Source organism: Ammospiza caudacuta, chromosome 23 (assembly GCF_027887145.1).
Source record: "Ammospiza caudacuta isolate bAmmCau1 chromosome 23, bAmmCau1.pri, whole genome shotgun sequence".
Classification (NCBI taxonomy): Eukaryota; Metazoa; Chordata; class Aves; order Passeriformes; family Passerellidae; genus Ammospiza; species Ammospiza caudacuta.
The window spans coordinates 7,289,798-7,351,215 of record NC_080615.1 but is presented as its reverse complement, the minus strand read 5'-3'; the positions used below and the strand labels follow the sequence as shown (position 1 = coordinate 7,351,215).

General features: G+C 62.3%; 6 protein-coding genes across 7 annotated transcripts; 1 reads left to right on the top strand and 5 right to left on the bottom strand.

Moving 5' to 3' along the window:
* Positions 1-1,669: 1,669 nt before the first annotated feature.
* MCAM (melanoma cell adhesion molecule) lies at positions 1,670-12,857 on the bottom strand. Of its 2 annotated transcripts, XM_058819011.1 has the most exons (15): positions 12,665-12,857; positions 9,006-9,133; positions 8,688-8,901; positions 8,513-8,583; positions 8,349-8,436; positions 7,135-7,314; positions 6,927-7,054; positions 6,238-6,397; positions 6,026-6,147; positions 5,631-5,769; positions 4,975-5,096; positions 4,757-4,895; positions 3,970-4,114; positions 3,371-3,488; positions 1,670-2,768 (listed from the first exon to the last, which is right to left on the bottom strand). In XM_058819011.1, the coding sequence occupies exons 1-15, from the start codon at positions 12,729-12,731 to the stop codon at positions 2,739-2,741; spliced, it is 1,851 nt and encodes a 616-aa protein (XP_058674994.1). In that variant the 5' UTR covers positions 12,732-12,857; the 3' UTR covers positions 1,670-2,738. The 2 variants fall into 2 exon arrangements, with proteins under 2 accessions (XP_058674994.1, XP_058674995.1); XM_058819012.1 differs by lacking the exon at positions 3,371-3,488.
* Positions 12,858-22,088: 9,231 nt separating this feature from the next.
* On the top strand, positions 22,089-25,526 carry RNF26 (ring finger protein 26). Its single transcript, XM_058819133.1, has one exon. It carries the CDS (start codon positions 22,089-22,091, stop codon positions 23,442-23,444), a length of 1,356 nt encoding a protein of 451 aa, XP_058675116.1. The 3' UTR covers positions 23,445-25,526.
* A 3,848-nt stretch (positions 25,527-29,374) lies between these two features.
* Positions 29,375-32,121, bottom strand: C1QTNF5 (C1q and TNF related 5). Its single transcript, XM_058819165.1, has 3 exons — positions 32,007-32,121; positions 30,959-31,184; positions 29,375-30,036 (listed from the first exon to the last, which is right to left on the bottom strand). The coding sequence occupies exons 2-3, from the start codon at positions 31,176-31,178 to the stop codon at positions 29,519-29,521; spliced, it is 738 nt and encodes a 245-aa protein (XP_058675148.1). The 5' UTR covers positions 31,179-31,184; positions 32,007-32,121; the 3' UTR covers positions 29,375-29,518.
* A 1,686-nt stretch (positions 32,122-33,807) lies between these two features.
* Positions 33,808-37,632, bottom strand: MFRP (membrane frizzled-related protein). The gene is made up of 13 exons (XM_058819178.1): positions 37,579-37,632; positions 37,317-37,428; positions 36,926-37,054; positions 36,468-36,629; positions 36,147-36,390; positions 35,941-36,071; positions 35,707-35,832; positions 35,489-35,565; positions 35,197-35,345; positions 34,915-35,045; positions 34,376-34,510; positions 34,138-34,265; positions 33,808-34,032 (listed from the first exon to the last, which is right to left on the bottom strand). Exons 1-13 carry the CDS (start codon positions 37,630-37,632, stop codon positions 33,808-33,810), a joined length of 1,803 nt encoding a protein of 600 aa, XP_058675161.1.
* Positions 37,633-39,563: 1,931 nt separating this feature from the next.
* On the bottom strand, positions 39,564-53,346 carry USP2 (ubiquitin specific peptidase 2). Its single transcript, XM_058819095.1, has 13 exons — positions 53,152-53,346; positions 48,933-49,678; positions 42,229-42,279; positions 41,909-42,032; positions 41,570-41,681; positions 41,376-41,486; positions 41,161-41,225; positions 40,968-41,071; positions 40,800-40,880; positions 40,608-40,686; positions 40,396-40,503; positions 39,947-40,067; positions 39,564-39,853 (listed from the first exon to the last, which is right to left on the bottom strand). The coding sequence occupies exons 2-13, from the start codon at positions 49,635-49,637 to the stop codon at positions 39,766-39,768; spliced, it is 1,749 nt and encodes a 582-aa protein (XP_058675078.1). The 5' UTR covers positions 49,638-49,678; positions 53,152-53,346; the 3' UTR covers positions 39,564-39,765.
* Positions 53,347-54,668: 1,322 nt separating this feature from the next.
* Positions 54,669-60,030, bottom strand: THY1 (Thy-1 cell surface antigen). The gene is made up of 4 exons (XM_058819013.1): positions 59,898-60,030; positions 57,604-57,685; positions 57,164-57,499; positions 54,669-56,637 (listed from the first exon to the last, which is right to left on the bottom strand). The coding sequence occupies exons 2-4, from the start codon at positions 57,638-57,640 to the stop codon at positions 56,525-56,527; spliced, it is 486 nt and encodes a 161-aa protein (XP_058674996.1). The 5' UTR covers positions 57,641-57,685; positions 59,898-60,030; the 3' UTR covers positions 54,669-56,524.
* Positions 60,031-61,418: the final 1,388 nt, after the last annotated feature.

The window sequence follows — 61,418 nt, the reverse complement described above, 5'->3', positions numbered from 1 at the left end:
CTGTAACCATCAGGATGAAGAAGAACATGAAGTTACCACCCAGGAAGAGAATCCAAGGGAATGTTCTGCAGATTTTCAAGTTATTGCATGGAAATTATAGAAATAAAAAAATTGACATCTCACACAGTTCTAGAAATATATATATATGAATTACAATCCTAGAATAGGGTTATTAGAGAGTATTATTAATGAAAATAGGAAAATAATTATATATATTTGAATCCATTAATTGGATACTCATTGATATCTATTCATATCTATCAATATATGAATATTTTACACATAAAATTGATGCAATAAATCCGGGTTCTGCCACACTCCAACATTCCAGAGGGGCCCAGACATGGAACAAACAGGGACCCACTGGGCCAGGGGACAAAGGGGACAAAGGGGGACACTGAGGTCACAGGGGAACCCTCAGAGGGGTCGGGGAGGGTGACCTGGAAAAACTTGGGAAAAAAACCTCTCACAGAAGGCACCGAGGGCTGAAATGGGGGCAGTTGGGGTGAAATGAAGATATGAGGTTACTTGAAGTAATTTGAGTCTATATTTGGGGTTACTTGTGGTCATTGGGGTCAATTGAGGTCAAATTTGGGGTTACTTTAGGTCATTGGGGTCAATCGAGGTCAAATTTGGGGTTACTTCAGGTCATAGGGGTCATTTGAGGTCATAGGGGTTACTTTAGGTCATTTGACAATTTTTTGGTTTTCCAGGGGTTACTTTAGGTCATTTCAGACCCTACTCGGGGTTACTTTAGGTCATTTGAGGCCCTGATCGGGGTTACTTGAGGTCATTGGGGTCGTTTGAGGTCATGATCGGGGTTACTTGAGGTCATTGGGGTCGTTCGAGGTCATGATCGGGGTTACTTGAGGTCATTGGGGTCGTTCGAGGTCATTTGAGGTCTTCATTGGGGTTACTTTAGGTCATAGGGGTTACTTTAGGTCATTTGAGTCCCCAATAATTATCAAGGGCTCAGATGAGGACACAGAAATTAATTCTTATTAATTCAAAGGAGAAGGGACAGTTTGGTGTCACCTTCATGTGCCCTCTGTCCTCTCAGGGTAGTTATTAGCTTTATTAATATTTTTTATTAATTACCAGTGTTAGTTTATTAGTGTTTATGACCATCTCCTGTATGCGTTAACATCTACAGTATTGGTATCAGCTATTAATTAAACGATCAATAAATTCTAACAGTAAATTTTATTGACAATATTATTTTTTAAGATCTAGTGGTATAATCACCTATTGCAGCCTAAAACTAAGATTATGTAATTTTAAAATTTTTGTTACTATATATTTATTATTACTTTATTTTTATTATTATAATTTTTGTTATTATATTTAAATTTATTGTTATTGTATTATAAATATAAATATATTTTATAATTATTATTATTTTTTAATTTATTGTTATTTTATTATATTATAAATATATTTTTATTATTATTAGAATGGAGAGATTTAGTAGCATTAATAGTAATTAGTGTATTATTAGCAGCCAGAGGGGCATAAATGGATCCTGTTGGAACCTCCATGGGATTGTGGAATGCCCTTCCCACCCTTCTGCCTGTGGGAACAAACTCCACCACTCAGCTTTGAATCCGTACTTTATTTTCACATATATATATAAAAAAAAAAAAAAAAAAACCTTACAAGTATCAGACAACCAAAATTAAAAAAAAAAAAAAAAAAGAGAGAAATAAAACTCCTGGAAATGTACACACAATCCAACAAAAATATATATAAACCAAAGCTTTTGCTCGGACACCACGTGGAGCAGGCGGGGACAGGGCCCCTGTGTGGGGCAGGGGACGAAGCCGTGTGGGCAGCAGAGCTCAGGGGAGGGCACTGAGGGGCAGGAGGGGCTGAGCCCGCTGGGGTGAGGCAGGGGAGGTGCCACAGAAGCTCATGGAAGGTTCTTGCCCTTCTCCTCGTGGAGCCAGAGGTGGCAGTGAAGCACAGAGAGGAGTTTGACCTGGGGCTGGCAATGGCTGAGCACAAAAAACCCTGAGACGTCACTGGCTGGCCCTGTCCAATATTGAATTGAAACCTGCGGGAGCTCTGGCTCCTACAATGAACCAAATCCAGAGGGGAGAGAGAGCCCTGCCCTCGGGTCAGCGCAGCTCCAAACAGACACCCCCAAACCTTTCTGGAGATGGGCACCCCTTCCTTGCTCTGCCAGGGCCTCTCCTCCTGTGGGATCACAGCACCGCTGGGATAAACTGACCCAGGAACGCTTCAAAGACAAAGCCAAGCACTCAAACCCTCTCAGAAGCTGCAAACACCTCTCCAACACTCCCCCCTTCCACTCCCCTCTCCAACCTGCACCCACTACAGCCAAGGTGCCTCAGACATCCCAAAAACTGAATTTCACCAGCCTCTCTGAGCAAGGTCAGGGTAAAAAGAATGTGTCAAAACCTTCCCAGAACATGTACAGAACAGATTACCTGAAAGAGCCTCAAATCCTTCCACCAAGTAGGGATTAATGGGATAGAATTCTTCCTAATATTGCTGTGGCTTCTCTGGAGTAGTAAAGCGAGTCCAGCTTTGCTGCTAAGGCAACACCTGCGAGCCCAGGGCTGAGGTAGAGGCCAGGTGGCTCAGGGAGGTGTCCCCAGCATGGTGACACTCGCTGCTCTCTGGCCGTGCTCCCCAGGGGCTGGAGCAGGGGTGGGAGAAGGCAATCCAAGAGCAGGAAAGGTTGGAAGGAAGAAAGCACTTGGGAGGTTTCCTCTCTAGTTTCTCAGATCGATGTATTTCTCGCTCTTCGTTCCGCCAGAAGAGAAAGGGAGAGGGGAAAACACAAAGTTAGGGAGGAACACAAAGCCAACCCTCTGCTGCAGGGGGGCAGTGACACACACAGAGGGTGGGGACAGCTGGGGCACCCCAGGGTGGCAGCCAGCCCGAGGGGAGGGGAGTGTGAGCTGTGCAGAGCCAGGCAGGGGCTCCCTCCTGGCCCGAGGCAATAAAGCCACAGTGGGCTCAGCGGCTGCATTTGTGGTGCCCAGCAGTGACACTGAAAAGCTGCTCCATCCCAGGTGAGGGGCACTCACATGTCCCAAGAGACTCATCCCAAGATCTCTGGCTCAGAGGAATCAGTCCTGCAGCCTCTGCTCTGACTTCTGGCCAGACATCTTTCTCTTTTAGCTCCTTCTCCCCTGCGCAGCCTGGCTGTTGCTGCACGGAGGGGGCAGAGCCAAGCAGGGCACGGCTTTGTCACCGCCCAGAATTGTCCCCTCCCCTCCCTCCCACAGCCCCCCCGAGTGCTGCTGATGGATGATGGAGCCCGTGCAGGGTGGGCAGTGCCAGGGAGGGCAGCAAAGCTTTACCTGGTGCAGCCCTGGGGCGGTGCCGAGCTCAGTCCTACCTGGTCAGCTGCAGCTCTCCTCTCGCCGTTGGCGCCCTGCAGGAGCCCCGCCTCTTCGGGAAGTTTATCTGACTTAACTTCAACTACAATCTTGTCTTTACGGGCCTCTGGCTTTGTGCTAGGGGAGGGAGGTGACAATTTTTGAGACGCATTGGTGATACCCAGGAGGGCGCGTGGCTGGCCGAGGCCCGGGGCTCCATCTCAGGGGACCACAGCGCTGGGGTCAAAGAGACTCCAGCTCACAGAAAGCTTTGGGCTGCCCCAAAGAGACTCCAGCTCACAGAAAGCTTTGGGCTGTCCCAAAGAGACTCCAGCTCACAGAAAGCTTTGGGCTGCCCCAAAGAGACTCCAGCTCACAGAAAGCTTTGGGCTGTCCCAAAGAGACTCCAGCTCACAGAAAGCTTTGGGCTGCCCAAAGGGGGCCCTTGGCTGCTCTACCACTCTGCTGTCTCCTCCCTGTGGGAAGCTGGAAAAGCTGCAGAGCCGCCCGGGCAGGGAGAGCTGGAGCGGTGAGATGGGATGGGATGGGATGGGAAGCATGAGTGATATCAGGCATCCCCCAGCCCCACAGGCCCCTGGGGACAGGTGGCAGTGCTTACATGTCCTGCTTCCCGGCACGGCCACACGGGATCTTGCCTTTCTTGTGCAGGAAGTAGATGACAGCGCCCAGCACAGCCACCACGAGGATGGCCACGATGATGGCCACGATGATCACCCCTTGGCTCTCTGCTGTTGACTTTTGGTCTAAACACAACAGGGAGAGGAAGAAATTAATGCCTGTTCCACCATGACACCCTCCAGGTTCCCTTCTGTGTTAGGAAAAGGCTCCTCCTCCCAAAGAAGCTCCAGTGCTTCCCCAGCTGCCTGCGGGATGCAGATTTCAGTACAGAAATGCTCTGCTGGGGCAGTTTCTGTAGGAATGCAGAAATTCTGCTCTGAGCTCACATGCCCCATGTGCCACAGGAGGGTGGATAACAGGAATTCCTGCAAGGCATCAGGCCAATCCACTCTGCTTCCTTGCCCAGCAGGTTTGGGCTGCAAGAAGCTGCACTTGGTGGCCTCGCTGAGGACAAGCAGGAGCTTTCCCTGCTGGGGACAGAGCCTCAGCCTCCTGCCTGGCTTGGCAGGGAGAGAAGCAGCAAGAGAAGCAGTGCAGAGCCAGCAGCCCAAGCTCCCTCCCCAGCCTAGAGGTGAGCATAACCCATGTCCTGATGGACACCAGCAGCAGACTGACCTTTCCTGACGGAACCATCTGGAAGAGCAGGAAGGGAGGGAAAGACACCGAGCTCAGCCCCCCCAGGGCAGACGGCACAGCCGGTGCCTGGACCAGGGGGGACTGACACTGCTGGGGGGGCTCCGGGACAGAGAGCAGGGCCTGACACTCACCCACCAGCAGCTGGATGTGCTCCTCACTGGACCCCAGCCTGTTGAACACGCGGCACATGGCTCCTGCCCGCAGCAGCTCGTGGCTCACTCGCACCGTCAGGTTGCTGGCGACGTGCTGGTTGTCCACGTACTCGTGGGCCTGGGCAGGGCAGGCAGGGCAGGGCTCAGTGCCTGGGCAGCCCCTGGGGCGTGCCAGGCTGGCCCCTCCCAGCTCTCACCGTGCCGTTGATGCTCCACTGGACGGTGGGCGGGGGGAAGGCGATGGCCTTGCACGTCAGGTTGATCACCTGGTCCTGGCGCACGTACAGCGGGGAGCTGATGGCCACGATGCGCGGCTTGTCTGGGGGCAGGCAGGGGACATCAGCACCCACAGCCCCCAGGGCACGGGTACAGGGCAGGCAGGGGTCACCCTACACCCACAGCTCCCTGGGGATGGGTACAGGGCACCCACAGCTCCCAGGAGATGAGTACAGGGCACCCACAACTCCCAGGGGACAGGTACAGGGCACCCAGGGGTCACTCTGCACCCAGGGGTCACCCCGCACCCACAGCTCCCAGGGGATGGGTATAGGGTGGGCAGGGGTCACTCTGCACCCACAACTGTCAGGGAATGGGTGATGGGCACCCAGGGGACATCAGCACCCACAGCTCCCAGGGAAAGGGTACAGGGTGCCCAGGGGTCACTCTGCACCCACAGCTCACAGGAAAATGGGTGCTGGGCAGAGAGGGGGCACCCAGCATCCACAGCTCCAAGAGAATGGGTGCTGGAAACCCAGGGGTCACTCTGCACCCACAGCTCTCAATGGAATGGATGCTGGGCACCCAGGGGTCACCCTGCACCCAAGGGTCACCCTGCACCCAGGCCACATCTTACCCTCGACAGCCACAGACACTTTCTTGCTCTGCTCCAGCCCAGGCACGCTCGGGGCCATCACCTTGCAGCTGAAGGTGTTGGACTTTTCAAAGGTGACGTTCTTCACCAGGAGCTGGTTCCCTTCCACCAGCTTCTTGCCCTGTTGGGAGGGAATGTCCCCAGCAATGACCCTCTGTGCCCATGTCCCAAAACACAGTGAGGGAGCCTGCAAGCACAGGAGCTCCCTGCAGTCCTGGCCAGGAGGTGACAATATTGGGGTGGACAATGCAGGTCCATGAAAGAGGGAATCCTCCCCCTGGCCTCTCAGGAGAGACAGAGCAAGATCCTGACTCTGCCTGATTAGCTGCAAAGCCCGGGCTGAGCCTGAGCCCGACAGGACTGGGATGTTAACTCACCTTGTCGTCCCTCCACTGGTATTTCAGGCCCACGGGGCTGTAGGCATCACAGCTCAGCATCACACTGTCCCCTTCACGAAGGGTGGAGGACGGCTCCATCTTCACATGGACCCCTTCAATGTCTGCGAGAGAGATGGAGAACAGGGCAGGGTGAGCAGGAGGGACAGAGCACTCACCACGAGGTCCACAGGGTCCATTCCCCTCTCTCTTACAGTTCACAACGAGATCCACGTCCTCCTCTATCTGTGACATGTCATCCAGGTCCAGGGACTGGCACCTGTACGTGCCATTGCTGGTTTTATTCACGTCGTGCAGCCTCAGGACGCCGCTGTCGGGCTCTGCCAGCGAGGTCACATCCTGCCACACACCCAGCTGCAGACAACGGGCACAAAGCAGAGTGTCACAGACATCTTTTATGGAAAATCTTTTCTTTAGGAGTTTTCCTCGTGAGAAGCTGGGAGGCCTCAGGAACAAAATGTAAATATTGATTATCTGCTGCTGTGGAATGCAACAGGTGCATCTGTGATTGGTCTCATGTGGTTGTTTCTAATTAATGGCCAATCACAGTCAGCTGGCTCAGACTGTCTGTCCAAGCCACAAGCCTTTGTTATTCATTCTTTTTCTATTCTTAGCTAGCCTTCTGATGAAATCTTCTATTCTTTCAGTATAATTTTAATATAATATATATCATAAAATAATAAATCAGCCTTCTGAAACATGGAGTCAAATCCTAGTCTCCTCCTTCATCCTCAGACCCCTGTGAACACGGTCACAGCAGAGTCCTTAATCCCACACAGGGCCCCTCCCAACCCAGCCACTGCATCCCCTCCCCAGGACCCTCTGGGCAGGGCACAAGGAGCAACCAGGAGATGTTTGGTGCCCTGGTCCCCTCCAGCCTCACGTTTTTCTTAAAGAAGCTGAAGACAGGTGGTGGGTTCCCATCAGCCTCGCAGACCAGCGTCACATTGTCCCCTTCCTTCACCAGCGTCGAGGACGGCATCACCTTCAGATTCAGGTTCTCGGAGGGGTCTGGGCGCAGGGACGGGCAGGGTCAGTGCCCAGCAGCCCCAGTGCAGGGCCCCAGCGCGGCCCCCCGGCCCCGGACTCACAGAAGACGTTGACCTGGACGGGCGGTGAGTCCAGGGCGCGCGGCTGGCCCCGCAGCAGGTAGTGCACGGAGCAGTGGTAGCGGGAGTGGCGGTCCTCGCGCGTGACGGGCGCCAGCAGCGTGCTGCTCACCGTGTACAGCCCGCTGGACTCGCGGATCACCGTCGACGGCATCACCACCTCTGCAGGTGACACGGGAGGAGGGCTTGTCATAGATGTGTTTCGTGAAAAATCATTTTTTGTTAGGGTTTTTTTCTCTTGGGAAGCTGAGGAGCTTCGGCTTCTCCGTGTTTTGTTGCTTTGGAATGTGATTTGGAGAATTGTTTACCCAGCATGTGAAATTGTTTTTACTTGATGAGCAATAACAGCCACTTGTGTCGAGGCTGTGAGCAGTCACAAGATTTTATTATTATTATATTTATTATTATTATGTCATATATATTTATATATTATATTTATATTATATTATATTTATATTTATATTATATTATATTATATTATATTATATTATATCATTTTTTTATTATTCTTATATTTATTATTTTCTTTTCCTTGCTAGCTTTCTAATGAAATCTTTTATTTTATTCTTTTAGTATAGTCTTAATAGATCATTTTCTTTTAATATATATTTTATCTATATATATATCTTTTAGTATAGTCTTAATAGATCATTTTCTTTTAATATATATTTTATCTATATATATCTTCTAATCTATATATTAGAAGATATATATAGATAAAATATATATAAAAATATATATTACATATATATAAAATATATATATAATATATATAGTATATATATACGAAAAGACATACTATATCTTTTAGTATAGTTGTAATAGATCATTTTCTTTTAATATGTCTTTTAATCTATATATATCACAATACAAATGGTGATTTTTAATTATATGTATATTATATATAATTATATATACATTATATATATTATTGTATATATGATTGTATCATATATATTTATATATGTAATTTATATATATATATATATATAATTGTGATTTTTAATATATATATATTAAAAGAGATTTAAAATATCTTTATATATCACAAAATAATAAATCATAGAGTCAAGATTCTCATCTCTTCCCTCCTTCTAGGACCACCCCCCCCCCCATTGGCTCCCTGGGGTTCCCTGGCTGCCAGGCAGCCCCCAGCCCCTCTGCTGGCCTGGCTGCCCATCCCCATCCCCACTCACTGTTCTCCCCGGCGTGCAGCTGCTCCCCGTTCTTGTGCCACGTGATGTTGGGAGGTGGGAAGCTGTTTTTGCTCACACACCTGGCAATCTGTGGTGGCAGAGAGGGCCGTGAGCACAGGGCAGGGCTGGCAGGCAGCCTCGCCGTCCCCTGTGTGTGTCCTCACCTCTGGGATGTCACTGCTGTGCACAGAGATGCCTCCTGCATAGGGCTTAATCTCGGGGGTCGTGGGGAGCTCTGGAAAAGAGAACCCCACGCACGTTAGGAGGGATGGGTTGGGTTAGGGTTGGGGTGGGATCCCCGCCAGCCCCCAGAGCAGCTGCCCAGGGGGAGTCACTCACTGTAGACGCTGAGCTCGGTGCTGTTCTCGCCCATGCCGTAGCTGCCAGCTCCAACCTGGCACATGAAGACCTTGGGGTCCTGCAGGGTCACCTCGCTGATGGACAGGGCCTTGTCCTCCCCCAGTGACAGACGCTTCCTGTAGTCGGTGTCGTCCTCCAGGATGCCGTTGGCCGTGATGTGGTACAGCCTCACCTGCCTGTTGCTGCGATCCACCTGCAAGGTGAGGGGCAGAGCTGGGCTGGGGGCCCTGCAGGAAGCCCTGGGCTGGTTGCCCCCCAGCCCAGCAGCCAGAGCTGCTGTCCCAGGCCAGCACTCACGTAGAACCAGTCGATGTAGGTGTAGGAGGCATTCTCAGGGATGTAGAAGTTGCACTCGATGCTGGCTGTGCCCCCCAGCTCCACTTCCACCTCAGGCGGCATGGAGATCTCCAGCTTGCTGGCTGCAGCTGTGGGACAGAATTCGCTCTTAGGGGCAGGAAGAATGGGGAATAATGGGCTGTCCAATCACAGCCTGTCCCCATCTCCATCCCCCAAAATATCTGTGCCTTGTGCTCTGCACATTGTGTCCCTGCCCAGCAGGAGTGACAGCCAGGATCTCACTGCCTTCAGCATCCACAGGGAGCCCTTGTGCTCAGGCCAGCGATCCTGTACCCAAAGGGGGGACATGGCATGTCGTGCCCCCACCAGCTGTGTCCCCAGGGCACCGTTGGGAGGCAGCATGTCCCCAGCCACCACAGCCTTGGCACTCCCAGGTCCCTCCACAAGCTCGGACCCTGCTGCCCCAGCAGTGGAAGCATCCATGCCTGCAGCACTGCCAAGGCTTCCCCTGGCTGCTGCTCTGCCCACCCACGGCACGGGGCCCATCCCTGCACCCCACCTTCCTCCCTGCCCAGCCGCCCACAGCAGTAATGGAGCTGCTGGCCCTGCTCCAGGGAGGATGGGAAGGTAATGGCTATTGATCCAGGACAGGGCACGGAGCAGCTGCCCAAGGGGTTGGGCACAGCAGAGACCAGGGCGGCACAGCAGCAAGGCTGGGAGCGTCACTGCCGCCATCCCTGCCAAAGCAAAGGGGGTTCTGCACGCCCTGGGCTGGCACACAGCCCTGCAGAGGGGACAACAGCCTGTCCCCAAGCAACAGAGCCAGCCCAGGTACGGGAGCTGGGGACAAGTGGCTTGGAGGAAGCAGCTGTGTCAACATCTCCCTTGATATCGCCCGCTCCGCAACAACCACCATGGGGAGACTTCAAAGGGCAGCGCCGTGCCCACAAAATGCTCTTTGTTTGCACTGGGTACGTGGTGGCACAAAGCCAAAACCCAGCCAGGAGCCCTCCTGCCACAGCAAAGGCCCCGACACGCAGGACCAGCCCCTCAGAACTCCCAACAGCCAGGGCTTGGCCCTCGCCCATCCCCTCAGCGTAGCGCAGCTGGCACAGGGAGATGGGCAAATCACAGCACGGCAAAGAAGGTGCTGGAAAAACAGGTGAAAGTCCCAGAGATAAGCACGCAGCAGGGACAGGAAACTGGCTGAGAGTACAAAGATAAAGACAACTTTGCACAGGAGGAACTGCCCGCCTGCACAGCCAGAACCTGGCTGCCTGCTGCAGGAGGGCACCTGCACAACTGGCAAGCCTGGGGCTGGGGTGTGCCCTCCCCTGTGCCCTGGCACTCGGGATTGCCGGCAGCCCGGCCAGACTTTGCCTCTCCATCATTTTCAGAGCTCGAGCAAGGGCCCCAGGCAGAGGCAGCCCCTGGAGAGCAGCCGGCCCTCCCCCTGACCCGCTCGGCATGAGAGCCCTCAACCAGGCAGCGAGCAACCGAAACCATGAGCTCACAGCTGGAGAATGGCTGGCATCCGGGGCTGGCATGAGGATCGCAGCCCTCCCAGCCATCCACTGCCCTTGAGGAGGCTGACACGGGCTCTGCAGCCCCCACCCCGCATGGAAAGAGGGCTCACTGCTCCCCACCTCCTCCGGGACAGGCTGGAAGAGGGACACAAGGGGACACTCACAAGGTCCCCCACAAGCCTGGCGACACAAGGCTCGCTTCTACGGCTCCAAGAACTTTTGCTATGTGCGTGGGCAGGCTAAAGAGGCGCTGGGCACAGCCAGCCTGGCACAGCAGGCTCTGAGGACTTGGCCATCCTCCCTTGTGCCCGGCACAGCTGCAGGTTCGGCGCTGGAACCTGGGCACATCCATCAGCCACGCGTGGAGCAGCCCAGCTGCAGCACCGAGCCCCATCCAGCCCAAGTGCCTGGCACGGCTCCAGCCGGAGACCTCGGGATGTGGAGCGGCGTCTGCAGGGAGCGAGCGGGGAAGGAGGAAGGAGAGCCCCCGTGCCTTTTCCATCTGGCTGGCGGACAGCCGGCCGGCAGCCAGGGCTCCGCAAGAACAAAGATTTGCTTTTAGAGCAGGGGAAGGGGGTGGGGAGCAGCAGAGTCCCTCGCCAGCCTCCTGCAGAGCCGAGGTGTGCGGCGAGAAGGCGAGAAGTGCGGCTGCACAGAGCCCCCGGCCCGGAGCAGAGGCACCGCAGGGCTCTGGAGCCGCACATGGCATGCCTGAGCTTTCCGTGGGTTTGCGTTCCCCTCTCAGGGAAACCAGCTGCGGCCAGATCCCGCCTGCTGCCGGCACAGCCACACACGCTACCCCTCCTATTCTGCACAGATCCACCAGCCGAGGTGCCCCAAAACAGCATCACCCGTGCCCTGTGTTCTTCACAGAGAGAAGAAAGAGGGTGCAGAGCCCCAGCCCCGCAGGAAGCAGCACCACCAGCAGTGCCCGACACCTCCTGACACCAGCAGCCTCCGCCCAGCCCGGGATGGGGACGAACCAGGGCTCTGCTGCGGCCGGGACCAGCGCCTGGCACCCCAAACCAACCCCACCACCCTGTCAGGACCTGTCATGTGCAGCAGGAGAGGCAAAACTCTCAACGCCACCCCGCAGAGGGGTGACAGCACACAGACACCTCTCTAACAGCCACACCGCGGGGCACAAAGGGATGGGGCGGCCCAGGCAGCCTCGGGTTGGGCTCAGCCCCCCGATCCAGCAGCGCAGGCTGGCCTGGGAATGTCTTGGCCGTGGCCCCTTGTGCTTCTGGGAAGCATCAACCTTTCACGTGTCTGGGCTTCCAAATGCACCGAGGCCGCCAACCATTGAGAGACTCCTGGCTCGGCGCACGGGCTGTGGGAAGGGGATCCCGGCACGGGACGGGGGTGGGAGCAGCCCGCTCCAGACCCCGCTCTGAGCCTGATTTGGGTCCAACACCTCGGCCTGGGCAGGTTCCCAGCGCCGGGGCCACCTCCGCTTAGCCGGGCCGGGAGCCCCAGCGCACCGGGAGCGCTCCCGGCGAGGGGAGGGCGGGATGCGCGGAGCGGGGCAGGGCAGGAAGCGCAGCCACCCCCCGAGGGTGAAAATGGACTGGAAAGTGGATAAAAAAAGAAAGCGCGAAAAAAGCCAAGAGAAACACAGCGCTCAGGGGAAAACTCCTTAGAAGGAAAGGGGTGGATGCTTCCTAACAACAAGCAGCTCACCCCGGTGCGCGCTGAACGCACGTGGGTCACCCCTCAACCTGCGCTGCCATGGGGGGGCTGCAGAGGGGCCCCCAAAGCGGGACGGGGCACGCAGACCCGCCCCACCGCGGATCGCGGGGCCGTCCCGGCGGGACGTACGCTGGGAAGGGCCGATCCCACCTGGGCTGCCCCGACCCCGCGATCCGAGCATTCCCGGAGCCGCGCCAGGCGCCGCCCGAGGGGCGCTGCGCTCCCGGCGCCGGCCCCGCCGCGGCTCCGCGGGGACACCGCTCCGGCCGCCACCTCGGGAGCTGCACAGCGGCAAATGCAGCCCCGCTGCAGCCCGGTGTCCCGCGGGGCGGGGGACAGCCCCCCCAGCGCTCCGCGGGACCCCGGGGCGCTCCGCAGGTGCGCGCCCCGCCCGCCCCGCACCCGGCCCCGCAGCGCCCGGCCCTTCCCGCAGCCACTCACCGCAGCAGAGCAGGAGGCAGCAGCCCCAGCCCAGGGCGAGCCCCGCCGGCCGCCGCCCCCCAGCCATGCCCGCCGCCGGCAGCCCGAGACTGAGCGGGGCCGCGGGCTGACGTCAGGCGGAGGAGGAGGAGGTGGAGAGGAGGAGGAGGAAGGAGCGGTGCCTGCCCACCGCCCGCAGCCACTTATCACCCCCAGCAGCAGCCGGGAGGGCGCCGTCGCCGCCCAGCCCCGCAGAGCGGTGTCCGGCCCCGCACGGCGGCGGGCAGAGCTCAGTCCGGCCCCCGGCACGGCCCGGCACGGCACGGCCCGGCACGGCCCCCGCCCCAGCTCCGCCCGCGGGGCTCGCAGAGCTGCCAGCTCCTGCCTGTCCGGGCGTGCACGGGCTGAGGCAGGCAGACAGCCGGGCGCTGGAGGAGGAATCGCTCACAGACCCAGAGAAGGGGGCCGAGGCGTGGGATGCGTTGTTCAGAGTATTTGGGGAATGCCGGCGGCGCGACAGTCCCTGAGTGCAATGTGCAGGTAGCAGTGGCGATAATCACAAGTGACCTACTGCCCTGCCCAGCCCCACAGTGCCCTAGAGCCCGGCACAGCCGGGGGATCACCTTTGAACCCACGCCAAACAAGCACAGACTCAAAACGGGCCGGCAGAACACCCTTTGTCATTGTCCGGGCTGCAAAGGACACCTGGGGGAGTTTGGGCTGGGGCGGAGCACGCTCGTGTCCAGCGGGTCCCCAGGGTCTGCAGGGTTGTCACCCCAGCCCTGCTGGGCCTCGGTGTCCCCCAGCCCCGCCGGGAGCCCCGCGCTCTCCCCGAGGCGGGGCCCCCGGGCACCGCAGCCATCCGAGCCCCCGCGCAGCTGCTGCTGAATGGGGCGGCTGTGCAGAGGCTGCTCCCGCCGTGGCCGGGGCAGCAGCCTGGCCTGGGGCCGGCCCGGGGGCGGGGGACTCGCCGAGCTGCACAAGGCTCCCATTATCCAGGGGTAATCACCCAGCCCGGCCCCTGCGGCAGAGCGGGAGGAGCACAACAAACCCCGCCAGGTGCTGCGAGTTGCCCGCAGGCAGCGACACAGCGCACCTGGCCCCAGCGCCCCTGCGCTGTCACAGCCTGGCCCCGTGCCTCAGTTTCCCCGGGTCAATCAGAGCCAGAGGGACTATTGGAGGACAAAGATTTTCCTCACCCTCAAGGCCGTTTCGCCTCCCCATTCACAGGACAGCCGAAACTCGCTGATTCAGATTCCTCACACACGGGGACAGACCCAGGGCAGTGACAGTGCCCTCCTCCCGCTCCCAGCCCGGACGCTCTGAACTTTTGCACATCCTTTTCTCTCCTCCATTTGCTGTCCCTGCAGCATCCCTGTCCCCCTGCAGCAGGGGCTGCATCCCTCCGACCCTCCCTGAGCCTCTCCGGGGCTGGGCTGCAGGTTCCCTTGAGGCACAGCTGGGCTGCAGGTTCTCCCGAGGCACAGCATTCCTCCTGGGAATGCCCAGGCACCTCTCCCACTGCCCTGAGCCCCCTGTGCTGGCCCCTGGTGCCATGCAGCGGCCCTTCCCTTGCCCTCCTCCTCCTCCTCCTCCTCCTCTGCATGGCTGACCAGCACGCCCACCCCCCCCCCCCCCCCCAAGACTTTCCCAGCCAAACACACTCAGTGATTCATCGGAAATGATTAAGTTTTTTCCCCAGGAGATCAGTTGCTTAAAATGGCAATGCTGGGCAGCGATAAGGCTGAGAGCCCTCGAGCTGCTGCTGGACAGGGGAGGCCTCCTCCCTTTGCTGGGAAGAACAAGTGCAAGGCAGCTGTGCCATCATCCACAGGATGCTCAGGAGCTGCTCTCCCACCTCACAGCCTCAATTTTGGGATGCTGTCGCTCCTCATGGCAGGAGCTCCCTGTTTGTAGCGGGGAAATCCACCCTGAGTGTGTACCCCAAGCTCAGGGACTCCCTGACAATGTTCTGACTCTCTCCCTCCCTCCAAAGGGCAGGATGCAGCACCGGAGGAGCCTCAGGCTTTGCTCTCCTTGGAGCAGGGAAAGGGATTTTCCACTTGGCACAAAACACCCCTGAAATGCCACCCCTGAAATGAAGGAAGGAGGCCCACGGGAAAGCATCCACCAAAGTCAAACAAACAAAGCGGGAGAGCTCGGCTGACACGCCCCTGGTGCATTTTGTTCTGGGTATAACTTTTATTCCGCGTTAAAAATAAAGCAGAACGTTGCTAAGAAAACCTCTGCAGAAAATTCCCAGCAGTTGGAAAGGGCACTGCCACTCCCTGGGAACAACAGGCTGGGGAGCGTGCCACCCAAAACAGGCAGGGAGCCCCCTGCTCTAGTGCACGGCTCTGCCTCCAGAAAGTGGAAAGTCCTTTCCACTTTGAAGGAAACTCGAGCTTTTTCCCCCTAATAAATGAATAATTCCGGGGAAGAGGGGCAGGATTGGAAACCAAGGCATGCACAGATGGCATGAAATCAGCCTGCCACGCTGTGTGTGGCACCCGGCGGGCTCGGGGACGCTGCGTGGGGAGCGTGGCAGGCTGGCCACCTCCACTCCCCTCCCTGCTGCCTGATCTCACGCCTCCTTGTTTATCTGCTGCCTTAATGGATTTGGCTGCAGTCCCCGCTCCCAGCGACGCACACACACCGTGCGGGAGGCTCCTGTGTGGCGGTCCCATGCACACAGCTGGGGAGGGGAGCCCGGGAGCAGAGCTCTGGCCCCGCCTGAGGCACAGAGCGGCTCCCACAGCTCCCACAGCTCCCACTCCCTGGCACTGCAGGGATTTTGGTGCCCCCACAGCTCCCAGCACTCTCCCCCTCCATCCCTCCTGCCACCCCTCACATGAGGCCGTGCCCAGGCAGGCAGTTCTGCCCCTGGCAGAGGTGAGGCTTTGCCAGGCCCTGGCACAGCTGCTGGAAATGTGGGATGCACAGGACCCTGCCCAGGGCAGGGCTGATTTCCCGGCCTTATCTGAGCCTCGCAGGTTGCGGCAATGATCTCCAAGTGTGCGATTGCATTTGCCTCCCTCCTCTGGCTGCTGCTGTGCCTGGATCTCTGCAGCCAGAGGGGAGAGATGGCCAGCACAGAGCCAGGCTGGGGCTGTGCATCCCAGCACACACCACAGCTCTTCCCCCACCTTTTCCTGCCCTGCCAGACAGATCCCTGCCGATGTGGGGACTTTGGGACGCTGCCAGAGGGAGCTGGCCCAGCGTGGGCTGTGCCTGTGCCTGTCCTGACCTGCAGCTCGTGTGTCCCAGGTGGGACGGGGGCCCTGTGCCTTCCCTGAGCCCTGCAGCCAAGCCCAGAGGGGCTGGGGTGGGCTCTGGGGGGTGCTTGGGGTGCTCTGTGCCAGCGGCCCCAGTGAACTCTCAGCAGTGCCCTTGGGCTGGGGGCTGGCCCAGCTCTGATGCCCATGGTCTTGGGGTGGCTCTGGTGCCCATGAGCTGGCCCTGGTGCCCATGAGCTCACTCTGGTGCCCATGAGCTCACTCTGGTGCCCATGAGCTGGCCCTGGTGCCAATGGGCTGGGGGCTGGTTCTGGTGCCCATGCGTTGGGGGCTCTGGTGCCCATGAGCTCACTCTGGCACCCATGGGCTGGGGGCTGTCCCAGCTGCTTGCAGGTCTCTGGGGTGGATGCAGGGCAGCTGTGCAGAGTGGAAGCCTCTGGCTGTGTCCAGCCAGGCCTGCACCTCCTCACACAACACCGTCAGAGCTGCCAGGGGCCCTGTCCCTGGGGAAGGGATGGGATTCAGGCCAGCTCTGAGTGTTCCCACACCACCCAGCAGCTCCAGCTGCTCCCCTCGCCCTCGGGGCACCTCCTGCCAGTCCCTGCTGCTGCATTTTGGGGGGCTCTGGGGCTTACACAGGGCTTTGCACTCTGAGGTGAGTACAGGAACCCTCCTGGGCTGCCCAGCCTTTGGTTCTCTGCTTCCTGAGGTCACTTTGGGGTACTCCTGCCCTGTCTGTGTTCACCTCAGAGCCCTCTTGGAGTTGTGTGTCCTCCTCAGCTGGAGGAAAATGCCTCCTTCCAGCCCCTTCCTCCTGGGCTTGGCTCCCAGCGGCTCCTTTGTGTCTCCTCTCTCCTTCCTCTCTCTGTGCAGGGCCTTTCTGAGGGGATTATTAACCATGGCTACGGGGCCTTTGTTCAGGAGGGGCTGGAGGGGAGCCTGGAGGAGCCGGGAGGGTGGAGAGAGGAAGGACAGGAGCGGAAGGGGGGAAGGAAGGTGGGGTGGGGAAGGGGGGGGAAAGGAAGGTGACATCTGGATGTCTGTCACAAAGGAGAGCGATTTTTGGAGCAGCTGTGCGGGGGTGGCCGGGGCCCAGCGGATGCAGAGCGGTGGCAAAGCCCCAAAAAGGAGCTGGGCTGGCAAGGGTCACCCAGGCCAGGGCACAGGGCTCAGCATCCTGCCCTGGGGACGGTGCTGCCGCTGGCAGAGGACACAGGCAGCACCCCAGGGCTCCAGAGCTGTGGTTTGTGGCTCACAGGGGTGGCAGGGAAGGCTGTGTCCTGGCTCCTGAACCCCATCCCATCACTCCATCCCTTGTGCAAACTCCCTCTCCAGCTCTCCTGGAGCTCCTCTAGGCACTGCAAGGGGCTCCAAGGTCTCCTCCTGCTTCTCTTCCCCAAGCTGGACACCCCCAGCTCTCCCAGGCTGTCGGCAGAGCAGAGCTGCTGCATCCCCTGAGCATCCCTGTGCCCTCCCCTGGGACTGGTGGGACAAGGGGGAACGTCTCCCTCCCTGCACGCAGCTCCCTCCGTCCCTGCCCTGGAGCTGCGTGCAGGGTGGATGGACAAGGACAGCTGGAGCACGCCTGGCAGAACCTTATCCAGCTGAGAGCCATGCCAAGGAAGGCACGGGGAGAAGGAGCGCTCTGCTCCTCCCAGGGCTGTCACTGGATGGACATCCCGGGGCTGCAGGAGCCCCGGGCACAGAGCAGGTGCAGCCCTGGGACAGGGTGTGACAGCCACGTCCTGCCCCGCCTCACACCCGGGCTGGTCACGTCCCTGTCCCAGCCTGGGAGCGCTGCAGGCACGGAGAAAGGGGCAGGATTTGGGGATGGGCTCGGATGGGGCGGCCGGGGGAAGCCAGGAGTTATTTATAATCCGTTCTTTTCCTTGGGAGCACTTCCGAGTGCATCTCCCCCAGCGGCGGCCGGAAAATGGCTCCATTGTGCTGGCTCTGCCGGGACAGGGCTGGGCACTGCCCACACAATGGGGCTGAGATGGGTACAGGGATGGGTGGGCACTCACCCACACAATGGGGAAGAGATGGGTACAGGGATGGGTGGGCACTCACCCACACAATGGGGCTGAGATGGGTACAGGGATGGGTGGGCACTCACCCACACAATGGGGCTGAGATAGGTACAGGGATGGGCACTCACCCGGGGCTTGGCACTGCCCACACAATGGGGCAGAGATGGGTCCAGAGCTGGGCACACAATGGAGCAGAGATGGGTCCAGGGTTGGGAACTCACACAACGGGGCTGAGATGGGTCCAGGGCTGGGCACTCGCACAATGGGGCAGACCATGGGTCCAGGGCTGGGCACAAAATGGGGCAGATGATGGGCCCAGGGCTGGGCACTGCCCACACAATGGGGCAGATGATGGGCCCAGGGCTGGGCACTCACCCACACAATGGGGCAGATGATGGGCCCAGGGCTGTGGGGTCCGCCATGGGCTGCCCAGGGCACAATGAGTGGTCCTCTCCACGCTCATCCAGCCCTTGCCAAGCCGCGGCTGCCCAGGGGAGCGGCCAGGAGGAACAGCCCTGCCCTGTGCTCCCTCTCACCCGGCTTTTCTGGCTCCCTGCTGCCGAGGAAGGGAGGAGCAGCCGGCATGGGGACGCAGCATCACTCCCTGGGCCTGCCTGCAGGGATCTCTTCCTCTGGCTGTGTCTGCAGGGCTCCCCCGGGATGGTTCATTAGGATCATCTGAAAGAAAAAAAAGATCATTTCTCTCTAATTAGAGAGATTAGCCCCAGGCTAAAGGCCCACCTTTGGGGAGCCCCTCTTGCAGGGGATCCCTTTGGAGGCCTTTGGGAAGGTTCCCTGTGGAGAGGGGTGGGGAAGCTGGGGGCTGACTGGGACAAGGCAGCACGCAGGGCACAGCCCCACCAGGGCCCTGGGGAGCCGTGGGGCTGGGCTGGCCAGGGAGGAATTCCTTCTTGCACGACTTTCCCATGGAAGAGGACTTGTCTTTCCCAGGGCTGTCTGGCCGGGCTCCAGGAGGAGATAGATGTCCCAGCTCCCATCCAGAGCCCTCCAGGAACACGGCGAGATCCTGCTCGGGGTGAGCAGTGTGATGGCAGCTGTGGCTGCTGGGGACAGGGCTGGGCTCCCTCCCTGCAGCTCCAGCTCCTTCCTGAGGGCTCTCCCCAGCAGCCCCGGGTGTTCCCTGTCCGCAGGGTGCCAAGGATCCTTCAGCTGCCCCTCCAAGGCCGGAGGAAGAGCGAGTCACAGCGTGCTGGAGCGCAGCCCGAGCAGGGCCGGGGGATTTTCCGGAGCGGATGCGGCGCAATGAGCCATTGTTTCTGCCCGGGCTGGACAGGGCTGGGCAGGGCCGGCCTGGGGGCAGCCGGGGTGAGGCAGGGCCCAGCAGGACCGTGCTGCCTGCCCCGGGCACTGGGGGCTGCCACACGCCCTGAGATCTGCAGGGCAGGGCACCCCGGGCATGGTGCCCGCTGCTCAGGCAGCTGGGAGCACACTGGGAGCACACTGGGAGAACACTGGGAACACACTGGGAACACACTGGGAACACTGGGAGAACACTGGGAGAACACTGGGAGCACACTGGGAGCACTGGGAGAACACTGGGAGCACACTGGGAGCACACTGGGAGAACACTGGGAGAACACTGGGAACACTGGGAGAACACTGGGAGAACACTGGGAACACTGGGAGAACACTGGGAGAACACTGGGAGAACACTGGGAGTGCTGGGAGCACACTGGGAGAACACTGGGAGCACACTGGGAACTGTGGGAGCACTGGTGTGACACCAGCAGGACCCACACTCCAGAAATCCCCTCGGGATGTGCCCAAGGACCAAGGGAGGCAGAGCGAGACACTGGGGCTGGGGAATCCCCCCAGGCTCCAGAGAACCCCTCAGCCCTGGCACCCGCAGCCCTGGAGCTGCTCCCTGCCTCCCTCTGCTTCCAGATTTATCCAGAAGGGCTCTGGGTGAGGGCTGAGGCGTTCCCTTGCTGCAGATTTTCTGGAATGCGGGGTGAGCTCAGCTCGGTGATGGAGCCGTGATGCAGCAGGCCTGGGGCCCGGCTCGGTGCCAGCCCCGGGGCAGGGATCGGTGCCAGCCCCGGGGCAGGGCTGCGGGAGCCGCACTCGTGCCGGGCTCTGCCCCCTCAGGGTGGGCTCGGGGCGTCCCCGATGGCAGCAAAGTTCGTGCCAGTGAGGATGAGGAGGGGAGGGGACTCACAAGGGGGGTACACACGTGTGCTGCCCGCAGTTCCACAGCTGGGAGTGCACCCCAGACCTCCAGCGAGCGCATCAACAGCTGGGGACTGTCCTTGTGAGGAGGGGTCCCACCCCAGCCTGGCCGCCGGGCACCTCGGTGGGAGCTCTGTGCCCCCACAGAGCCCCGTGAAGGGTTTCCATCCAAAGTTTCCCCACTCTGCTCCAGCCGAGTCACTGTCCCAGCCTGCGCTGCCACCAGGTGTCCCAGCCCCCTGTGCCTCTCTCCTGCAGGTCTGGACATCCCACCGGGATGGGAGCGGGCAGAGCTCCCCTGCACCCCTCGGATCAGCCCTGCCATGGAGCCACGAGCCCTGAGCGCTGCAGCCCCCGGCCCTGGTGGGAGCCCACCGGGGTGCCCCGGGCACGGCGGGAGCGGGGAGGGCGAGGCAGGTGCACAGCCGGGGGCAGGGAACGAGCGGAGCACGCCCAGCCCTTGGCTCGGCTCTCCTTTCCCTTCTCCTGTTTGGGAAAGCGATGAGAAACCCAAACATTACCATAAATGCTGAAAGCATCCTGACTCCGTCACTGGCGGGCGCTCCCTGGGGATGCGGCAGCGCTGCCTCGGAGCCGCAGCGCCAGACAGCGCGACGGAGCCCGGGCACGGACGGACAGACAGACAGACACGGATGTGCCATCCCGGCCCCTGCGCTGCCCAGGGAGCCACCTGCAGGAAGGCGGCCGGGGCTCCCTCGGGGTTGGTGCCTCCCCACGCTGGCCGGAGCCTCCCGGGCTGCTCGTGGCTTCCCCGTGGGTCATTCTGCCCCGCGCTCGCCCTCTCCTTCCTTAAAAAGCCTTGGGCTTCAGGGCTGCGCTTTCCTGAGCTTGTCATCGCCGTCAGGGCAGCAGGGCAGGGCCGTCCCCTGGGGCACGGCAGAGCCAAGGCTTTGACAGCCCCGCGCCCTGGCTGGGGTCCAGCAGGACGGGCGGGACCTGCTCCAGGGCTGGAACCTCGCTGTGAGCCACGGCCACGGCTTTACGTTCAAACCTCCTGCAGGAAACTGCTTGGCCGGGTGACCCTGGGCTGACTCTGTCCCCAGCAGGCCCAGGGGATCCTGCTGGCACGGGCAGAGCTTCCCTGTGCCAGGGCTCAGGCTGGCACAAACCCCACTCATGCATGGCCACTGTGGGCTGATGGGATCCCCCTGTGCTGTTTGGAACCAGCTTTGGGGGGCTGGTACCAAGCCCTGTCCATCCCTGCACTGTGCCTGCTCTGTCCTGGCTCCTGAACCCCATCCCTTGTGCAAACTCCCTCACCAGCTCTCCTGGAGCTCCTTTAGGCACTGCAAGGGGCTCCAAGGTCTCCTCCTGCTTCCCTTCTCCAAGCTGGACACCCCCAGCTCTCCCAGGCTGTCTCCAGAGCAGAGCTGCTGCATCTCCTGAGCATCCCTGTGCCCTCCCCTGGGACTGGTGGGACCAGGGGGAACAGCTTCCCACTAACAGGGGGCAGGACTATGTGGGATATTGGGAAGAAATTCCTCCCTGTGAGGGTTGGCAGGCCCTGGCACAGGGTGCCCAGGGAAGCTGTGCCTGCCCCATCCCTGGGAGTGTCCAAGGCCAGGTCGGACTGCGCTTGGATCAGTCCGGGATGTTGGAAAGTGTTCCTGCACCATGAGCTTTTCCTCTTTGTGTAATGGTCGGGCAGATCCACAAAGAGATCATGAATTGCATGGACAATCTTCATTTCGCAGTTAAAACTGCAAAAACGGATCTGGCTCGCGGTGAACGCTTTGGGTTAACGAGCGCTACTGGCCCTTTAAACCACCTCAGTGGGCGTGGCCTCTGCTGGCAGCCACGCCCCCGCCGCGCCCCCGCCGCGTCCTGCGAACCGACCAATCAGCGGCGAGTCCGGGCGGAGTCCCCGGCGCTGATTGGCCGCGCCCCGGACGGCGGCGGCTGCCAAGATGGCTGCGCCCACGGCGGAGGGGCCCCGCGGCTGAGCTGCCGTACGGCCCCGCGGGGACCATGGACGTGCTGTTCGCGCTGCTCCGCGGGCTGCGCCTGCTGCTCGACCTGCTGCTGCTGGTGCTCGACCTCAACTTCTTCCTGGTGTCCTCGCTGGTGTCCGCGCTGCTCTGGCTGCTGGCCGCGGCCTCCAGCCTGCCCGCGGCCGCGGCCGCCGCGGCGGTGGCGTGCTGGGATGCGCTGGTGCTGGTGCGCGGCTGCTGCGGGGCCATGGAGGGCATGCGGGCGGCCGGGCACCTGGCGTCGCACCTGGCGTCGCACCTGGCGCTGCGGGGCCGGGAGCTGGCGCAGCGCGGGCTGGGCGCCGTGCTGGGCTGCGGGCAGGCGCTGTGCCGGCAGCTGTGCGAGGCGCTGGCCATCGGCTCCAGCCTGCTGATGTACCTGGCCAACAGCCTGGTGAACGTGTGTCTCATCGGCACGCAGAACCTCTTCACGCTGCTCGCCGCCCTCTGGGACTCGCTGGCCGGGCCCGTGGTCAGGCTGGCCGAGCTGCTGGCCGCCTTCCTGGCGCACGTGTCCAGCGGCGCCATCGCCGTGTCCATCCTGCTGTGGTCGCCCTGCCAGATGGCCTTTGAGCTGCTCTGCTCCGCCACCGAGCTCTTCATCAGCGTCTTCTTCGTCAACGTCTACGGCCTGGGCTTGTTGCTGCTCATCGTGCTGGTCAGCGCCTTCGCCTTCAACCCCGGGCTGCTGTGGACGCTGACGGGGTATCTGCTGGGCCACCTGCACACGCTGCCCTCGCTGCGCCGCCTGCACAGGGACGCCTGGCGCCTCTACCAGGTGGCCGCGCTCACCCTGGGAGTGGCCGTCACCTCGCAGCCCTGGCGCAGGCTGGTGGACTGGATCCAGCAGGTGACCAACTGGAGCCAGGGGGGCAGGATGGGCGACCAGGGCAGCGAGCAGCGACGCGCCGTGGGTGCCCCCAGAGCCCCGGCCGCCGACAGGGTGACGCTGGGCCAGCTGCTGGCCGGGCTGGAGGAGCAGCTGGATGCAGAGCAGGGCCCGCAGCCACGACCTGCTCTGAGCCGTGCTGGGGCAGGGCAGCGTCCCCAGACAGCCAGGGAGGAGCCAGGCACGTCCTGGTGGAGATCCCCGAGGAAGCAGCGGCTGAACGCCACAGCCGGGAACGCCGAGGGAGACCCCAACAACGACCCCTGGGTGCTGCTGAAGGAGCAAGAGGAGCGTAAGAAATGTGTCATCTGCCAGGACCAGACCAAGACAGTCCTGCTGCTGCCCTGCAGGCACCTGTGTCTGTGCCAGGAATGCACAGAGGTGCTCCTGCAGCAGGACATCTACCAGCGCAACTGCCCCCTGTGCCGCCAGGTGATCCTGCAGACCCTCAACGTCTACCTGTGAGCCCACAGCGGGGGCTTGGGCTGTTTTTCCCAGGAGGTCAAGAGCACCCCTGTCTGCACTTCCCAGGGCTGCCTTGAGCAGCTTCCAAAGAACTGTGGATGGTGCTGGAAGGGCAGAACGCTGTGGGGTGTCTGCTGGTCACATTTGCTGCCTAACTAGGTTGTAGCTCTTGCTAGCAAGCACAATACTGATCTCTGCAGCGGGCTGGAAGAGTTACCTGGTTTTTTGTTGACAACTTTTGCTGTTTCAGGGCCTGTTGCCTCGAGCCTGCAGCCTGAGATCCAAAGCAGAGCGCAGAGAAATGCTCTGGTCCCTCCTAGCCAAAGCTGATGGAAGGTTACAGGCTGTGCCCTCCTGGCAATCACAGGGGCTGGTGCAAGGCAAGGGAGGGTTTTTTTCCCAAGGTTTCACTAGAAAATTACCTGGCAGGCTGCATCCAGGCATCCATGGGAAAAGGGAGGAGTGCCCTGTTTGCAAGGCCCAGGGAGAGCCAAGAGCACACTTGAGTTGTTTAGTGTTTGCTGAACCTGGCTCTCAGCTGGAGAACAGGGGTTTTGGGGTACTTCATCACCCCAGGGCTTTGCTTTTTGAGGGACCTCTCTTGCCACGACAGCGTGGAGCTGTGATGGACCCTGCAGAGCTCAGTGCTGCTGCTGCTTCCACGCATCACCTATGCAAGACTAGCAAGCACACACCAGGTTACCTGCACGGGGGCTGCAGGGATCACTGCTCCTCCTGCAGGGCTGCTGGTGCTGCCTGGGGAGCTGAGGAGAGGCCCCCAGGCAGTGCTCCCAGCCCTGGCAGCAGCAGCAGCCCAGCTTTGAGCCAAGGCTGGAGAATCCTCTCCAAACCCCACACATCTGCAGGCTAAGAGTGCCATGGAGCAGGGATGGTCACTCCAGAGCTTGCTGGCTCCTTCCCAGGCTGGGCTGGCTAGAGGGAGGAACTCTTTACGAGAAGAGGGAGCACCCCAAAGCTCTTGGGAGCTCACAGACATTCCAGCTCCAGGCAGAGTTTCTGCACATCCACGCTGTGGATCTGCAGCTGTGTGTGGAGCAGTACCAGGACCATGGATAGCTGGGATTGGGCTGGGGCTGTACCTTTGTTTTGTCGTGTTGTCTGTCACCAACGTAGTTACTTCCATTCAGAGGTGTCCCCTGAAATCCAAGGCGTCCATCCCATCCTGAGGTGGCTCATCCCAGCTTGGGCAACCAGCACCATTCCAGAAATCGCTGGGCTGCAGGAGGGCCTTGCACTTAAAAGCTTTTCCTTTCCCAGCTGCTTGCCTGAGGTCAGCCACACGCCACAGCCAATTTTGGCTGGAGCCAGAGCAGAGAGAGCCTTGACTCTGGACTGCAAGCCAAGAGCCTGAGGGCAGCTGGCATGCTTCTCCTTCTGTTTTCCTTCTTGATTAGCAACTTAAGCCAAAACAGAGGCAGCAGAGAGGCCAGGCTGGGCTGGGAGATGCCTCTGAGCTGCAAGGCTGAGCTCTAGCAAGGAACTATCCTCTTGTTGAGTGGCTTCGCTCAGAAAGGCCCTGCCAGGCATGGTTGCTCCCACATTTCCTGGGAGCTGGAAGGATTCCTGGCCCAGCCAGGCTCCTGAGCACTGATGGGTGTTAGAAGGGCTCTCAGCTGCCTCCACTCCACTTCAAGGAGATGCAGAGCTCCCAATTGCTCCAGCTTTTGTCCCTGTGCCTCCCCACACACCTCCCTCGTTCAGCTGCCACCAACACTTGGCAGCAGCCAAACCCTCACCAGAGGAGTGTGAGCCCAGGCTCTGCCTGTCCCAGGCACCTGCAGGGGGGTCAGGGAGCTCCATCTGGAGCCACACAGGAGTGGGATTGTGGCCGTGCTCCACAGGCAGCAGCATTCCCTTGGGACCAGCTCGTGGATCAGGGGGTGCAATGTTCCCTACACGAGTTACAGGCTGGGGGGGAAAGGACACCTCCCCAAACGTGCAGTTTGTTCCCTTAACCCCTTTTTTTTATATTATTATTATTATAGCAGTCACGCTTGTTTGTTTAGGGCCTGTTTGCTGTTTATAAGAGAAGGCTTTGCCTTAAGTTTAACTCTTTGCACTATGGACTAGATACTGAGCAGATTAAAATCTCCTTTACCAAGAGCTGGCTGCTGCCTCATTCTTGGGAATGGATTTTTTGGGGAAATGTGTGTTTGTGTCTCCTTGATCCACCCCTGGGCTCCATGGAAAGTCCATCCCTCCCTACAAAGGGCCAACATCACCTGCAGCCTCAGGGGTGTTTGCCACCAGAAATGCAGTGCTGTGGGATACCCTGGAGCCAGGGAAAACCCAGCACCCAGGTGATGAATTCACACCCAAACCCAGCTCCTCAGAGCTGGCAGCCCCCAGCTCCTGCTCTGCCAACCCAGGCGAGAGGAGATGGCTGTGGATACACCACACCAGGGGACAGGGAGGAGGGGCTGGGGGCTCCCAGTGTGTTCCAGGCTGGCAGGAACGTGCTGGGACATGTTCCTTCCTTCCTGTTCCTGCACAATTCTGCTGCCTCAGACTGTCCCCGGGATGGAGACAGGGCTGGGTCTTGCCTTGCAGAAAGGCTCAGGGTTACCCTGATGCATTTGCTGCACAAGGAGCTGCTCCCTGGCTCGGGTCTGAGCTTCTGGCAGGTTGCTTTGTGCTTTTAAGCACTCTCTGCTTCCCCAGCATCCTCATAAATTGTTTGGAAAAACGGCTCAGGACCCTGATGGGCAGAGGCTGCAGGAGTCCTGGCTTGCCTTGCCCTGGCAAAGTGGCTCATTTCAATCAGGATGGGAACCAAGAGAGGGGAGATGGGAGCCACTGGGAGGCCAGAAAGAGGCAGATATCTGCTCAGGCACAGGGAGCAGGGCAGTGCTGGCAGATTCCTGATAACTAAGCAAACTGATGCACTTCTCCTGCCGCTAGGGTGTGACCCGAGGCTGCCTGGGCACCTGGGGAGGCTGCAGAGGGGCAGGAGGGTGGGATCAGCAGGGGGATGGCACAGGGAACGTGCCCTGCCCAGGCCGGCTCTCCCAGCCCAGCAGCCCCGGCAGGGGATGGGGAGGCTGCTCGGCCCCCTCGGGCCACTGCAGCGCAGCTTTCCCAGCGAGGACAGGATGTGCAGGACACGGCCCTCCCCCGGGAGCCATCCTGCACACGCTTGGCTCCATCTCTGCTCGAGCAGTCAGCGATTGCAGGAGGAAAATGCAACCAGCTCTGTGCTAATGGATAAACTCCGTGAGCCCTGCCTGCCCTGGCAGTTGGGGTCTGGGCCACTCCAGGATAGAAAATTTGGAGTCCTCGGGGTATTCCCTGCTCCTGAACATGCTTGGGAGGCTCCCACACAGCCCAGCAGGCTGCTCTCAGCTCATCAAAGCGCCCAGACCCTTCCCCAAGGAGGGAGGAGGTGATGCTGCTGGGAGCCCCTGGTTCAGGAGCGCTGGGGTGGTCGGCTCTGGCAGCCCGCTGAAAGCAGGAGCCTCCAGGCGCTGGGAAAATCCTTTTGTCATCCCAGCTGCATCTCCCGGTCCCCAATGAGCGGCTCGGCACAGCCTGGGGACAGGCGGGAGCGGAGGTGCAGCCGGGAGCGCAGATGGGCACAGCGGGAGCGGCGATGATACCCGGCCCGCAGGGAGGGAGGGAGCAGCTGGGGAGCAGCGGCAGAACCGCGGGGAGCCTTTGGGATGCTGCGGGAACCAGCCTGGGCTCTCATTAGTGAGGCAGCACAGGGAGCATCATCAGCTGCCCGGGCTCAGCAGCGACCCCCGTGCCTCAGGGACACCGAGGGCAGCCAGGCCAGAGCAGCGAGCTCGGTTCTGGGGACAGCAGAGTTCCCAATGGCTCCGTGAGATGAGACTCGCCTGCCCCTCTGAGCAGCAGGATTTGATCAGCACCTCCCACCCCTGCTCACAGGGATGGGTCTGATCCTTCATCCTCCTGGATGCCTCTCCAGGACGTGGGGTTATCCCAAGGACATCCTGAAGGAGCCGGTGTCTGCTCTCCTTTTTTTTGAGCCTTTTTTTTGGTCGTTTTCTTGCCCAGCCCACCCCCATGTGAGCAGGATTGTCCCTCCCCTGCCATTCCCAGGTTAAGGGTGTCCTTACCAGCTCAGCAGTCCTGGAGATGTCTGGGAGTGTTCCCTGCACCTCGGCAGTGATGGGGCCTCTGAACCTGGGCCATAACCAAAATTTGGGTGAAGCAGGAGGCTCCAGGAGCCACCAGGCCACCCTTCCATGCCCTGACACCCTGTGCAGCTGTAGGATCGCAAACATGATCCAGTGATTTCTTTAATTCTGGTGCCTGCTGACCCCCTCAGGTGACCTTGCAGTGCCAAGGACACGAGTGCTGCTCTGAAAGGAGGTGCTGACATTTATTTCTGTTCCTAAAAACCCACAAAGCAACCACAAAAACCTCAAAATAAACAACAAAACAACCCAACTGCTGCCTCAGTCAGCTGCACTCAGCACCTGAGCGCTCAGCCTGGCTCTTATATAGCTCCTCTCTCAGCCTGGCTGAGGGATGCTGGCCCCTCCCTGGCCTGGGCTCTGCTGGGGCAGGGTCTCCAAGCTCTCCTAACTGGGGGAAGCTGGCAGAGCTCATCAAAAGCACCTGGAGCTGACTAGGAACTTGTCAAAGTCTCCCGTGGCTTTCCTTTTCCTTTTCCTTTTCCTTTTCCTTTTCCTTTTCCTTTTCCTTTTCCTTTTCCTCAGCCTCCCTAGGCAGCAGCAGACACCCTCACGTTCTCACAGGGCTCCCCCTGATCCCAAATTGCCCGCACAGCCAAGAGCACCCAAAGGCAGCAGAACCCAGGAGCTGCCGAGGCTGCCTGTGCTGATCCTGCTCCCCCACATCGTGACAGGGACCAGGGAATGCTCACAGCCCCCACCCACCTCGTGCAGAAAATTCTCTTTCCTCCTCCCAGAATAGCCATCGATCTGCTCTGCAGCGCTGTTTGCCCCCTGAGCAGCTCTGCTTGCACAAAAATCCATTTCCAACCCAAACAGAGACTTCTGCTGCAACCCGACCCCTGCAGCAGAGCCCCCCCTGCCCCCCAAAAGGGACACCCAGGTCCCCATGGGCTGGGGGTGGCCCGGGCAGGCTGCAGTGCTGTGCCCACGGTCCTCATTGCCGGAGTAGGGGTGGCACTGCTCGGCGCTCCGTGTCCCCAAGGCTGGTGCCAGCTCTGCAGCCCCTGGCGGGCAGGGACAGGGGTTTGCCCATCCTGACGGGCACAGCTCTATCCTGGGGGTCCGTCTGGCACACATGGGGGGCAGTGGGGGATCCGGGGCAGGGCAGGGGTGGCTGTCCTGCTGTGTTCGGGTTCCTGGGCTGGGCACGGCCAGGAGAGGAGCCGGTCCCAGCTGGCACCCCACAGCCGGGCAGGGCAGCGTCCCAAGCCCATTAAGGGGTTCGGCCGCTGGCCAAGAGCCCCCTCCCCGGCTTGGTCCTCTCAGGGACCTATTTTGGGCAAGGAATGAGGAAGCTCTTGGTTTCCCTGCTAAAAATAGCGACCTTTCCCAGCGGCGGGTCACCGCCTTCACACTGGGGCGGGGGGCTCGGCCAGCCCCGTTCGGGGACCGAGGGCTGCCCCCGGACAATGCACTCCCCCCGGGGTGGCCCTGGCAGCTTGGGGACCCTCCCATCCTCCGGGGCTCGCTGCTCGGGGACCCCCGGGGGCGCTCCCGAGCCTCGGGGAGGTGCCGGGGGCGGTCACAGCGCTGCGCTCGCGGCTCCAGGACGCCGATGCCACCATCTAGCGGCTCTCGCTGGCCCTGCGGGGACATCCCGGCACGGTGGCCCCGGCCCGGAGCCCCGGCAGGGCTGCGCAGCCCCCTCGGGGCGCAGGAGGCAGGCGGCACACGCGGAGCTGAGCATCCTTTATTGAGGGGAGGCATGGGGCACGACCCCCGGCACCGGCTCCCGGCCACCCAGCCCGGCTTGCCCTGCCCTGGGGGTGCCCGAAACAACAGCGAGCTGCCCCAGGGGTGTTCCACCACCCCCGCCATGGCACAGGGAGCGTTTCTGTGCCCCGAGCAGGGCAGGGGTGCTGCTCTCGGGGAAGGGTGCCCAGGGCGAGCTCAGGCGAACACGGCCGAGTTTTGCCAGTAGGAGTAGACGAGGAAGCCGGTGAAGGTGCTGTCCGTCTTGACGCTGGCGTAGAAGCCGATGTAGTCCCCCACGCCCACCTGCACCCACACCTCGTCCTCGGGCTCCAGGCGGACCAGGGTGCCCCCCGAGAGCGAGGTGGGCTTGGGCCAGTTGCCGTAGTACTGGAAGAAGGAGGCGATGGAGCGCCCGTTCTTCATGATGTCGAACTGCAGGCTGGTGCGGTACACGGTGGCGTGCACGGCGAAGTAATAGAGGCCGGGCACCTCGCAGGTGAACTTGCCCGTGCCAGGGTCGTAGTGGCCCTGCTCGTTGATGAGCACCACGTCGAAGAGGATGGGCTGGTCGGCCAGGGGAGGGCTGCGGGACTCGGAGCGCTTGGCGCTGAAGGCGGAGCGAGGAGCGACAGCGCACTCGCCCTGGGCTCCCTTCTCGCCGTGCAGCCCGTCCACGCCGGGGCTGCCCATCTCCCCGCGGGGACCTGGCACTCCTGGGACAGGCAGGAGGGGACAGGGTCACCCCTGAGTCACCACAGAGCTCCTCCACCCCTCCTGCCCAGTCCCGGTTCCACCAATTCCCTGCCACAGCCGGGAGTGAGGAGCAACAGCGCACTGGCCCCAAGCTCCCTTGTCACCACGCAGCCCGTCCATCTCCCCGCGGGGACCTGGCAATCCTGGGGCCGGCAAAGGGGACAGGGTCACCTCTGAGTCACCACAGAGCTCCTCCACCCCTCCTGCCCAGTCCCATTCCATCAATTCCCTGCCACAGCCGGGCACTGCATGGGGGGGTGTGTTGATTTAGTTCAGCATCCGCAAATCGTTGGAGGAACCCTCACAGGTTGGGGGAAAGCCCAGCTCAGGAGCCAGGGCAGGAATGATGTGATTCCTAGTGGTCCCTCCTAAAGCAGGGCTGGAAGAGAGGGGTGGCATTGGGGCAGGCAGGAGGGGACAGGGTCACCTCTGAGCCACCACAGAGCTCCTCCACCCCTCCTGCCCAGTCCCATTCCATCAATTCCTGCCACAGCCGGGCGCTGTGTGGGGAAGCAGCACGAGTGGGGAGGGTGGGTAATTTAGCTCAGCATCCACAAATTGTTGGAGAAACCCTCACAGGCTGAGGGAAAGCAGGAATGATGCAATTCCTGGTGGTCCCTCCTAAAGCAGGGCTGGAAGAGAGGGGTGGCATCGGGGATGGGCACAAATGCAGCTTCACCAGTGACAGGGAGCTGCTGCCTTTTACAGGGGCACCACAGGCAGGGCCAAGGGGTGGTGGTGGCATGGGAAGGGCACTTCTGCAGGATTCATTCTCCATTTGGCAATTGTGCCAGCACGCAGCACTCACCCCCTGGCATAGGGTGCTCCCCATGGGTAGGGAATGGCAAATGCCCCTCCCAGCTGGCATCTCTCCTTTCTTACCAGGAGGGCCCATGTCGCCCTTCTCCCCTGGCATGCCCATGGCTCCATCCCGGCCGTCCCGTCCGTCTCTGCCTGGCAAACCCTGCCCCCCGTGCAGGCCTGGGGTCCCTGGGATGCCCGGCTGCCCCGAGCACAGCCCAGGGATCTTGTTGTCTTCGATCTGCAAGGACCTGCTGATGAGCCCCAGGAGGAGGAGGAGGAGGAGGAAGAGCTGCTTCATCTTGTCCTGGAGGGGGGCAGAGAAGGATCAGAGCTCTGGGTAACGCAGTGAGGAGGGTTGGGAATGCTTGGCAGGGAGTGTGGGGCATCAGCAGAGGACATTCCCCCCTTTTTTCCCCCTTTATTTTTTGGGCTGCTCCCCTTAGTGAGGCCCCGGGGCTGCCTGCACCTGCCACAGCATTCCCACGTGTGCCACCACAGCATCCCCATGTGCCACCACAACATCCCCATGTGCCACCACAGCATCCCCAAGGCCCGGGGCAGCTCGGGACGTGTGTGGAGTGTGTCTTTAGGGGCAGGGGCTGTGGCAGTGGCTCTGTGTGTGTGGCTGGGGGCTCTTTGGGGTGGGCACTGCCCCATGATGCCCAGCCACAGAGGAACGGGCAGGGGATTTAGGGCTGGCGAGCCATGAGCGTGCCTGGGGTGGGGTTGTTGCCTCTGCGGCGGCAGCTCGGGGAGCGCGGGGCTGTGCCCGGCCCTGCCCTTGGCAGCATCCCGGCGGCTCCGCTCCACCCCCGGCCGGCTGCAGCATCCCCGGGACCACCCCCGGCCGTGCCGGGACCACCCCCGTGCCCGGGCTGCCCCCAGCCCTTCCACAGCGAGGGCTGAGCCCCGGGGCCAGCGCTGGCCCCATCCCCGCGGCCGTGACCCAGAAAAGCGGCTCTCTTCCCCCTCCACGACGGCAACAAAGAGGAAAAGGAGGAGAAAAGGAGGAGAGAAGCGTCTCCCCTCCGCCCAGGCGCCGGAGCAGGAAGGCAGGGAGCCCCAGCTGGCCCCGGCTGGGTGTCCCCACTCACTGCGGTCCCTCGGCTCCTGTCCCGGGGCTCACCTCGCTGCTCACCGCTGCTGTGCAAGGGCTGAGGCTCCGCCTGGCCCCTTGGCTCTGACGGAGGCCCTAAGAGAGGCAGCCTCTCCCCCCCCCCTCCTCCTCCCCACGTCTCTCCTCCCAAACTCCAAAGGAAATCGAGGGCCTTGGGAGCCAAAAGCTACAAGACAAGGGGAAAAAGAAAAATAATCCCATGGTGTCGGAAGTGCTGTAAGCAGGGGGAAGGGAGAGCGCTGCAAACAGCCCGGCTGAGGGACGGGAGGCACAGGCTGGGCACGGCTGGGCAGCAGGGTGGAGGGGAGGAAAACAGGGAGAACAGGCAGCAGAGGGAAAGGAAACAAGATAAAGGCTGAAGGGAGGGAAATCCAGCAAGGCAGAGAGAGATGGAGTGGCAGAAAGAAGAGGGAGCTCTCAGGGTGTGCGGGTGCAGCAGAGCTGAGGCCAAGGCATGGCAGAACACACCGTGCCTGGCAGTGCCAGCCCTGGGAGCACGCAGGGGAAGCCGCAGGATCCATCTGGGCAGTCCCAGCACGTTGGGCTGAGCGTGCAGGGCAGGTGGGAGGGCGGGCAGAGCAGGCTGTGCCCGTGCCAGCAGGCAGGGCTGGCCCTGGGGACGCCGGGCACGCGGCGAAGCTTTCGAGGCGCTCCCAGCCTGCCTTTAACTCGTTCCAGCGCCGGGTGCGGCCAAGGGACACGGTCACACGCTGGCCAGAGGGGCGGGCCTGAGGCTGGGGATGTCCCTGTGCCCGGCAGCAGCTGGGACAGGCAGGGACAGAAGGAGCTGGGTGGGCTCAAACCCCCCGGGCTGGGTGGGAGTGGCAGGTCCAGGCTGGGCACAGGGGCAGAGCTGGCACGAGTGGGTCCTGAGCCCAGTGACCCCAGCCAGGCTGGGGATTTCTCCACATGCTCAGGGCAGTGGGAAACACGATGGCACTGCTGGCTCTGTCCTCCCCGTGTCTGAGCCCGCAGTGGAGCTGGGGACGTTGCCAAATGTTCCTTCCAGAGCTGGATACCCATGGCCAGGCTGGGTGGTGGCAGGGAGCCGCCTCTCTCCTCTCTCCCAAGGTGTGAAGGGAGTGTTGTTTTTGGCCAGCTGGACGCTGGTTTGTGGCCATGGGTGTTGCCAGGATTGTGGCCACCAGGGTGGCCTTCAGCCAGCTCAGCCAGCACAGCCAGCAGGGCCACCACTCTTGGTGGCACAGGATCCCTTCCCTGCACCCTGGGGCCACCAACTGGACCCCTCTGAGATCCATCCATCTCCTTGGGACCCTGCAAGCCCCCAGGCCAGTGAGGGCACAGCCAGCTGCCCACTCTCCCCTGCAGTGTCCCCTGTGCCACTCCGTCCCTGCTCAGATCCCCTGCCCATCCCTGGCTTCCCTGCCTCCAGCCATTCCTCAGTTTCTCACACACAGACCCCAAATGAGTCACCTGCTCCCTTGGCTTTGTCACCTGCTCACGCTGTTTATTCTGCTGGCTCTGGGGCTGTGGGACACGGGCAGCCCTGGGCTCCTGTCCGTGCAGCCTGGCTCACCTCTGCCCAGCCTCGCTCCGTTTGGGGAGCATTAACCCTTTCCCTCCTGCCCCTCCAGCACAAGCCTTTCCCTGTGGGATATATCACCTGCTCCCTAGGGAAATGGAGCTGTGGGCAAGCCCGTGGCATCCAGGCACCAAACCACGCACTGGGGCTGACCCCAGGGCAGCTGAGGGGCCACCCAACAGCTGGGTATTTACTCAGGAAGAGCACAGGAGGGACATTTGGGGTGGGGAGGGTGGCTCCAGCCCCTGCTGCTCTGCTCTGGCCGGCTCAGGGCTGGAAGCACTCCACGGGGTCGCTGGAGTCGGGCAGGATGTTGCAGTTGATGGGCCAGAGGATGCCGAGGAGGCCGAGGGACTGCTGGCAGCGCAGCTCGGCCGCCAGGCACACGGCGCGGCACGGCTGCAGCACGCCCCCGTCCGGGGTGCACTTGGGCACGAAGAGGCTGCAGATGAGCGGGCGGAGGTGCTGGTAGCACGCCAGCTCCATCAGCGTCTGCGGGACAGCGGGGACAGCGCTGTGAGCCCGGTGTGGCAGGTAAGAGCAGCCCCTCGCACCTGTGGGGTGTGGCAGTGTGGGGACAGCCCCTGCCCAGCTCACCTGGTAGTCCTGCAGCACCTCGGCGGCTCCCGCCTGGTCCGGGATGGCCAGCCAGATGTTGGGGAAGGAGGTGGCGTTGTAGCCCAGCCCCAGGCACATCTCCACCTCCACGGGCTCGCAGACAGACCCTGCGCAGGGAGAGGGGTTGTGCCAGCGGCAGGGCTGCCCACCGGCTGTGCCAGCTGGGCTCAGGGGGCGCTGGGTGCTGCGAGGGGCACCCAGGGGTGGTGGCACTCACCGAAGGCCGGGTAGGACACCCCGGTGCAGTTCAGCTCGTCAGTGCCATCGGGGCAGTCGTGCCAGCCGTCACACACAGCCTCCAGCGCCCGGCACTCGCCGTTCCCACAGGAAAACTCCGCAGGGCTGCAGGTCTCTGGAAGGGGAGAGGGCAGGGCACGGCTGGGAGCCAGCGTGGTCCCGTGCTGACCACCCCTGCCACGCTCACTGGCCAGGGGACCTGGCAGATCCAGTTTAGGGAGATCCCAAATTCCCTGGGGTGTTTGGGGGCAGCCCTGGGGTCATGGATCACACCTCTGTGCAGGTGAGCCCTTCCAGGTCCCATCCCCAGGGCTGTAAGGTTGTAGGATAAACCGGGTGAGAAACCAGGTGAGAAACCAGCTGAGAAGGGGCCTTGGGGGCCTTTTGCTCCAAGCAGGGCCAGCCGTGGAACAAGAACTGTTTTTCCCAGGTTTTTATCCAGCCGGGCCTTGCAGTCCCTCAAAGATGGAGGTGGCACCACCCACCTTGAGCACCCTGTGCCCCTGCTTGGCTACCTACTCTCTGTGGCATTGCGGGCTTGGTAGGTGGCAAAGAACCCCTCGTCTGCAACTCCCTCGTCTGCCACGAAGAGCACGGTCATGACGTGCCGTGAGGAGGTCAGGGCGGGTGGCACCTGGTGGCCACAGAATCTGCCGAGGTCACGGGACAAGAGATGGGCTCGGGAGGCTGACCAGCACCTCCAAACCCTGCCTTCTGGCAGCTCCGTGCCTCAGTTTCCCCAGGTGAGGCACGGCTCGTGTGTCACCAGGGTGGCACAGCAGGCCTGGGGGTGTCGGGTACCTGCCCATGAGGCTGGCAGTGCCCGTGCCCGCGCTGTCGTGCACCTCCACGAAGTCGAAGCTGCAGTCCTCGTGCGACTCCAGGCTGAAGTTGTGGAAGTGCAGCTCGATGACGTGGCCCAGGGGCACCGAGATCTGCCACAGGCACAGCTGCGGGGCAGGGTGGGGGGCAGCCGGCGACACCCGTGAAGCTGGGCAGGGGCACCCCCAGCTCTCCCCGGGGCCGGGGCTGCCTTCCTCCCTGCCCAGCCTCATCCTCACCGCGCTCCCACAGCGCCCCTTCCTTCTCTCACCTGCTGGTGCGGGTATGGCTGCGGGTGGTTCGGGGTGGACAGCTGCCCCTCCAAGGCGGTCAGCGGCCCCCCACATTCTGGAGAGACACACACGCACAAAGAGATTTACCCCCTCTCCCTTCCCTCCATCTCCCTCTCCCACCCATTCGCGGTGCCCCAGGGTCTGGGGGCTGCAGTTGGGGGTCTGGGGGCTGCACGCAGGGGTCTGTCCCTCTCACCTTTGTGTTTCAGGCTGCAGTTGGCCTCGTCGCTCCCGTCCGAGCAGTCGTGGAAGCCGTCGCACACGAAGCCCAGCTGGAGGCACAGCCCCCGGTCACACAGGTGCTCGTCCCAGGCGCAGCTCTCTGCAAGCAGCACAGACACCCAGGATGGAGGGGGGTTCTGCCGGGCACCCTCCCCATTCCCTGCCAGCCTGGAGGGACCCTGGCAGTGCCCTGGGAGGGGGCACTCACTCTCGGCGGGGGCCACGGCTCGGTAGCGGGCGCTGAAGCCCTGGGCGCCCACGCTGCTGTCGGACACGAAGGTGACCCGCAGGCGGTTCGAGTTGGTGTTGAAGGTCGGGGGGGGCACGTTGCCACAAAACCTGGGGGCACAGCAAGGGCTGGCACCGCTCTCTGCCCCCTCCACAGTGCCATGCTCTAGGTGTGAGGAGCCCCACCTGGTCGGGCTGCCCCGGGCTGGGGCAGGGGCAGTGCCAGCGGTGCCCAGCTCTTCGTAGAGCTCCAGGCGGTCGAAGAGGCAGGAGGCCGTGCCCTCCACGCTGAACGTCTCCATCCTCAGCTGGATGGCGAGGCCGGCGCCCACCTCGATGTGCCAGATGCAGACGGCGTTGGGGGGGTACGGGCTGGGGTAGTTGGGGGAGCTGAAGGAGCCCTCGGGGCCGCGCAGGGTCCCTCCGCAGGCTGAGCGAGGCGACAGCGTGGGCATGAGCTGGAGCAGGGCACCCCCATCCCAAAACACTGCCCTGCTCGGCACTTACCCGGTGCTGCCGTGCGGGCCGTGGGCAGCCAGCTCTCGGTTGGGGTGGCAGCGGTTTTGGGGGCCGGGGGGTCCCTTCGGATGGGCGCTGTGGCGGTGGTGGCAGCGCCGCGGGCGGGCAGGGCCGTGGCTGGGGCTCCGGGTGGATGTGGGGATGTCAGCTCTGTGCCAGGGAAGAGCAGGGAGCTCAGCCCCAGAGGGGAGGGATGGCTGCGGGGCAGGGAAGGGGCTCGGGAAACCCTCCCAGCCCTGTGCTCACACCTCACCCACAGGTGTGCAGCTCCCGGGGGTCCCACACTGATGGGACACATCCCAGGGACACGGAGATCCCCCTTGTTCCTGTGATGGGGTCACCCTCTCCCCACAGCGGGCAGACCCGGGGTGGGCTCTGGGTGCCCCTCTCCCCCTCTGAGCCGGTTCTGTGCCCCCCACCCCGCTCACAGCCACCTCCCGACTCACGGTGGATGAGGATGCCGAGCAGGAGGGCGATGAGGAAGAGCAGGATGGCGCTCATCAGAGCCACGCAGAGCCAGGTGAACTTGCAGTCGGCGCGGTACCTCCAGCCCACCTGTGCCCAGAGCTGCTGGCCTGGGGGCGAGGACAGCGGGCAGAGCGCTGCTAAACCATTGCCCACCTCCCTGCAGGGCTGGCTCACTGGCACGTCCCCGATGTGTCCCCAAATAGCCCCAGCACCCCGATCCTACACCCCCACGGGCAGGGGGTGTGTACAAACCCCCAGGCCGGTACCAGCCCTCGCTGGGCACATCCCCGCGGTGCCGATGTGTCCCCAAGCAGCCCCAGAGTCCCTGCTCCATGGGCAGGGGCTGTGTACAAACCCCCAGGCTGGTACCGAGGCCATCCCGGCGCGGTGCGGGGCCGCTCCCATCCTTGTCCGGCGGGTGCTCCGCGCTCGGTGCCGCCCGGGGCTCCTCGCCCTCAAAAACGGGGTTGCAGAACTCGGTCTGTGGGACACGAGAGCGGGTGGCACCCTGGCACCCTGGGGACCCACGGGGGGACACTCGGGGACCATCAGTGGCACCCTGGGGACACTCGGGCACCATCAGTGGCACCCTGGGGACCATCAGCAGCAGCACCCACACCCCCAGCCCTACCTTGCTGCCGTCCAGGGCCTCGGGGCAGAGCGTGATTTCGGTGAAGTCTTTCATGGCAGCGGGCGGTTCCCGGCGCGGCCTGGCTAAAATCCTGCCCAGTGCCCTGTGCCCCCCAGCCCCACCGCCCGCTGCTCCCCAGCTGTCCCCATGGGCCCCGAGGCGGCGTGGGGACCCCTGCTGCAAGCTGTGGGGTGAGGACGTGGCAGTGCCAGCTCTACAGGTGGCAGCCCAGCGCCGGTGCCCACCCGAGGGTCATGCCCGCCGTGCCGGGAGTGCGGGGAGCCCCGGGAGGCGGCGGCAGCCCCAGTCCCCTCCGCAGGCCCCTTCCCCCTCGCCCCGTTAATCCAGCTCAGCTGAGGATGCCGAGGTCAGGCTCTGGCACGGAGGAACAGCGTCTTAAAGGGGAACGAGTGCTCGCACCCATCCTGCTGGGAGCGCTCCCCACGGGGACCCTGCTGCTGGGGTCCCCACATGGCACCTTGGCTTTCCAGCAGCTCCTCTCCGCTCAGGGCAGCGCTGAAGGGGCCGTGTTGGGGACCCCGGGCTGAGCGTGTCCCCCCTGCCCTCGCTGGGTGCCTGGGCACTGCCACCTGCATTCCTGCTGCCCCTTAATGCCCGTCTCCATCCCTAAGCAGGGGAGAAAGGGGCCATTGTTCAGGGGTTTTGGGGGAAGCTCCGTGGGGTTGGAAAGGCTCCTTCCGCCACCTGCAGCCACATCTCCCTTGCTGCAGCGAGCCCAGAGTGTTCTGGTCCATGGGGCTCCACCGGTGGCAGCTCCCCACCCTCTGCCAGCCCACCCGGAGACAAACCACACGCACTCAACGCCCTGTTCAAGCTCAAATTTATTCCTGCACGAGTCTCCCTTGTATGAGACGCTTCCCACCCGCCTTGCTTACACAGTAAACAAGCCACCTGCCAAGCAGCATCGCTGCCCCAGCCCAGCTCCTGCCCTGGGCAGCCCCCCGTTCCCATCCTGCCCCCCTGAGCCCCGCTGGGATGCCCCAGGCTGGGCAGGGTGCTGGTGCCAGCGCTCAGCCCGTGCCCGCAGGGCCGGGGATGGCTTGGATGGAGCTGCCCCGAGGGCTGGGATGGTGCCCGTGTCTCCTCCCGCTGCACCTCAGGCAAGGCAGGACGGGGAGGAGAATAAATTAAAGGCTAAAAAGGCCACTGGCATTTGCTAGCTGGAGGGCAGAGCAGCAGGGCGGGTGCCCGGGCACCCAGGAGGGCTCCTGATCACAGGGAGAACAAAGCCCCGATTGCAGATGGTCCCGCAAAGCCACCGTCCTCCCCTCTCTCCGTGCGACCCCCGCGCCCCCCCCCCCCCCCGCTCCCCTAAATGGTTTAAGGCACCGTCGTTTGAGCAGGCAGGTAAAAACCCACCCGGAGCAGCCCCGGCACAAGTCCCTGGAGAGGCAGGAAGCAGCGGGGGGCTCCAGGTTGAAGCAAAGTCCATTATAAATACATAGAAATTCCACAAAATGTTTTCCTCCCTCCTGTCCGTGGGTCTGGCTGCTTTGAGGAGTGTGAGTGGGGCAGCTGCAGGGATGTGCTGCCCGAGATGGGACGGAGGCCAGCAGAGAGCTGCTGGAGTCCTTTGCCAGGAGGTTTGGAAGTGCCGGGAGGAGATCGGGAGAAGTTCACGAATCCTCTGGGACGGCCAAGCAGATACAGGAGTGGCAAGAGGTCAGAAGGGATGTGTGAGGCTCTCCTGGGTGCTCTCCCAGGGGAGAGGAGGTCCTGGTTGAGTCAATGGGACAGGTGGCCCCATTATTCCTGTAGAGTCCCTTGCTCAGGATTTTTATTACACACCAACAAAAAAAAAAAAAAAGAAAAAAAAAAGAAAAAATAAAGAAACAAAAAAGATAAAAAAGAAAAAAAAGAGAAAAAAAAAAAAAAAGAGAAAAAAAGAAAAGAAACTAAAACCCCGAGGTAAAAAACAAATCAGCAATCAGAAGGTGCCTGAGCTGGAGCTGCCTGAGCCCTGCCCTGCCACGAGTCCCTCCTCTGTTCGGAGCTGGGATGTCCTTGCCCGGGCTCTGCTCCTGGCTGTCCCCAGCCTCCCTCTGCAGCCACCTCGGGGGTGTCTCCTCTTCGCCTCCCCCTCGCTCTGGGGGTGCCAAACGCCCGAACCCTGGTGGAGCCGGCTCTGAGGGGTGGCCCAGGGCTCCCCCAGGGAGGCAGGGCTGGCTACATGCGGGAGGACGGGCTGGCCAGCTCGTAGAAGAGCAGGTAGGCATCGCTGCTGCGCACGTGGCTCGAGGACATCGGGGTGACGCTGCAGAGAGGGCAAGGGGACAGCTGTGAGCAGCAGGGATGGGATGCCCCGAGCAGGGGGGGTCCCTGCCCGCTTGTGCCACCCCAGGCTCACCGGGAGTCGTTGAAGGTGTGCCACTCGCTGGACACGGGGCTCTTGCAGTAGGCTGTGTAGTGTCCCCCCATGGTGGTGCCCGAGTGGTTGGAGACGGCGTAGAGGTTGTAAACGGCGTGGTCTGTGGGGAGCAGGGGGGCTGCTCAGCTCTGCTGCCCCTCAAAGTGCCAGCACAGAGCCCCCCACCACGCCAGCAGCTCCAGCATCCTGGATTCTGTGCCTCCCACCCCTCACCCCTGTGCCCCCCACCATGCCAGCAGCACCAGTAGCCTGGATTCTGTGCCTCCCACCCCTCACCTCTCTGCCCCACACCATGCCAGCAGCACCAGCAGCCTGGATTCTGTGCCCCCCACCCCTCACACCTCTGTCCCCCACCAGCTGGGGACACGAGGGGCACCAGGAGTCCCCAGGAGCTCAGGGCTGGGATTAGAGGCATGCAGGGGACTCACTGCAGCTCTGCGAGGCGAATTCCCGCAGGTCCAGGTCCTTCAGCGGGAAGTTGACAAACGTGGTGAGTTTGCTGCTTCGTATCCTGGACTCGGAGAAGCGCTTCAGGTCTGGAGGGTCACATGAAGGAGCCAAAGGACAAAGGGGAGCCTGCAATAACCCATCTCTGCTCCCCACAACAGCCCCTGTCCCCATCCCTCTGCCCGAAGGATACGAAGCACCAGGATCTTGGGGAACTTCTGGATGCTGAATTTTTTTGTGCACCTTGTCCTGGCTTTGCAGCGACAACACGTCTGTGGGAGAGAACAGCACAAGCAGGAGGGTGAGGGCACTGCCCACAGTGCTGCCAACACAAGCACAGAGGGGAAGGGGCCCAGCCTGCCATGGGAGCCCCCCTGCCCTGTACCGGTTTCTCGTCTCCATCCAGCACGTCCTCTTTGGTGAAGAGCCGGAGGCAATCCATGAGCGTCACCTCCCCGTAGCCTTTCTGTGGGAGTGCAGTGGTGGTTAGGGACAGGCAGTGTGGGACAGGGGGTGTAGGACAGGGGGTGTGGGATCACTGGGGCTCCCTCACCTTGGGGATGGGCAGGGACAGGTCCCAGAAGGGGTCGAAGGCTGTGGAGCAGTAGCCGCACTCGCTGCAGGTCAGAGAACTCTTCAGCTGCCCAACGAAGAGGTCTGGTGGGGTGGGACAGAGCAGGGTGAGAGCCCTGGTTGCCCCCTCGCTGCCAGCCCAGCCCTGTCCTCCCGTCCCCAGCCCTGCTCACCGCTGATGCGGCTGTCCTCCCTCTCCTGGTACCTCCTCCACATCTGCCGGCTCTTCTCGTCGTCACTGCAAGCATGGGGACACAGCAGGCACTGAGCATGGCCTGGGGGACACCACCTCTGCCACCCAGCCCAGAGGGACCTGTGAGGTCACTGTCCCCGTGCTGGCCTTGCGGGCAGTGAACTCCTCTGGGGTTTGTGCGGTGCCAGCACTTACGGGAGGTGATCCAGGGTGTCGGTGCTGGCCCGGGGCCGCACCAGCACGCGGTTCACCTCGCTGTGCAGCCCGTCCAGCAGGAACCGCAGGAACTCCTGTGCATCCTGCTGGCTGCAAGACACGGGGCACGGCCAGTGAGAGGCTGCAGGGGGCTCAGCTCCCCCCACCACCCTGCAGCCACCCCCCTTCCTTACTTGTAGCCGACAAAGCGTGGGGCGTATCTCTGGATCTGTGTCTTGAACTCGGAGGGGCTCACGCTCTCATTGGGGGATGAGGTCCAGAGCAGCTGAATCAGCTTTGCAAACTCTGCAGGCAGAGAGGCGGCTCAGCAGAGGAGGTGGCACGGCCATGTCCCCATGGGGACAGCTCAGGGGTCTCACAGCCTGATCCTCCACTTGGGGCAGCCCAAGGAGGAGCGTGGAGCTCTGGGTGGGGGTCCCGCAGGACGTGGGGTGTGGCAGGGATGTGCTGCAGGAATTGCTGCAGGGATTGCTGCAGGGAAGCCCCCGCAGTCCCCGGGGCTGGGCAGTTACCTGACATGAGCGCCGTGCGCATGCGGCTGTTGTTGTTGAGGTCCCGCAGGTACTGGTTCTGCAGGCAGTAATCCCGCAGCTCCTTGGTGTTGCTCAGGCACTGCAGGATGGAGTTCATGAAGCACTGGGGGAGGCAGAAGAGAAAACCATGGCAACGGGAAGCAGAGAGAGGCAGGCCATGGCAGGGGGACACCTGGGCTGGGCACAGGACAGGGGAAGCGCCGTGGGGAGAGGGGTGCAGGGAGCTGCCAGGGTGAGGTGAAGGCACAGGGCTCCCCCTGCCCCACAGGTGTGAGCCACAGGCCTGGGGACACACTCACCGTGTTGCCGAGGTTCCGCAGGCCGGTCAGCCCCTGCACGGCCTTGGAGCTCTGCAGAGAGAGGGAACAGTGCTGGGAGGGTGGCGGGCTGGCCATGCCTGTGGGCAGCCCAGCGAGGCCATGGTGCCACAGAGCTGCCCGTGGAGCAGACCCTCAGGTGCAAGGAGAGGCCCCATCCCGCTGTGACATCATGGGCAGAGCCGGCACCGAGCAGCTCTCTGGGCCAAGAGCCTGGTGACAAACCATGGCTGGCCTGCCCCATCCTGCTGGCCCAGGACTATGCTCAGGGCTCAAAGTTCTCCCTGCCTGGCAATGCCTTTGCCCCATGCCCTGGATTGCAGGTCAGGCTGGCACCCAGGCTGCCTCCCCTGGGGACACCGGGGCATGGCAATGCCCTGTGCCTGTCCCACGCTGCAGGAGGAGCACAGTGCCCTGTCACTGCGTGCCTGCCTCGTGCCAGGTGTCCATCCCCTCCAGGACACCCTGCACGAGCGCAGCCCAGACTTTGGCATAGCTGTCTTGTTCTGCGGGATAAAGTCCACCTGGGAAAGTGCAAACCCAGCCCAGGGAACAGGGCTGTGTGCCCAGTGGTGCCTTCCCAGCCCTGGCTGTGCTGCACCTGTGCCATGGGGTGACAATTCCTGGTGCTCCCTGAGCCTGGAAAAGCAAAGATGGGCATGGGCAGCTGGATGCTGGGGCTGGGAACCATCATCACTCTTTGCTGGAGAGACCAAGAGCACAGAGGGGTTTAGGGGTGTCAGGATGCTGGTGGGGGGCACTGGTGGGAGCCCAGGGGTCCTGCTCCCAGCCCTGCACTGGGGGGCAGCAGGATGAGCCTCGCCAGAGCAGGGTGGGGGTCTGACAGGGCCAGGCTGCTGATGGTGCTCTCCAGATGTCCAGGGTTTAAGGATCCTTAGGCAAACGCCCCAGCTGCCCACCTGAGGCTTGAGGAGGAGGAGAGGAGGCGAGAGGAGGGGAGGGGGCCCAGCAGCTCCGAAATAGCAGCAGCTGGTGTGTGTGTGGGAGGTGCTGAGCACCCAGCCCTGACAGCAGCCCAAAATAACCCAGATCCAGTTACATGTGCTCCTTAGCGACGGCGCAGGCATCACCCACCGCGGCAGGGACCGGCACCAGCGGGGACCCGGCCGCCCTGCGTGGGCACGCGTGGCTCTGACCGGCTGCCCTCTGTGCCATCGGGTGTCCCCGCAGTGTCCAGAGCACAGGGATGTCCCCAGATGTGGCTGCCCAAGTGACAGGGGGCTGTCCAAAAGTGCCAGGCGCCTTCTTGGGCTGGAGGCAGGCTCAGCTGGGCACAGGGTGCCAGCAGGATGTGACAGGTCAGTGCCATGCCACGGCTGGAGGAGCCGGCCTGGCTCTGGTCCCTGCGCAGATGGCGGCAGGAGAGGTGGGCCAGTGTCCCAGCAGCCTACATCCATCCCTTGGAGGATGTGAGCCCCAAGGCCCTGCTCGTGTCCCCACCACTACCCCAGGGAAGGTCACGGTGCCAGGGGGGAGCAGCAACTCCCAGGAGCTGCCCCAGTGTGCCCCAGCCATCCCCACCAGGACGGGCTTGTCCAGTTGCCCTGGTTGGGCAGCTCCTGCCCTGTGCCAGGAGGGACCGGCCAGTCCTGCCCATGTGGGTGCAAACCTCCCCACAGATCCTGCATTCCCCCACAGCCAGGTCCCAGGCTGTCCTCCCAGAGCCTGGAACAACCCCAGGGGAGGGCTGGGGCTGGGCAGGGGGTGTCAGGTGCTCCCCTAGCCTGGCACAAGCCCTGTGTGCACCGAGGTGTTATTTCCCCCTCTGGATTTCCCTCCCCTGGGTGACTCAACTCCAGCTAATCCCCCTCTCCCGTACAGGGCTTTATCTAGGACACGACATGCTCAGAGGCGCTGAAGGAGAGCTGGCTCACGCGGCTCGGCTGGGGACTCCCCGAGGCTGCACTGCAGGACAGGGACAAGGGACAGGCGGTGGGGACAAGGGACAAGATCCTCACCGTCCTGCCCCATCCAGGTCCACATGCCAGGAGCATGTTGGGGCAGCAGGAGAACCAGAGCAGCCAGACTTACATAAGTGCTCAGACCTTGCCCTCCTTGCCCCTTGCTCTGCCATCCCTGCAGGAGAGATCTGTCCCGGTGCTGTGGCCCTGGGGACAGCCAAGCTCACTCCCATGGCACTGCCAAGGGGCTCAGCGTGGCCAGCAGACCCTTCCTTGTGGTGGGACACGGGGACCTGGCCAAGGTCACTGCAAGGACAGGGCTGGGAGAGGAACCCAGGTGTCCTGACACGTGCAGTCCACCTGCTCCGTGCCACCCTGTGGGACACGGGGACACGCCATCCCCACGGGCAGCCGGGAGGGCACCCACCCCCTGCCACCCCATTCTCGGGCACGGGGCATGGCACAGGGCACTCCACGCTCCCCAGGGCAGGCAGGGGGTGCCCCTTCTCTGCCCCCAAGCCGGGGCATGGGGGCTGCGGGCATCTCGTACCTTGGTCTTGTTGAGGACGAGCCCGACGAAGGTGGAGACCAGCAGGGACCCTGGCATGGAGGCGCGGGGCCGCAGGTCCTTGTGAAGGTCGGGGAGCGCGGGGGGCTCCTCGGGCAGCGTCACCGTGTACGAGTCCCTCATGGTGGCCCCGGCGGGCACCGCAGGACGGCAGGGAGCAGCCGGGGGCAGCGGGGAGCCAGGGGGCACCGGCCGGGCTGCCCGGGGCCGGCTGCAGGCGGGGGCGCGGGGTCAGGCGCGGAGCCCCCCGTGCTGGGCGTGCGGGGCCGGAGCCGGTGCCGGCTGCGGGGCTGACGGCACCTGAGCGCCTCTGACATCAAATGGGTGGAGAGGCGGCAGCCGGGCTCGGTGACGGCTCGGTGACGGCTCGGTGACGGCCAGCCCCCGCGCACCGCGTGGTACAGCGCGCCCGGAGCCAGGGGGGCCCGCGAGGGGCGGCTCTGCCCCGGGGACACGCTCCGGAACGGGGCGGCGACACCGCCCCGGCTCCGGGGGGCTGCGGGGGGACAGCGGTGCCCTCTCGGCATCTCTGTCTGCGGGGCTGCCGCACCCCGACACCGGCACCGTGCGCGCACCGCGGGGGCAATGGGGAATGGGGAGAGGCGGCAGCCGGAGCAGCGCCTGCCCCCCCAGTGCTCCCCCCTGCTCGCAGCTCGGCGGGCCCAGAGCTGGTGGCACCGGCTGTCCGGCCCTGGGCACGCTGTGCTCCGGACAGGCACCGGGCAGGGAGCAGAGATCCCTAACTGGGGGTTAGTCGCCAAAATTGCCGGGGTAAAAGTGGGACAGCCCCACGGCATGTGGGTGCAGGCGATGCCTGTAGCCAGAGAGGGGCTGCGGGCTGTCACACCGGGCTGTGGGGCTCCTGGGCATGTGCCTTTCCTGCAGTGCCAATGCCAGGTTCCCAGGCAGTGACATTTTGGGGGAACCCCCCTCTTTAGGGGCTGCATTAGCGCTGAGCTCAGGGGATATTTCAGTGCCTTGAGCTGGGGAAAAACTCCCCGCAATTCCTACGTGGAGCAAAGACCCCACCTGGCGTCTCCCCTCGGTAAACTGAGGCACGGCACGGGCAGGGCTCCAGCTCTTCTCCTGCAGCAAGGGCAGATGCGGGGACTGGCAGGGAGCCCGGCTGTCCTGCGTCCTCGTCCTGCGTCTCCCGCTGCTTCACCCCTCTGACCGCGGCAGGACGAGCGCCGGAGCCCTGCGCCTGCTCTGCGTGCCCAGGTGTTTCTCTGCCTGCTCAGGGAAATTTCCATGGGCAACCAGGACAGGGAGTGGGGCTGGGCTGCTCTGACAGAGCCACAGCCTCCAACCTCACCGAGAGGGCTCTAACAGAGCCTTCTTTCCTCCTCTGGAGCCCCCAAAACACCCTCATCCAGAGGCAGGGGCTGCTGGATCCTGCTGGCTGCAGATGCAGCCTCTCTGTCAAGCAGCGGAGGGGCTGGCTGGGGACGGAGGGAGGGGAGGGAGGAAGGCAGGGAGACTATTTTTGGCACCAGCAAAAATATCTGAGGAGGCATCTTGCAGCGTTATTCATCTGCAGGGCTCTTTTGCATCACAGCGGGAGGACTGTCGTAACCGCGGCCTGCGCGTGCTCACACGTGTGTACATGTACACACCCCGCGCTGTGTACGGCGTACACACACGGGGACACGGTGTGCACGGAGGGGCACACGCCCTCCTGCCCTGCCTGGGGCACAGCCTGGGCTTCTAGGCTGTGGCACAGCTCCCCAAAATCCTCCAACCCTGGGCCTCCAGGCTGTGGCACAGCTCCCCAAAATCCAGGTCTCTTGCCATCCTGCCTGGCAGTGCAGGTGGTACCACGCGGGCAGGATGGGCACAGCCAGCCCTGAGCACTGTGCAGGGAGCTGGGGCAGCTCTCCCCATGAGGATGCACCGTGCTGGCTGAGCCGGTTCCATGGCAAGAGGGCGGTTCAGCCACATCCCGTGTTCAACCTCGTGTCCCAGTGACATCGAGTGCCCTGGGCTAAGGACCAAATTCCCCTCCAGCCAGAGAGCAGCGCGCAGGCTCTGAGGGCGAGGCTGGAGCGGGAGAGAGAAGGGGACACCCGGTGGGATGGCATCACCCAGAGCAGGTCCCTGCCCTCAGCTGGCCCCTCTGCAGCGGTGACCTTCTGCCGCGGGCAGAGGTTGCCACAGGCCCGGTTGGCACCGCGGCAGCAGGCAGGGCCAGCCAGCCACTGGCTGCGGGCCAGGGACGTCAGCTGCTCAGGATGGGACTGCGGAGAGCTGCCGGCGTTTTGTGGGTGGCCCTGGCCTTCTGACCCTATGTACACCCAGGGTGGTTAATGGGCCGGCACAGCTCCAGTCCTGCCCCTCACCACACTGCCCTTCCCAGGAGCCAGCATGGCCCTGCAGCTCTGCAGGCACAGCCCCCTGCTGAAATCACACCTTCACACACTTCCCCTTGCCCACAGGGTAAACTGAGGCACAAAGTGATGGTGAGGGTAGGGACACACAGAGACACCCTCACTGATGGCTGCAAACCCCTCTGCATGGCGGTTTCCCTGGTGCAGAGGCGGGAGGCAGCGATGGAAAAAGGGACGGGAGGAGGCGTGGGGCCAGCCCCGCTGTGGCCTGGCTGCGTCAGGAGCGGGTGCTGCTGACACTGCCCTCGGGGCTGGGCAGTGGGGCAGAACGGATGGCAGCTCCGGGGCTGCAGCCTGCGCTTGTTTCCGGCACCTGGCACGGCCACAGGCAGCCAGCTCTGGTTTACGACCGGGACATTTGTGTCCCGGCTTGGGAAAGAGAGGGAATAAACCACAGCAATGGAAAACAGCAGGTGTGCCCATCAAAGCACCGAGGAAACCTAAGCCAGTGTCACTGACCTGGCCTGCCCTGGCATGGGTGTCTGTCCCAGCGCCCTCTGCCACCTTTGCCACCCATCAGCCTAGGCTGGGTTCATGTGCAGACTGTGGGCTGGGGACTTGCACAGTCCCTGCTGCCCCACAGGAGCAGGCTGGCACCCCACACAGCAATGTGTGGGCACATGGGGTGGGAACACTGCAGTGGCAGTGCTGGCTTTCACGAGAGCCGCCAGTGGCTGCAGCAGCTGCTGGATCCCCCCTTGGAGCCCCCCAGCAGGGCCTGGTGTGGGAGGGGGAGGCAGGAACTCCCTTCCACAGCACTGATCCTCCACTGCCCTGACTCCCCAACCCGCTCCCTCACCCCAGGACTGGGGGCCAGGCATGAGGCAGGTGGGCACAGGGGGTCCCACACCACGGCAGGGCACCGCTGAAGGTGGTTCTGTGGAGGAAGGCACTGGGGAAGGGGCACAGAGAGGGATGTGGGAACACTGGCTTCAAATGGAAAAAATGCTGGGGGATTCTTTTCTGCCTCCCTGCGAGCAGGACAGGATTTCTCGTGGTTTGGCAGATGGCGGTGGGACAGAGAGGCAGGGAAGCAAAGGGCAGGTCAGACCATGGGGGAATGGAGGGTGACTGGAAAGACAGCGGGAGACAATGCAGGCAGAGCCTGGCCAGATCTTGGAAGGAAACCTGAGTGGAAAATTACCAGGCTGCTCCCCTGCACGGGCTGAGTGTGCGGTGCCTGCTCCCGGCCCAGGCTGGGGCTCTGGGGACACTGCAGCGCTGATGGGGACACGGGGCACCGAGTACCTGCCAGCACGTGTGGGTGGTACTGCCAGGGGGAACCCCTGGTGCCACACAGGCTGGGGCACAGAGCCCCAAACTGGCAGCAGTGGATGGTGCCAGGGAGCTGGCATCGCTGGGCACCGAGTCGCTGTGGCAGAGCCAGCACCAGCCAAACCAGCTGTCCCAGCAGGATGAGTGCCCAGGCTGCTCATGTCACCTTCCCTATCTGGGATGAGGCAGCAGGAAATCCTCGTCAGCCCCTCATGGGAGCCATCACCTGCTGTCACATGCATGCAGAAAGTGCAGCGGGCACAATCCTGGGCACAGGCTGATCCTGCCTCCTTGGGGAGGTGCCCCTCAGAGGACACCCACCCGCCCTCACACGGCTGCCTCAGCAGCTCCAGCAGGGACTGCTGTGCCAGCAAGGGCATCTCAGAGGGTCACACACAGAAACCGAGGCACGGAGCAGCACACCCAGGTTCCCAGGCAGAGTTTGAGTGCCTGGGGCTCCTCAGCTCACCACAAGCACATCCCACATCCCTCCCCATCACAGCTGTGTCCCCCACCCCAGGCAGCCCCACGTACCGTGGGGTCCTGTGCGGACACATCGCAGTGCTCATCGCTCCTCTCACAGGGCTGGCTGGCACAGTGGGTGCCCGACGGCGGCAGGATGGCCTGAGAGGGGCTGAGGTGGCCAGTGGAGAGGCTGCCATGGTGGCTTTTCCTCCCGTAGCTCTCCAGGTAGCCACGGACGTAGTCGGAGTGGGCGGCAGCCTGGTAGAGACCCTGCAGGTTGCCGTGCTCCGGCCGGGCGCGGGTGCTGAGCGCGCCGGCCGCGGGCAGGTAGGCGCTGTCTGAGGTGTGCAGCCCCGAGAACTCCCGTGCCAGGTCCGAGTGGCTGATGGATTTGTGGCGGCTGAGGGGCGCTGCGGAGGGCAGGTAGCCCGTGGGGCTGCCGGGGGTGCCGCTGAAGGTGTAGCAGGCGCCCCCGCTGAGCCCACGCTGCGGCTGCGTGCGCAGGTACGAGGGGCTCAGGCGGATGCTGGGGTCGGGGTACAGCCGGCCGCTGTCATAGCCAGAGGTGGGGGACAGCCCCCCAGCGTGGTGGTAGCGGGGGGAGGGCAGGTAGCTGGCTTTGAAGCCGATTTTGTCGCTGTCGGCGTAGGCGGTGGACAGGGTGGATCCATAGGAGCTGTAGGAGCTGTAGCCGCTGGGCGCTTTGCTGTAGGTGCTCTCGGCGTAGCGCGAGGAGTCCACGTAGCGCTTCAGGGTGGAGGAGAGCTGGGACATGCTGCAGGCTGGGGCTCGGCACGCTGTCCTGGAGGCATCGGCTGCAAGGGAAGAGCTCGGGGATCAATTCCACAGGCCCTGGTCAGCACAACACCAGCTCCCACCCAGCAGCTCCTGCCTCCCCTGGAGATTCTGGCAGACTGAGGGCATCCAGGGGCTGTTGGTGACAGTGTGGCCATGGCTCCTGCCACCTGCCAGCCTTCCTGGAGAGCCTGAGACAGCAGGACCTGGCTGGCACTGCCACACCATGCCCCCGGGCACCTCAAACCACAGGAGGGAACCCAGGGCACTGCCAGAATCACCCAACAGCCCCATCAGCAGCCACCTCTGCCCCAGCCCTGGCATCCCTGCCACACCATCCTGTGACTGTCCCACTCTTGGGCCTGGAGAGATATCCCCAGTGGCCTGGTCACAGGATGATGCTCAGGCCCAGCTCTGGCTGAGACAGGCAGCTGGGATGGGCTGATCCAGTCAGCACCTTCCCTTGGTTACTCACAGGGAGTGCTGGGGCTTGGCAAGGGGCTGGCACTTCAGTGAGAGGGAAACTGAGGCAAGGTCAGCATCTGAGCAGCTTTCCTGTCTCCCTGCCATGGCCGTGCGCCCTGTGCCCCCATCAGTAATTCAAACTAAGAGTCCTCCTGGTGAGGTGGCAGCCGTGCCCCTGCCAGCCGGGCACGGCCAGCACTCAGTGCCCACAGAGAGCTGGTGGCTCCCACACAGGGCAGGGGAGGAGCACACAGAGACAGGGACAGAGGCCCCCAGAGCCAAGCCAGAGAAGGGACAGGGCACTGTGGCAGCCAGCAGCCCCCAAACACGGGCTGCCGGGAGCTGGAGGAGAGTGTGCCCTCAGCACCCCGGCTGGCAGGCTGATGGCTGGATCCCTACCTGTGCTGGGGCTGTGGGTGCCACTGGGGCAGGCAGGACCCAGCCGAGCTCCTCTGCCCTGGCGCTGCTGGTGCTCAGCTCCCGGGGTGACTGGTGTCCCTTCCCTGGCAGGACAGCGGCTCATGTGGCTCCGAGAGTCTCCAGTCACCCGGGAGATGACCCTGATTCAGAGGCTTTTCCCAGCCCAGCCGGGGCGGGCTCTGGCCCAGCTCCAAGCCAGGAGGTGCCAGAGTCTGTGCCTGGCCCGTCCCTTGCAGCACCGAGGGTGTACCCAGGCTTGGGGATGGGCACTGATCGTGGCACGAGGGTCACTGCCAGCCTGGCCCTGGGGGGCACAGCCTCCTGCTCAAAACCCCGCAGGCTCAGCGTGGAAACGCCCCGGGAATGCTTCTAGGAGGGGGTGCTGAGAGACAGCAGCCAGCCCCCGTGGGCTTCTGGCAGGCAGCCTGGCTTTACAGCCAGGTTACTGCCCAGGGAACAGCCATCCCACCCTGCAGAAGGAAATATTTACAAGCAGCAGCGAGGTGGAGCGCACAGACCTGTTTGGGGACGGAGAATGAAGGGTGAATAATCTGCTCCCGGGCAAGGGAGCTACGAAACACCCGGCTCGGCTCTCCCCAGCCTGGCTGAGGACGCCCTCACCAGGAGCGGGGCTCTGCCAGTCAGGATTTGACATGGACAGTGGGGAATTTCGCTCACAGGGAGTGGGACCCCAGCCAAGAGACTGGCACTCGAGTGCCAGGATGGGAATGACGGAGCCCCTGGGCTCCCAGGGAGCAGCACATGCCTGGCTGCCTGCCCTGCTGGGGCACGGAGCAGCCTGGCACAGCGACTGCCCCTGCTCTCCATCCTCCTCGCCAGCAGAGATGATCTTGGTTTGGGACAGTGCCAGGACAGCCCCACGCCATCGTCCCCTGCCAGGTGCCCACGCTCTCTCCTGGCGCCAGCAGCATCAGGAGAGCACCAGGTTGGGGAGAGGAGGGCAGCAGGAGCTCCTGGCAGCAGGACAAGTCTCCAAGGGCAGCACCTGCCCTGGGGATGCGGAGCAGCCGATGGAGGGATGCAGGGTCAGGAGCCAGCACCGGCCCCAGACACGGGAGCTATCCCATTCCTTGGGAAGAGAGGCCTTACCATGGAGGAATGTCACATCTGCCAGGCTTGCCTGTGCTTCCAGGTCCCCGTGTCACATCCGAGCGGACCCCAGGGCGGCGGGAGAGCGGAGCGTGCCAGGAGCCAGAGGAGCTGAGGGGGTGTGAGAAAACCCCGGTTCCTCCCAGCGCTTCCTGGGCTGCCTGGCCCCTCCCTACCCGTCATTGTGCTGAGCTTTCCTGCTGCCTGGCAAAGCCCTGGGGCCGGCACGGCTGAGTCAGGCCTCCTGCACCCTCATCATCCTCCCGGGGTGTCAGGGGAAGCTGAGGCACAGGAATGTCCGGTCTGCGCTCACGGGGCCGGGCAGGAGAGGCGCCACCACATGGGAGAGGGACACCTAGGGGCTCCTCGGGGCACTGGGGAGTCCTGCCCTGGCACTTCCCTGGCAATCTCTGCTCAAAGTGAGGAGGCAAACCCTTCACTCTGAAGGCAGAGAAGCAGAGCCCTGCTCTGTCCCCAGCTGCTGTCCTGCCCGTACCCAGTGGCAGGTGTCCCCTCTGTCCTGCCCGTGCCTGGTGCCAGCTGTCCCCCTCGGTGGCCACGGAGCCCCAGAGCGGGCTCAGCTCAGCTTACACAGCGCTGGCACCATCCAAGGTGTCACAGCACAGCTGCTTCTCGCTTACGCAGGCTCGGAGCTGTGTCCCCTGTCCCCTGAGACACAATGTCCCAGCCTGGAGGTTACGTGGGAGCTCCCAGGACTCTGCCGTGGTGGAAGCACAGAGGAGACCCTGTGTGAGGCACTTTGCACGCTTCAGGGTACGAGTGCTTTGGGGTTGAGGGGCTCTGTGTCCAGCTGAGTGGGGTGGGACAGCCTCCTGCCCATTCCCCAAGGGAAACGAGGCACAGAATCCTCCTGGTGTCCAATTCCTTCTAAGAAGGGTGACCCCAAGCAGCCCTGGGGGGAATGTGCCACAAAATATTTGCTGCCTGGAAGGGACTGGAGTGACCCTTGTTGACAGATGGGGACTGCAGTGCCTCTGTCACAGCCCAGCTCCTCCGTTGCCCCCCACCATTCCCACCCCCCAAAGTGACAGGCCCTGCCCAAGGTGACTCACCCAGCAGGGACCAGCCTGGCCAGGGCCCTTCCCTGGGCCTGAGAACCCCCCAGCTCACCCCACATGGCCAAGAGTCACCGCCCCGGCCCCACTCTGTGCTGCTGACACATCCCCACCCTGCTGCAGAACCTGCTATTCCCGGGCAGCAAAACCCCGAACCCACCGGGGACCCTGACGTGAGACCCGGGGCATGAATTACTGCTTTGAGGTCTGTGGGTGGCAAAAAAATAGAAGGGACCCTCGGGCAGGTGCCCTGCCCACACTGGGGGACGAGGAGGGTGCCGAGGAGGGCGCAAAGCCAGGATTTTGTGTGTGAACTCGGAACCTTCTCCCTGGAGAGAAACCTCTCCCCCGAAGGAAGAGGGGGACACCTTTGTCTGTCTCCGTGTCCCCCTCCCCGGGGCGCTGTCCCCACCTGCACTCACCTGCATGTGGCGCGGGTGGCCGATGGCTGCTCAGGGCATGGCGAGGGGCGACCAGCCAGGCATTTGGTGATGCCCTTGGGCTGATCCTGCCTCCTTGGGGAGCTTCAGAGACGGGCGGTGCGGAGATGGGCAGCAGCCGAGCCCTTCGCAGGGGACAGGAGACCCCCGGCTCAGCCCCTCCACCCGGGGAGGGAGCGCAGTGGCCGGAGGGGGCCGAGCCCGAGGGCTGTGGGGCCGCGTAAAAACACCACGGCAGAAATTCAGGGCTCAGGTTACCAGCCAGATAAATATAGTGTCTTTATCTGACCTCACAGGGCGCTGAAATGCTCCTCTCGCATTCCAGCTTGGGGAGGCTTAAAGGGGACGCGAACCTGGGGGGGCTGGTGGCCCATGGCAAGGGGGTGGCCCGAGGGGAGGCTGCGGGGGCAGTGGGGGCTATGGCGATGGAGGAGGAGGACTGAGGGTGAGCGTGAGGAAGGGAGAGATTTGGGGAGGGAGATCGAGGTCCAGGAGGGAAAGGATGGAGGGAGGGTTAAGGGAGGGAGCCGGCGGGGGGGACACGACTTGGTGTGTGGAGGGTAAGGGAGGCACAAAAAGGGGTGGTCGTGGCTGCCAGCAAGGTCTGGAGTAGAGAATCAGGGTGAGAGGAGGAGCAGGATTGGGTTTTGCCCCCCTTGAGGTGAAATGTAGGGAGAAGAGCCCCCTAAACCTTCAGCAAAGCTGGGCATGGGGCAGCTGGCATGGCGTGACCACCCCTCGTGGATCCATGGGGACACCGGGGCACCGCTCCGGGACGCCTGACCCGCCCAGGCTACGGCACCTGCGTGGCCGTGACTCAGCGAGCACCTGCCGGGGATAATGGGAGGGATGTAATTAGGGTGGCATCTTCCTCCCTCCCTCCCGTCTGGCTCCAGCCCTTAAACAGGGAGGGACGCGTCGGGGCGTTGCTCTGGGAGGTGGCGCAGGGTCACCAATGGTGTTAGGGGGTGGTGGCAGGCTGCTGCTCGTGACTCCTGGTGCCAGGGCAGCATCCTGACCCTGGGCAGGGCAGTGTGTGGCTGCTCCAGAGGACACGGGAGCCCTTGGCAGCCCCCCAGGCAGAGTGTGGGCACGGGGGCTCCAGCAGGACCCTGGTGTGACGGGCACAGGAGCTTTGGGACAAGTGGCCCCCTCCCATGGCCACTTCCATCCCTGGCAATTCTCTCCCCAGAGGATGGATGGGCCAGGACCAGACCTGGTCTCCTGCCACCACCGTGGGCAGTAGGTGGCCTCTAGGATGGACTGGGGGTTTTGGGACAGGGATGGGGACAAAGGGTCTGGGTGCAGGGTGCCACACTCCAGGGAGTTGCCCTGCCCAGGAAAGTCGAGTCTTGCCCCTCTGCCTGCTTCTCTCCTGCAGGTATTGGGGTGCTGGAGGCACAGGGGGGATGCCTGGGGGGCTGTACCCCTCAGCAGGTCCTGGTGCCCATCCCCACACAGCCCCCATCCCCACCGCCACACACACGGGCGCCCATGGCTCCAACACACAACCTAGGTAGGGTTTTATTGTGCAGACAGAGGAACACTCCTGGATGGTAAGGTGGTTTTTTTTGTTGTTGTTGTTGTTGCTTTTCATAAGGTTCTTTTTTTCCACTTTTTTTCCTTTTCCCTTAACAGAATTTCTTTGACGACAAGCTGTGGAAACAACTACAAATGTTCACAAAAAAATGAGACTCGAGCCGCGTCCACGCTCTGCCGCTGGGCTCTGCGCCTGCCCCGGCGCTCACCAGCACGCCCAGGGCGCTGGGCACAGCCAGGCCTCAGCTGGGCACGGCCTCAGCAGCACTAGACAGCAAGCAAGCAGGCAGGGATGGGCAGGGGATGGGCACGGGGGTCGGAAGCAGCTCTGGAGAGGAGCAAGGAGTGGGGAGCAGCTGCTGTGTATTGCTCTCAGCCGTGGCTGCACGGGTGGCACAGCTGGGGTTCACCCCATGCACCTGGATGCTCCTGCCTGCCTCTTCCTTTCCCTGTGCCCTCCCCTGGGTGAGGCTCCTCGGGGTCCCGTGGGCATCTGGGCAGCCCTGGGCTGGCAGATCTGAGCTGTGCTGGCCATCCCTGTCCCCGCTCTCGCCAACCCCTGGCGCCATCCTGGCCTTACCGAGGTTGTGGGCTGCCCTTCTGTCCTTTGCTGCTCTTAAAAGGGAGACAGGGAAATGCTGAAAGGGAGGAGGGAGAAGGGAGGGGGAACACGGGCTCCTCCCAGGAGCACGGTGGGATTGGAGGAAGACTGCTCTGCCTCTCCATGAGGAAGGACTGGGGTCCCCAGATGTTCCCTTAGGGAAGACAAGGTGCCGGTGCAGGGAAGTCCCTATGGGGTCACACTCCCAGAGGGGAACCCCCTCCCCACCAGCCATCCTGGGTGCAGCTCTGAGGGTCCTGGGGAGGGCAGTGGGGCTGTGGCTAGCTCAGAGAGGCTCTGCTTGCCTCCACTGGTGCTGGCAGCAATTCTCTCGTCACAGCTAAGGGCTGGTCCCCAGGGAGAGCGAGTGGTGTCTGGCTCGGGCAGCCCAAAGGTACCAGGTGCTGTCTGGAGGAGGCCTCACTTTCAGCTCAGCTGTAAGAAACAGATCAGGAAAAACTTGTTGCCAAAGCACATTTGCACTGAGCCTGTTCCCAGGGCCCCAGAGGAGCCCTAAGGAGGCAGAGGGGGTTCATGGTGTCTCCTAGATCTGTTCCCCTCTCTCCCCCCATCCTGCCAGGCCCAGCAGTATCCCATGGCTCCCCTGCTCACTGAGACAGGAGTAATTTATTGCCCTCTCCCAGCTGCGGCAGCTCAGGTTGAGAGGAGCAGGGTGAGGAATCGGTCACCTGGGTGGCAGGCAGGGTGGGTGGGGACACCAGGAGCCCTGTCACCTCCAGGGGCCACAGGCACAGCACCCACCACGGGCACAGCACCCACCACGGGCACCCTCCGCATGCTCTCACATCACCCCTCTCTCTTACCTGCCAATCCAGCTGTCTTTGCCCAGTTGGGAACAGGCAAACCCCAAGAGTTAAAGGGATGGGACAAGCGAGGCTGAGGCCTCCAGTGCTCCCAGCACAAGCAAACCAGCCAGCCTACGGAGCGGGGAGGCGCCATGGGAGAAGCAACGCTGCCTAGCAGAGCCACCATGCTTCGGAGCGGGGCGCGTGTGCGTGGGATGGTGAGCCTCGGCACGGGACGGTGGTTAGCGTTAATATACGGCTAAATAGAGATAACACAGAGAGGTTTCACGGCTTCCAGACGCTTCAGCTTCTCTTTTCCAGGGGCTGCGAGGAAGGCGGGGTGGCTGGGGTGCTCGGTGTGTGTGTGCGTGTGTGTGCGAGCGCTGGGAGTGTGTGTGTGCTTCGCCTTTCACAGGGACACGAAGTCCACGGCTTGCAGGAGAGGCAGGGAAAGGAGCAGCAGCAGGAGCCACGAGGTGTTCTGGATCAAGAGGCTGAAGCCGGCGCATTTCTCCAGTTTGTCTGTGAGGAGGAGGAATGGGGAGGGAGAGAAGAGAGGCAATGAAATCCCTCAGGAATGGGGCTCAGGCTGGGAGTTCTAATGGTACTGCAACACAGCTTCTTGCCTTTGCTCTGTCCCAGAAATGCAGCACGCCCCATCCTGGCCTGTTTCCCTCCCAGTGTGTAGTAGCAAATATTTTTTGGGACCCTGAGAAGCATAACCCTGCCTGTGCCTGACTGAGGTGACAAGTGGATGGGCACCAGGTGAGACAAAGTTCTGCATATAGAGGACTGCTCCTGTGTGCTGTAGTGTGAAGGATCCCCACTGTCCTCTCTATGGGAGGATACCTAGGCAATGTGCCCGAGGTGGGACCCAAGAGAGGCAGGAAAAGTGCTGTGAGATGGGGTAGAGTGAGTCCCACCTGAAGGGCGTGTAAGGGTCAGGGCATATTTATGGAGCTCAGGGAGTTGTGGTGCTCTCTGCTGGCCCTGCCAAGCCAATGAGCAGGTGGGAAGGGCTGAGGCCAGGTGCCCCTGCCTGTCTCACCTTTGATAACAGTGATGTTCTTTATCTGATTGCCAGTGTAGTCGTTGGTGGCCCTCAGCTCGCACATGTAGATGCCCTCATCGCTGGTGGTGAAGCTCTGCAGGTGGAGGCACACCAGGTTCTTGTGCATGGTGACGTTGGCTCGGCTCCGGTAGATGTTCTCGGAGACGCTGATGGTGCTGTGGATGACGTGCTTCCTGTTGTCCTTGGTGATGCTGAACTCGTAGGTCAGGGGGTTGTCGGTTTTGTTCTCGTAGCGACAGTCCACGCGCAGGTTCTGGCCCAGCAGGCAGGCACTCAGGTCCTTGATCATCTGGCAGTGGGCAGCCTGGAGGACTGGGAGAGGCACGAGGGGGTTGGGCAGGGAACAGTGTGCTCCGAGGAGGCCCATGCAGCCTCCAGGCTGCTCCGGGCCGAGCAGGGAGCAGGGAGGGATGTACCTGTCAGGATGACAGCGATGCCTACGGTGGGGTTCATCTTGCTGCTGAGGTGCCCGGTGGGGGCTGTCTCTGAGAGGGGAACCTGGGCAGCGGGAGAGAGAGGCAGTCAGCCAGGCCACTGCCCCATGGGTGTGGGCACTCGGTGGTGCAGGCTGCCCTTCCTGCACAGACGATGCTCCAGCGTCTGCTCCTCCTCACCAGTGTCTGATTCACTGCACCGAGCTGGCGCTGCAGCCCGCTGGGGAATCAGGCACTGTGTGTCTGCCCAGCATCACTTTGCACATCCCCAGGCAATGCCCCATCCACACATTGTTTTCCCAGTCCAGATCCCCCCAGCAGACATTAAATGAGCATGGCCAGACCTGCAGCAAGGCCCTGCATGTCCAGCCTCCCCACCCTTCTGCCCCATGGCCAGCCAAGGTTTAGACAGGTGAAACCAGGCTGCACCCCAATGCCTGCACACCTTGACCAGAGGTCTGTGGCTCACAGTGAGGGGGCTGCCAGCTGAGGGACCCTCTCTGGGGGCCAGTGGGCGCCTGCCCTGCCAGTCCTCCAGCAGCTCCAGCGGGTGAGCTCAGCAAGGATGAGTCATTGCGATGCAGGGAGGGAAAGGGGCCAAGAGCAGTGAGGAAGAGGGACACAGCAGCTGGACAGCGAGCCAAGCCCGCTGAAGGATGGCATGAAGCCTCCAGGAGTTGAACTCAGCCTGCCTGGCCATGGGATGGAAAGGGTTTGGGTGGCACCATCCGCTGTCTGGGTCCCTGCCCAGTGCCTGCCTTTCTCCAGGCTGTGTGTGTGGGTAAGGGGCCCGTGATGTGCCATCCAAACAGCAGGGCTGCTGATTCCAGTCGGCCCAACGCAGCCACAAGGAATCAATTAAAGGTTTGCAGCCTGGCCAAGCGGCCGCGTGGGGAATCCAGCCGCAGACATGCGGAATGGAGGGACAGCGCGGGGCAGCAGCGAGGCAGCAGCCGGGCTGAAGGACGCACCAAGCATCCTGCAGTCAGCCCTCAGGCTGGCCATGTAGGGCCAGGTCCAAGAGGGGGAGCTGACTAACCAGCCCTTCGTGACTCCAGGCTGGCAGAGGGGACAACAGACCCTCAGTTTGCTCCCTCTGAGCCTGGCAAAGCATCCAGGGAAGAGCTGGGAATTGCCTGTACCACAGCCAGCTGCATTTTTCTATTTCGCAATTTTTGTGTGTTTCATATAACGTTCTAAAAGGAAATACCAAACCCATTTGCTCACCCTGAAGCTCTAAAAAATCTCTTTATCCAGAACCCTAACGCTTGGCCAGGAATAAAAATTCCCTTCTCTCTGATCTTGACAATCGAGAGGTTGCCAATGGGGTAAATGCTTGAACCTCTGCATTCCTAGGAACTGTCCCTCTGTCCCTTGCTTTGTCATTTCCCAGCACCAATCTTCTCCCTTTTAAATGTCCTGGGACACTATCTAGGTCATAGCCTGGCTTTCCTCCAGGAAATCCATGCAAAGAAGCTCCCAGAGAGCAGGTTTTCCTCCCATCTATGTGCCCAAACACTCAGATTTTCCAGGCTCTGGGTGGATAGCCCTTGGACCCCTGTTCTCCTGCCAGCAGCGCTGGGAGCAGAGCAAGCCAGGTAACGCTCACTCCTGCGTGATCCCAGGGGTTTGGCGTAGGGACAGGGCTCAGGGGGACAGCGGCATTCGAGGGGCTTCACTCTTAGAGGGCAAAGTCCCAACCTGCTCAGGGTCACACCATGGAGGTACCTACCCCCTGTGCCCACCAGCGTCACAGGCTCAGGGTGACAAACGAGCTGCGGGGATAGGGATGGGGATGGGGATGGGGACGTGCAGAGCCGGGCTGGTGGGCTGCGGGAACGCAGAGCCGCAGGAGCCTGGCCGTGCCGGGGGGGGGCTGCCAGCAAAGGGGGTGCACGGGGACGCGGCGCGCAGGGAAAAGCGATGGGGCGACCCTCGAGAGGGGCAGGAGGGCTCGGGCTGGGCGAGCTCCCCCCCTGCAGCAGCGCGGAGCGGGAGCGCGGCTGCGGTGCGGGCGTGCGCGGGGGCGCGCCCACCGGGAATGCCGCAGTCCCGAGCCGAGGGTGGGGGGCACCGGCACCGGTGGGGGGCGAGAAGCTGAGCCCGTGCCCTCCTCCAGCGCGCTCCGTCCGGCCGAGCATCCCCCGGGCGAGGTGGCCCCGGTGCCACCGCCGCGCCCCGCGGCCGCGGACCCTCCCCCGCCCGCAGCCCCGCGCTGTGCCCCGAGCCCGGCGGCTGCTCCCGGCCCCGCAGCGCGCGGGGCGCTCGGTGCCTACCTGCGGGCGCTGTCCGGTGCTGCCCGCTGCCTGCGGGGCTGCCGGCGCTGTCCGGGGCTGCCCGGCGGGCTGTGGGCGCGGCGCTCCCGCAGTCTGGGCAGGGCTGGGCGGGCGGACCCAGCGAATGGGGACCGGGAGGCGTCACTGAGGCTCGGCCCCCGGCCCTGCGGCGGGGGGCGGTGCGGGGGGGCCCTGCCTCTGCGGGACTCGGACGCCCCCGCCCCGGACAAGGGGCGCGCACTGATGCGGAAGGTGCGGCTCGCCCCCTTTATGTTCCCCGGGAAGGGCGACGCATCCCCATCGCCATGGGAACATCATTTTGCGGAAGAGCTGCCAGCCCTCATCTTCCCCGGCAGCGTGGGAGGTGTTTTGCTGGGAAAGGAGGATGGTTGGGAAGGGGAAAAGGAGCTTGGTGTGGGCTTTGCTGAGGAGGGGGCACGTACCATCTTCTGCCACCAAATGAGAGCAGCTCAGGTGCTCCAAGAGGCCACTCTGCACCAGGTCACCACAGGTCTCCTCCATGTGGGAAATCACTGTGAATCAATGATTCACAATGCTGAATCAAAGAATCACACAATCATTTAATTTGGGAAGGATCTTTAACACCATCGAGTCCAACTGCTAACCCAATACTGCCAAATCCACGGCTAAGCCATGGCCCCTAGTGTCACATCTACAGCCTCTCTCTGTGATGGCCCTGGACACAGACCTTCAGTTCTTGGCCCGGGTCTGGTGACAATGAGGACACAACAAGGTTTTGCTCCCCACAGGCTCCCATCAGCATGTTTGGGAAGGGGATAAGCAGAGCTGCTTCTGCCCAGGCAAAATGGCTTTGGAACCAGAAAGCAGCCTGGGACAAGACCTCTTCCCTGCTCTTTGGCAAGGTCATGACAGCAGAGGAAGGCAGCAGCAGGGAGCTGTTTTCCCTGGGAGTTTGGGTCCAGAGCTATCCCAGGAAGGCACAGACACACGGGATGGTCTGCCCTGCTCTCACCCCCTCCCACAGCTCTGGCTGGGCCCTGCTAAAAGGGCTGACACTGGGAAAGTCGATATAAAAGTCATTTTCTCCTCCAGCAGAACCTGATCCCAGGTGACACTCGAATGCTGAGGTTTTGCAAGCTGGCTGTGCAGGGGGTTTTGCTAATTCTACAGAAGCTTGGCCCTGGCTGCCCACTCACCACATGGGCTGCAGGTGTGCTGGCCCAAACGGGGACAGCCCCCCAAGCTGCCAGGGGGCCTGTGGTGCCCTGGGAGTGTTCAGCAGGGTCCCAGTGTGCTGCCACGAGGAGGGCAGAGGGCTGACCCTTGTGACAGTGGGGTATTGAAGGCACTGTGGCAGCATGACACGCCACACACAGGCTGGCAGGGCTGGCTGTGGATGGGAGGAGAGGCATGGCAAAACAACAGGGAAGGATACCGAGACTGGGAGCAGATGGATGCAAGGCAAAGATACAGACACAAGGCATGCTGCAATGTTGTCAGGGGGGAATAATCGCAAGCACAAGGTCTACATGCAAACAC

Excerpts from the sequence above, each read along its gene's own strand:
- MCAM (XM_058819011.1), bottom strand. The coding sequence starts at position 12,731 with ATGGCTGGGGGGCGGCGGCCGGCGGGGCTCGCCCTGGGCTGGGGCTGC. Across the intron at positions 8,902-9,005 it reads CCTACATCGACTGGTTCTAC|GTGGATCGCAGCAACAGGCA; the intron begins GTGAGTGCTGGC and ends CTCACCTTGCAG. Across the intron at positions 3,489-3,969 it reads CGTGCCGGGAAGCAGGACAT|CACAAAGCCAGAGGCCCGTA; the intron begins GTAAGCACTGCC and ends TCCCTCCCCTAG.
- USP2 (XM_058819095.1), bottom strand. The coding sequence starts at position 49,637 with ATGTCCCAGCTCTCCTCCACCCTGAAGCGCTACGTGGACTCCTCGCGC. Across the intron at positions 41,682-41,908 it reads GCGCACGGCGCTCATGTCAG|AGTTTGCAAAGCTGATTCAG; the intron begins GTAACTGCCCAG and ends CTCTGCCTGCAG. Across the intron at positions 41,226-41,375 it reads GACACCCTGGATCACCTCCC|TGACGACGAGAAGAGCCGGC; the intron begins GTAAGTGCTGGC and ends CCATGCTTGCAG.
- C1QTNF5 (XM_058819165.1), bottom strand. The coding sequence starts at position 31,178 with ATGAAGCAGCTCTTCCTCCTCCTCCTCCTCCTCCTGGGGCTCATCAGC. Across the intron at positions 30,037-30,958 it reads GGGCGACATGGGCCCTCCTG|GAGTGCCAGGTCCCCGCGGG; the intron begins GTAAGAAAGGAG and ends TGCCTGTCCCAG.
- RNF26 (XM_058819133.1), top strand. The coding sequence starts at position 22,089 with ATGGACGTGCTGTTCGCGCTGCTCCGCGGGCTGCGCCTGCTGCTCGAC.
- THY1 (XM_058819013.1), bottom strand. The coding sequence starts at position 57,640 with ATGAACCCCACCGTAGGCATCGCTGTCATCCTGACAG. Across the intron at positions 57,500-57,603 it reads CATCGCTGTCATCCTGACAG|TCCTCCAGGCTGCCCACTGC; the intron begins GTACATCCCTCC and ends TGCCTCTCCCAG. Across the intron at positions 56,638-57,163 it reads GAACATCACTGTTATCAAAG|ACAAACTGGAGAAATGCGCC; the intron begins GTGAGACAGGCA and ends TCCTCCTCACAG.
- MFRP (XM_058819178.1), bottom strand. The coding sequence starts at position 37,632 with ATGAAAGACTTCACCGAAATCACGCTCTGCCCCGAGGCCCTGGACGGC. Across the intron at positions 36,630-36,925 it reads GCTCGGCATCCTCATCCACC|AGCTGACATCCCCACATCCA; the intron begins GTGAGTCGGGAG and ends TCCCTGGCACAG. Across the intron at positions 35,566-35,706 it reads CTGCAGCCTGAAACACAAAG|AATGTGGGGGGCCGCTGACC; the intron begins GTGAGAGGGACA and ends GTGTCTCTCCAG.